Source organism: Salmo salar, unplaced genomic scaffold (genome assembly GCF_905237065.1).
Source record: "Salmo salar unplaced genomic scaffold, Ssal_v3.1, whole genome shotgun sequence".
Taxonomy (NCBI): Eukaryota; Metazoa; Chordata; class Actinopteri; order Salmoniformes; family Salmonidae; genus Salmo; species Salmo salar.
In genome coordinates this window covers 378,715-450,803 of record NW_025548761.1, presented here as the reverse complement: position 1 = coordinate 450,803, position 72,089 = coordinate 378,715, and the positions used below count along the sequence as shown (strand labels likewise).

Here is a 72,089-nt window from a genome sequence, read left to right as displayed (position 1 = left end):
CCATACTGTTTTTATTTACTTTACTGCTCTTTTGCACACCAGTATCACTACTTACACATCATCATCTGCTCATCTATCACTCCAGTGTTAATCTGATAAATTATGATTACTTTGCTACTACGGCCTTTTTATTGCCTTACCCCCTCACGCCATTTGCACACACTGTATATAGACTTTCTTTTTTATATTGTGTCATTGACTGTACGCTTGTTTATTCCAGGTAACTCTGTGTTGGTGTTTCGGTCGCACTGCTTTGCTTTATTCTTGGCCAGGTCGCAGTTGTAAATGAGAACTTGTTCTCAACTGGCCTACCTGGTTAAATAAATATTAAATAAAAAAAATAAAAAGATCCTATATCATAATGAATCAGATTACATGGAGAGGGGGGACCTGATCCTACATCATAATGAATCAGATTACATGGAGAGGGGGGACCTGATCCTAGATCATAATGAATCAGATTACATGGAGAGGGGGGGACCTTATCCTAGATCATAATGAATCACATTACATGGAGAGGGGGGGACCTGATCCTAGATAATAATGAATCAGATTACATGGAGAGGGGGGACCTGATGCTAGATCATAATGAATCAGATTACATGGAGAGGGGGGGGACCTGATCCTAGATCATAATGAATCAGATTACATGGAGAGCGGGGACCTTATCCTAGAAAATAATGAGTCAGATTACATGGAGAGGAGGGACCTGATCCTAGATCATAATGAATCAGAAAACATGGAGAGGGGGGGACCTGGTCCTAGATTATAATGAATCAGATTACATGGAGAGGGGGACCTGATCCTAGATCATAATGAATCAGATTACATGGAGAGGGGGGACCTGATCCTATATCATAATAAATCAGATTACATGGAGAGGGGGGACCTGATCCTAGATCATAATGAATCAGATTACATGGACAAGGTGGGACCTGATACTATATCATAATGAATCAGATTACATGGAGAGGGGGGACCTGATCCTAGATCATAATGAATCAGATTACATGGAGAGGGGGGGACCTGATCCTAGATCGTAATTAATCAGATTACATGGAGAACCGTATATGTATAATATAGCCTACTATTTTTTATATTTAATATGCCATAAACTATTGTTTTTTTTTTAAAGTTTCATTAATTCATTGTAATTAACTTAATCATTATGACACACCCCTCTCTATTGTCATTGTTTGCACTAATTGCACTGTTTGTCTAGATAACCTGGTTCAAGTATTGATGACATCACCCTGAAGAAGGCACAGTGATGCTGAAATGTTGGTAAATAACCAATAAATTATTGGGAGTTTATATATGGAGTGTGGGATTCTCTTTATTTTGATAGTTTATAACTCTTATGTATGTGCCATCTTTTTGTGTTTTTCAGGCAGCCTGGGAAAGAACTGAAAAAACTCACTAAAGAGTCAAGACAGAGACACCAGAAAGACCCAAGAAGACTTGGACGCAGCATCAGAGGACAGAGAGGGATGTTCAGAACTCACTCAGTCTGGTCAGTTGGTGAGGGTAGACTTGGAGGCTGCTTACCTGACACAAAGTCTTTCCTTTTCATCTCCTCTTCCCTACCTTCCCTGACATGGAGGAAGTCCCCCCTCCTCTCCCCTACCTTCCCTATACTCCCCCCCCCCCTATTATGTTGGACCATCATGTTTATTTGTTTGAATCTTGTCTTTGTTTGTGATTAGGTTAGAAGAGAATGACTCCTCAACCCAAGAGGCCCTGGAGCAGCTGTGATCAGGTTAGAAGAGAATGACTCCTCAACCCAAGAGGCCCTGGAGCAGCTGTGATCAGATTAGAAGAGAATGACTCCTCAACCCAAGAGGCCCTGGAGCAGCTGTGATCAGATTAGAAGAGAATGACTCCTCAACCCAAGAGGCCCTGGAGCAGCTGTGATCAGGTTAGAAGAGAATGACTCCTCAACCCAAGAGGCCCTGGAGCAGCTGTGATCAGGTTAGAAGAGAATGACTCCTCAACCCAAGATGCCCTGGAGCAGCTGTGAGAGAGCAGCAGTGTGGAAGCATTTGGGGAAATTTAAAGAAGGTTTCCTGGAAAAGAGGATTGACTGTTATGTAAAGGGTCAGAGCCACTGAGTGGACAAAATATTAAGGATACCTTCCTAATATTGAGTTACGCCTGGTCAGTTTGTCATGGAAAGAAAGGTGTCCTTAGCCTGTTTGGGATAGGGGGCAGTATTTTCACGTCCGGATAAAAAACGTACCCGATTTAATCTGGTTACCACTCCTACCCAGTAACTAGAATATGCATATACTTATTACATATGGATAGAAAACACCCTAAAGTTTCTAAAACTGTTTGAATGGTGTCTGTGAGTATAACAGAACTCCTATGGCAGGCAAAAACCTGAGAAGGTTTCATGCAGGAAGTGGCCTGTCTGACAAGGTGTTGTTGTTCTTGCTTCTGTGTATTGAAGAGTCAGGATCTTAGCTGTAACGTGACATTTACTAGGGCTCCAATAGGCTCTCAGAGCCCGGGAAAAACCTGAACGATGACGAGGCAGCGTCAGGCTGAAACACATTATCGCCTTTTCCAAGTGGCCCATCAGAGGACAATGGAATTAGGCGCGCGTCCGATTCGACCCCTTGCAGTATTTTCCTTCGGCTGTTTAGCTAATTGCAGATTCCCGGTCGGAATATTATCGCTTTTTTACAAGAATAATGGCATAAAAATTTATTTTAAACAGCGGTTGACATGCTTCGAAGTACGGTAATGGAATATTTAGAAATTTTTTGTCACGAAATGCGCCATGCGTGGGACCGTTATTTACCATTTCGGATAGTGTCTAGAACTCACGAACAAAACGACGCTGTTTGGATATAACAATGGATTATTTGGGACCAAACCAACATTTGTTATTGAAGTAGAAGTCCTGGGAGTGCATTCTGACGAAGAACAGGAAAGGTAAGACCATTTTTGTTATAGTAAATGGGATTTTGGTGAAGGCTAAACTTGCCGGGTGTCTAAATAGCTAGCCCTGTGATGCCGGGCTATCTACTCAGAATATTGCAAAATGTGCTTCATCCGAAAAACTATTTTAAAATCGGACATATCGAGTGCATAGAGGAGTAATGTATCTATAATTCTTAAAATAATTGTTATGCTTTTTGTGAACGTTTATCGTGAGTAATTTAGTAAATTTAACCTCTCTGGGGCAGGCGGGACGAATTCGTCCCACCTACGTAACAGCCAGTTGAATCCTGTGGCGCGATTTTCAAAACCTTTGAAATGCTATTACTTCAATTTCTCAAACATATGACTATTTTACAGCTATTTAAAGACAAGACTCTCGTTAACCTCTATGGGCTAGGTGGGACGCTAGCGTGCCACCCGTGGTGCACTCCATCAACAGCAGGTGCATTTCAAGAGCGGCAAATTTGAATCCAAATAAATGTCAAAATTCATATTTTTCAAACATACAACTATTTTACACCCTTTGAAAGATAAACATCTCCTTAATCTAACCACGTTTTACGATTTCAAAAGGGGTTTACGGCGAAAGCATAAATTTAGAGTATGTTAGGACAGTACATTTACAAGAGTTGTGTGTAATGTTTTGTCAATTCAAAGACAGGGTAACCAAAACCATAAAACCAGCTAAAATGATGCACTAACCTTTTACAATCTCCATCAGATGACACTCCTAGGACATTATGTTAGACAATGCATGCATTTTTAGTTCTATCAAGTTCATATTTATATCCAAAAACAGCGTTTTACTATGGCATTGATGTTGAGGAAATCGTTTCCCTCCAATAACCGGCAGTCAAGTCAGCGCCACAAATTAAATAATTAAAATTAGAAAACATTGGTCAAATATTATATTGTCATTTAAAGAATTATAGATTTACATCTCTTGAACGCAATCAACTTGCCAGATTTAAAAATAACCTTACTGGGAAATCACACTTTGCAATAATCTGAGCACTGCGCCCAGAAAAATACGCTGCTTGCGATATAGACTAGACGTCATGTTGGGGAGATCTAAAATCGAAAATACTATGTAAATAATCCATTACCTTTGATTCTCTTCATCAGATGTCACTTCCAGGTATCACAGGTCCATAACGAATGTAGTTTTGTTCAAAAAAGCTCATCATTTATGTCCAAAAATCTCCGTCTTGTTAGCACATGATCTAAGCCAGTCGGACTTCTCGTCATGAACAAGGGGAAAAAATATATTTACGTTCGTTCAAACATGTCAAACGTTGTATAGCATAAATCATTAGGGCCTTTTTAACCAGAACATGAATAATATTCAAGGTGGACGAGTGCATACTCTTTTATAACGTATTGGAACGAGGGTACCCAACATGAACTCGCGCGCCAGGTGTCTAATGGGACATCATCGTTCCATGGCTCTTGTTCGGTCAGATCTCCCTCCAGAAGACTCAAAACACTTTGTAAAGGCTGGTGACATCTAGTGGAAGCAATAGGAAGTGCCAAAATATTCCTCAGCCCCTGTGTTTTTCAATGGGATATTTTTAAAGGCAATACAACACATCAGGTATCCACTTCCTGTCAGAAAATGTCTCAGGGTTTTGCCTGCCAAATGAGTTCTGTTATACTCACAGACACCATTCAAACAGTTTTAGAAAATTTAGGGTGTTTTCTATCCATATGTAATAAGTATATGCATATTCTAGTTACTGGGTAGGAGTGGTAACCAGATTAAATCGAGTACGTTTTTTTATCCAGCCGTGTCAATACTGCCCCCTAGCCCTAACAGGTTAATCTAACCACACTGTCCGAATTCAAAAAGGCTTTACAACGAAAGCAAAACATTAGATTATGTCAGCAGAGTACCAAGCCAGAAATAATCAGACACCCATTTTTCAAGCTAGCATATAATGTCACAAAAACCTAGAAGACAGCTAAATGCAGCACTAACCTTTGATGATCTTCATCAGATGACAACCCTAGGACATTATGTTTTACAATACATGCATGTTTTGTTCAATCAAGTTCATATTTATATCAAAAACCAGCTTTTTACATTAGCATGTGACGTTCAGAACTAGCATACCCCCGCAAACTTCCGGCGAATTCACTAACAATTTACTAAATTACTCACGATAAACGTTCACAAAAAGCATAACAATTATTTTAAGAATTATAGATACAGAACTCCTCTATGCACTCGATATGTCCGATTTTAAAATAGCTTTTTGGTGAAAGCACATTTTGCAATATTCTAAGTACATAGCCCAACCATCATGAGCTAGCTATTTAGACACCCGGCAAGTTTAGCACTCACCAATATCAGATTTACTATTATAAAAGTTTGATTACCTTTTGTTGTCTTCGTCAGAATGCACTCCCAGGACTGCTACTTCAATAACAAATGTTGGTTTGGTCCAAAATAATCCATCGTTATATCCGAATAGCGGCGTTTTGTTCGTGCGTACCAGACACTATCCGAAATGGTAAATCAGGGTCGTGCGCATGGCGCAATTCGTGACCAAAAAAATCTAAATATTCCATTACCGTACTTCGAAGCATGTCAACCGCTGTTTAAAATCCATTTTTATGCCATTTTTCTCGTAAAAAAGCAATAATATTCCGACCGGGAATGTCCATTTAGCTAAACAGAGGAAAGAAAACAAAGCTTTCGGTCGACGCGGGCACGAGCCTGAGTCTCACAGTACTGTAACCAGCCACTACCCAAACGCGCTACTTTGTTTCAGCCAGAGCCTGCAAAGCCACGATTCAGCGTTTTGCCGCCTTCTGAGAACCTATGGCAGTCGTTGGAAGTGTCACGGGACAGCTAAGGTCCTCACTCTTCAATAAACAGAGACAAGAAGAACGACACCTTGTCAGACAGGCCACTTCCTGCATGAAATCTTCTCAGGTTTTTGCCTGACATATGAGTTCTGTTATACTCACAGACACCATTCAAACAGTTTTAGAAACTTTAGGGTGTTTTCTATCCAAAGCCAATAATTATATGCATATTCTAGTTACTGGGCAGGAGTAGTAACCAGATTAAATCGGGTAAGTTTTTTATCCAGCCGTGTCAATACTGCCCCCTAGCCCTAACAGGTTAAGAATTATAGATACAGAACTCCTCTATGCACTCGATATGTCCCATTTTAAAATAGCTTTTCGGTGAAAGCACATTTTGCAATATTCTCAGTAGATAGCCCGGCATCACAGGGCTAGCTATTTAGACACCCAGCAAGTTTAGCCTTCACCAAAATCAGATTTACTATTAGAAAAGTTTGATTACCTTTCCTGTTCTTCATCAGAATGCACTCCCAGGACTTCTACTTCAATAACAAATGTTGGTTTGGTCCAAAATAATCCATAGTTATGTTCCAACAGCGGCGTTTTGTTCGTGCGTTCTAGACACTATCCGAATGGTAAATAAGGGTCACGCGCACGGCGCATCTCGTGACAAAAGATTTCTAAATATTTCATTACCGTACTTCGAAGCATGTCAACCGCTGTTTAAAATCCATTTTTATGCCATTTTTCTCGTAAAAAGCAATAATATTCCGACTGGGAATCTGCAATTAGGTAAACAGACGAAAGAAAATATATCACTGGGTCGACTCGGGCACGCACCTAATTCCTTTGTCCTCTGATCGGCCACTTGGCAAAGGCGATAATGTGTTTCAGCCAGGGGCTGCCTCAATATCGTTCAGCTTTTTCCCAGGCTCTGAGAGCCTATGGGAGCCGTAGGAAGTGTCACGTTACAGCTAAGATCCTGACTCTTCAATAAACAGAGACAAGAAGACCGACCACTTGTCAGACAGGCCACTTCCTGCATGAAACCTTCTCAGGTTTTTGCCTGCCATAGGAGTTCTGTTATACTCACAGACACCATTCAAACAGTTTTAGAAACTTTAGGGTGTTTTCTATCCAAAGCTAATAATTATATGCATATTCTAGTTACTGGGCAGTAGTAGTAACCAGATTAAATCGGATACGTTTTTTATCCGGCCGTGTCAATACTGCCCCCTAGCCCTAACAGGTTAATCATATTATTTCCATTACAATCCACCCTATTGGCTAAATATTTCACATACACATTAACACATCTATTTTTATTGGATTCAGAAATGTCACACAAAATCAAACTAGATCAAAGAAAACGAATACATGTATTTTCATTACATACTTATCAATGACTCTTCTAAGCCTATGTCCAGTCATAACTCTTCGGATTAGGATTTTTGCTATGACCTTCATTTAGAGAAACAGTCTTCCTAAACATGGGCTCCTCGTAATTGAATGAATCCTCCACCAGGCTCGGCGGTAGGTATTTGTCATCCCACTGGTCTGAACTTGGAATCGGTCCGTATCTCACCATCTGCTCCATCATCGATCTCTCCAGAGCCCTGGAAATAAGACCTCTCGCACAAGGGACCAAACAACAACCACATAATATCAACACAGTCATACAGGTGAAAGCAGCCCACAACACAGTGATTACAACCTTTTTCCATTTTCCGAACGTACTACCAAACCATCCCGTGAGTGCCGTGTCCACCCCGAAATTTTCTGCTAACTCCTGAACTAAATTGTTTAGACCGACCAGGGCCTTGGTCAATAATCCATCTGGAGCAGTGTTCTCAGGGATGAAAGTACAGCATTCAGATCCGAACATCACACACACACCACCCTTTTCAGCCAGAAGCATATCCAAAGCTATTCTATTCTGCAATACCATCAAAGTGTTCGGAGCTGTCTGTTCTGCTAACCCTTGAATTGCCTCTCTGATATAGTTGATGAAACGCTGTTGGTTATAATAAATGTAATTTATCCAATCCACATTTTTATTGAGAGTTGACCACCAAAAAGACTTGATTCCAATCCAGCCCATATCTGATTCCTAGCTTTAAACTCATCAGGCACCCCCCTTGGAACCCCAATGCTATCAATGTAAATTCTATCCTCAAAGGACCCTGACGGAGCACTCCTCCCATCTCTTTCACCTGGCACTAGGTCTTTGTGTTGTATAAGGGTGAAGGGCATGCCTAACTGTACCAATGCACAAATACCAGTCCAATTTGCAGGCAGGTTTGGCCACAGCTTCATACCTCCACAAAACCACCAGACATCCGCTCTCGGCCTTTTTATCTTACTAAAGTCCTCGGAACTCAACCACCCAGTCAGGTCCCTCATTGTCTCGTCCGTTGTAACATTCTCTGTCCTATTGCATGTTCTTACTTCCCCTACGTTCCATCCGTGTGTGTTGTGTCGAGCCACGCAATAATAGTCTCCTCCTGCGACTGTGAAAGGGGGAAGTCTGGATCTAATGGGCACATAGGATACAGATAATGCAGATCAGTGCAACTGTCTGGCTTCCTTGCTTTCATGAACAGCTTTACCATACAGGCCATTCCCCTTGGTAAATTAATTCCATGGAGTAGAAAGGGGATGGTTGTCAACTGAAGTTTGGCTGTTGCGCAGGCATAACCTTCTTCTTTAGCTACTGATCTAGCTGTATACTGAATCCATTCCAGCCATAGGTTGGAATCCCCAAACCAAGTCTCCACCTCAATCACTTCCTTAAGATCTTTCGTCTGAACTATCCTCACCGGTCCTTGGCTCTGGATGACTACACGGGTAATGTCCGTTTTATCAGGGGTACTACTGGTATTCTGGCTGGCGGTAGAACTATCTCCTGTCCTAACCTCTACTACTCGGAATGGTACTGCAGTGTCGACAATGGTCTGGTCAAGGCCAACATACCATAACCCTAAATCCTCTTTCCTTATGCTTTTAATGGTCATTCCTATCTTCAAGCAATACTTCCCTTGCTCTGGATTGCAGTCAAAAACCCTGGCCTTCACTATATTCCATCTGTTTCTATATTGGGTGTGTGGATTGACATAGCCTTCTCTCTCTGTGTGAGCTATGATTCCATGAGTTACACCGGGATCTACACAGATATCTTCCCCATGAAGTCCGAGTCCTAGACTGCCAGGAGGTTAGGGACCCCATTTGGTCTGCATAGAACTCTATTGAGACATCCTTCCCTAACTCTACTCTCACTTCCTTTTTATCCAGATCGAGTGACCTTTTGTACCTAGGCCATATAAACTCCTCATCTTCTACACTATGGGTCAAGTTACAACTTTCTGACTTCTCGAGTGGTTCATGGTGTATTAGGAATATGGCTCCCAAAATCAGACAGCTCAGACTGACCAGTACCCCTGTAAAGCCCCACCCCCTCCCGGAGAATATATCACTGGCTAGAGGCCAACCCACACTTTCACTTCTATGAACGCACACAGTGAGGATCGGGCGGGTTAGGGAATCTTTGTTAGAGAGGTAACCCCTGAACCTTATTGGTATTCGGTTCTTCTCCTAACTCTGTGATTGTTCGACAGTGTCAGTGTGTCTTACCCTCCCGCAATGTGTGATATGAACCCAGGTAGCTCTTTCAGCTATTCTCACCACGAAGGCTATTACCAGGAACACTTGGTATGGGCCCTCCCACCGTGGCTGCTTCCAGTTCTTTTCTCCTCAGGGACTGGATCCACACCCAGTCTCCTGGTTGGATTGAGTGAATCATCTTCTCCTGTAATTCACCTGTTGGACACAAAGTCTCGGACATACGGGTTTGGTTAACCATGTGTTCTGTTAGTGTATCTTCAACTTCTATGTCTACCTGTTCTGGCCTCCCTAACTCTGGCATTCTATATGGTTTACCTGATCAGCTAAAATGTAATCCATTATTTAAAGAGATAGATCCTAGTAAACCAACTACCCTAATCGTATTCTCCCAGTAATTTGGGAACGGTTCTTCCCATTTAATATACTTGTCTATTATATTTTTTTATTTTTTTAAGTAGTTCGTTATCCAATAGGCCACAAAGTGTTTTCTAACCTGCTCTACCACCTGCTCTACTATCCCCTGTTGACACATGGCTCTGCCCATGTGTCAATCTTGCCGCATATCTAAACAATGACTTAGGTAGTATTGGTAACTTATCATGATACCAAATACCGTCCTTATATAAATTGCTCCTAACTTCTCCCATTTCGAAATCCCTTTCACTGGTGCTCTAGACTGACAATTTTAATATAGCTTTGTCTATGTTTACTTCCTCTTTTAAAAACTGCTGTGTCGACGGCTGCGGTTTAAGACCTGCCTTTTTCGTTTCCGCATCTGCTTTTCTGTTGTTGTTACTGACACTATCTGTCCCTCTAATGTTGGCCTCACATTTACAAATAGCTAACTTTTCTGGCAAAAGTACAGCATCTAATAGATTCAAAATCAACTGAGCGTGTGTAATAGGTTTCCCAGGAGTGGTTACCATTCCCCTGCTTCTCCATTGGGCTGCAAATATGTGTACTGTGTTAAATGCATAGGCACTGTCTTTGTAAATAGTAATACGTTTTCCTGTCCCTAACTGACACGCACGGGTAAGTGCTACTATTTCTGCTTATTGTGCTGAATAGTTTCTCGGTAACGGCTCTGCTTCCAAGACCTCTGTGTCTGTAACTATAGCATATCCTGTCGCATTAGTGCCATCATGGTTTTTTCTTGATGATCGATCTACAAACATAGTCAGTTCCCCATCAGGTAAAGCTAGATAAGTCAAATCGGGTCTTGGTACGACAACTTTCTCAGTTTCTGTTACACAATCATGTGGGCTGCCATCTGTTGCAATAGGAACTAATGTTGAGGGGTTCAGAGTAGTACAACATCCTATTGTCAAATTAGGCATGTTCAAAAGAATTATCATACAAGACAAATGTCTAGCTGGTGACCTGTAAGCCATCTTATGTTCTAACAACAGTATGGATACGGCATGAGGAACTTTTAAAGTCAAATCATGATAGAGCACAACAGATGCCGAGTCCTCAACTGCCTGAGCTGCTGCCACCACAGACTGCAAACATAGTGGCATGGCTTGGGCTACTTCATCTAATCGGGAGGAATAATAAGCATTAGGCCTATTTCTCCCCCCCCCGTGTCTCTGGGTTAGTACTGACGTCATGAATCCTTCCCTACAGTCTACTGTCTGTGTAAAAGGACAATCATATCTGGGAAACGCTAGGACAGAGCTAGTTTTCAATAACTTCTTTATCGTTACAAACTGGTTCTCAACCTCATCTGTCCACTTGATCTTATCTTTTGCTGCCATAGCTTTACCATATATCAACTCACTAAGCTTCCCTGTATGTAATGCAAAGTGGGGTATCTACGCACGACAATAGTTAATCATTCCAAGAAAACTCATCTGTTTCTTATTGAGTGGTTTAGGTGCTTCTAGAATGGCTGTCTTTCTGGTGGAATTAAGTGTTCTCCCTTCCTGTCTTATTGTGTGTCCCAAATAAATGACCTGTTCCTGCCAGAGCTGTAACTTCCTCTTATTAACTTTATGACCTTGTTCTGCTAAGAACACTAACAGAGCTAGAGTGTTCGCTTTACAGCCCCCCTGGGAGGGATTCGCCACCAATATGTCATCTTCATATATTCAAATGTGGCTCTCCTCTGGAGGGTCAAATCTTCCTAAATTACTCCTAATTACTTTTTAAAAAATCATATAATACCCTTTTATATATCCATTCCCTCCCTTAAAAGGTAAAGCCAAACCAACCTTGGCTATCAGGATATACTACTTATACTAAAATAAAAATACATTAACCTGTTAGGGCTAGGGGGCAGCATTTGCACGTCTGGATAAAAAAATGTACCCGATTTAATCTGGTTACTAATCCTACCCAGTAACTAGAATATGCATATACTTATTATATATGGATAGAAAACTCTAAAGTTTCTAAAACTGTTTGAATGGTCGACACCACCTCTGTCGTGTACCAGTTCACCACTGGCCTGAAATAAACCCTCAATTCAAAGGTCAGGTCTTTGTCTTACGGATCCTGGATCCGCCCGTGCACGGTTTCCAGCAGTTCCTTGGGACGACAGAGGCAGGTATTGAGATCCGGCTCGAAGGACCAAGTTGTCACGAGAATTTTCATCCCAATGTTATTAACTCAAAACTCACTATATGCTTTGACCAATTCCCCGGGGGTTGTAAGGCGCCGGTTAACCTCTCTAGGGCAGGTGGCACCAAATCGTCCCACCTACGTAACAGCCAGTTGAATCCTGTGGTGCGATTTTCAAATACCTTAGATGACACACCTAGGACATTATGTTATACAATACATGCATGTTTTGTTCAATCAAGTTCATATTTATATCAAAAAACTGCTTTTTACATTAGCATGTGACGTTCAGAACTAGCATACTTCCGGGGAATTTACTAACAATTTACTAAATTACTCACGATAAACGTTCACAAAAAGCATAACAATTATTTTAAGAATTATAGATACAGAACTCCTCTATGCACTCGATATGTCCGATTTTAAAATAGCTTTTTGGTGAAAGCACATTTTGCAATATTCTAAGTACATAGCCCAGCCATCACGGGCTAGCTATTTAGACACCCGGCAAGTTTAGCCTTCACCAAAATCAGATTTACTATAATAAAAATGTTATTACCTTTCCTGTTCTTCGTCAGAATGCACTCCCAGGACTTCTACTTCAATAACAAATGTTGGTTTGGTCCCAAATAATCCATCGTTATATCCAAACAGCGGCGTTTTGTTGGTGCGTTCTAGACACAATCCAAAATGGTAAATCAGGGTCGCGAGCATGGCGCATTTCGTGACAAAAAATTTCTAAATATTCCATTACCGTACTTCGAAGCATGTCAACCGCTGTTTAAAATCAATTTTTATGCAATTTATCTCGTAAAAAAGCGATAATATTCCGACCGGGAATCTACGTTTCGGTAAATAGAGGGAAAAACAGAAAGACGGGGGCGGCCAGTGCATGTGCCTAAGCCCTTTGTCCCCTGATCGGCCACTTGACTAAGGCGATAATGTGCTTCAGCCTGGGGCTGCAATGACGACATTCTGTTTTTTCCCGGGCTCTGAGAGCCTATGGGAGCCGTGGGAAGTGTCACGTTACCGCAGAGATCCTTTGTTTTGGGAAGAGATGTCAAAGAAAGCCAATAAATGGTCAGACAGGCCACTTCCTGTAAAGGAATCTCTCAGGTTTTTGCCTGCCATATGAGTTCTAAACAAAAAAAAGGGAGGGAAGGGAGGGTGGCTGCCGTCAACAATGGCAGTGTGCTACACCCCCTCCCCAACCCACTTATCCTGGAGGTGGCTCAGGTGCAGGACGTGGACCTCGCTCCACCTTCGGCGTTGCCCACTTTGGTGGCGCCGATAGCTGCGCCGGGCAGACGGGCCACTCGGGCTGACCCTGGCAGACGGACCACTCGGGCTGGGCCGGAGGACAGGAGGGCCACTCGGGCTGGGCCGGAGGGCAGGAGGGCCACTCGGGCTGGGCCGGAGGGCAGGAGGGCCACTCTGGCAGACCCGGGCAGTCGGGCCACTCTGGCAGCTCCGGGCAGTCGGGCCACTCTGGCAGCTCCGGGCAGTCGGGCCACTCTGGCAGCTCCGGGCAGCTCTGGTGACTGTTGACTGGCGGGCAGCTCTGGTGACTGTTGACTGGCGGGCAGCTCCGGGCAGTCTGGCCACTCTGGCAGCTCCGGGCAGTCTGGCCACTCTGGCAGCTCCGGGCAGTCTGGCCACTCTGGCAGCTCCGGGCAGTCTGGCCACTCTCGCAGCTCCGGGCAGTCTGGCCACTCTGGCAGCTCCGGGCAGTCTGGCCACTCTGGCAGCTCCGGCTCAGGATTCACCAGGCTGGGGAGACATAACGGAGGCCTGGCTCTGGGCGCAGGCCCTGGACTCACCAGTCTGGGAAGACCCGCTGGAGGCCTGGTTTGAGGAGGTGGCACAGGAGGGACCAGGGTGGAGAGACCCACTGGAGGACTGGTCCGTGGAGGAGACACGGGCTTGACCAGGATAGGGAGACCCACTGGAGGACTGGTCCGTGGAGGAGACACGGGCTTGACCAGGATAGGGAGACCCACTGGAGGACTGGTCCGTGGAGGAGGCACGGGCTTGACCAGGATAGGGAGACCCACTGGAGGACTGGTCCGTGGAGGAGACACGGGCTTGACCAGGATAGGGAGACCCACTGGAGGACTGGTCCGTGGAGGAGGCACGGGCTTGACCAGGGTGGGAAGACATGCAGGAGGCCTGGTTCTGGGCTTAGGCACAGGACGTGCAGGGCTGGGAAGACATGCAGGAGGCCTGTTTCTGGGCGCAGGCACAGTATTTACCAGACAACCAGCACGCACCTCAGGACGAGTATGGAGAGCTGCCTCAGGTGACATTCCCACGACACGCTCATTAGGGCGAATGCCGTACTTTATGCACCACACTAGCAGCTCTCTCATCTCGCTCTCTCTTAATTTCCCCATTAACCCCGTCACAGTCTCTGCCTCATATCCCTCGCTCACCTCCAATGTCATCCCGACTGGCTCTGGTACCGACCCCAGCTCCACCGACTGTCCCGTGTGCCCCCCCAAAAAAAATTATTGGGGCTGCCTCTCGCACTCGTTGCGCTCTCTCTCCTCGTAATAGCGCCTCTCCGCTCTCGCCGCTTCAATCTCCCACTGCGTGAGGCGATCATCCCCAGGCTGAGTCCATGGTCCCTCTCCGTCCAGGATCTGTTCCCAAGTCCATTTGTCCATAACGCTGTACTCCTGCTGCTCCTTCCTCTTCCGCCGCTTGGTCCGGGTTTGGTGGGTAATTCTGTAACGGCTGTCTGAGGAAGAAGTGGACCAAAACGCGGCGGAGTTAGGGTTCGTCATATTTAATTCAACGAACACTATGCAATTCACAAAAACAACAAAACTGACAGCCAACACAGTCCTGTCAGGTGCAACCACAATGACAAGAACAATTACCCACGAAACACAAAGGAAACGTAGGCAACTTATGTGTGACTCCCAATCAACCACAACCCTCTACAGCTGTGCCTGATTGGAAGTCACACGGCCAAAATCAATGAAACAATAAAAAACACACACTTCCTTCTGCCATATCCTGACCCAACTACACCCTCTACTGGTCAGGACGTGACAGTATCATAAACATCATGTTGGTATGACTGTAAACACTGATAAAGTATCATATACATCATGTTGGTATGACTGTAAACACTGATAAAGTATCATATACATCATGTTGGTATGACTGTAAACACTGATAAAGTATCATATACATCATGTTGGTATGAATGTAAACACTGATAAAGTATCATATACATCCAAATAATCTCAAAATTAAAATTCAAGTATTATATGGCATTTTAAAGATACTCTACTCGTTAATCCAATCACATTGTCTTATTTCAAAAAGGCTTTACGGTGAAAGAAAAACATTACATTATTTTAGCATCTCAGCCATTTTCAAAGCCGATAGCATCACAAAACCAGATATACAGCTAAAATTAAGCACAAACCTTTGACAATCTGAATCAGATGACCCTCCTAGGACATCATGTTAGACAATACATGCATTTTTTGTTCGATCAAGTTTATATTTATATCCAAAAATACCGATTTTTACATTGGTGCGTGACGTTCAGAAAATGTTTTCTCCCCTTAACAGCCGGTGAAAAGGCACATTTAATTTACGGAAGAACTCATAAAACGTTGAAAAAAAAAATCTAACAATTATTTAAAGAATTACAAATAATCTACTCCTTTATGCAACCACTTTGTCAGATTTCAAAAATAACGTTACGGAAAAAGCAACATTGTTCAATATTCTGAGTACAGAACTTAGCCTTCAATGCTAAGCTATACAGTTAGCCTTCAATGCTAAGCTATACAGTTAGCCTACAACCACGGCGTCGACAAATCTCTAACAATATGTTGGAAATATTTACTTACCTTTTGCTGATCTTCGGCGGAATGCACTCGGGATGGGCTCCCACTTCCACAAGAAAAATTTTCATTTGTTCTGCAAAAGTCCATCATTTATGTCCAAAATACGTCCGTTTTGTTGACCCGTCCAGAACTACATGTTACCATGCCAATGTGGCGTGGACGCAAATCCGTAGACGAAATGGCCAAAAAATTCCATTACCATTTGTAGAAACACGGCAAACGATGTTTACAATCAATCCTTTAGGGTATTTTTTAACGTAAAATTGGGATAATTTAACAACGGGGCTGTAGGTATTCAGTCATACAAGAACAAATAGACGCAGCCCGTCTGGTGTTCAACCTTCCCAAGTTCTCTCACGTCACCCCGCTCCTCCGCACACTCCACTGGCTTCCAGTTGAAGCTCGCATCCGCTACAAGACCATGGTGCTTGCCTACGGAGCTGTGAGGGGAACGGCACCTCCGTACCTTCAGGCTCTGATCAGGCCCTACACCCAAACAAGGGCACTGCGTTCATCCACCTCTGGCCTGCTGGTCCCCCTACCTCTGAGGAAGCACAGTTCCCGCTCAGCCCAGTCAAAACTGTTCGCTGCTCTGGCACCCCAATGGTGGAACAAGCTCCCTCACGACGCCAGGACAGCGGAGTCAATCACCACCTTCCGGAGACACCTGAAACCCCACCTCTTTAAGGAATACCTGGGATAGGATAAAGTAATCCTTCTAACCCCCCTCCCCCCCTTAAAAGATTTAGATGCACTATTGTAAAGTGGTTGTTCCACTGGATATCATAAGGTGAATGCACCAATTTGTAAGTCGCTCTGGATAAGAGCGTCTGCTAAATGACTTAAATGTAAATGTAAATAAAAACAACAGCTAAGTCACGTGGATGCGAGTCATAAGACACCTGTTCTCTGATTGGCCAGGGATTGAATGAGACAGAATTTTCTGCCCGGTTACAGATGACGGATGAAAGCAGTGCCTAAAGATTGTTGACAGCCAATGGAAGAGTCAGGATTTACGTTGCACCTACCATGTCATTGTAGTTTTTTCAAGGGATTGAAAAGAAAACTACATTTCGAATTTCTCCCACTTCCTGACTCAATTTTTTCTCAGGTTTTTTTTGCCTGCCATATGAGTTCTGTTATACTCACAGACACCATTCAAAGAGTTTTAGAAACTTTAGGGTGTTTTCTATTCAAATCTACTAATAATATGCATATTCTAGTAACCTGAGGAAGAGAATCACTTAGCCTTTCAACTAATTTTCAAATGATTGGATGCCTATTTAAAAACACTTTTTCAACATTTCAAGATAGCAATTAGTTCAGTTTGATCTTATTAAAGACAGCTGTATATATTTTTTATTCATTTTGACATTTTTTTTTGGACCCAAAAATATTCTATGTTCACGCCTACTTTTTTTGCACTATGTTTGAAGGCTGTCAACTTCTTGTCAGGGGGAGAATCACTTAGCCTTTCCACTAAATTTCAAATGATAGGATGCCTATTTTAAAACACTTTTTCAACATTTCAAGATAGCAGTTAGTTCAGTTTTATCTTATTAAAGACAGCCGTATATTTTTTTTATTCATTTTGACATTGTCAAGAGGTTAACTTGCAAGGAAGCATTTCAGTACATAATACTTGCATTGTACTTCATATTATTATAGATATTTTAGGGTTGCCATGGATTTCAAGCAGGCAATGCCATCAGGTCCAAACCCAAAACAAGGAAATTGTAGGAGACAGGTGTGTTGGGGTTTCCTGCCAGCATGACCACCCGCTTCACTTCCTGAACATGAAAAAGGCTGAAAGGTGGGATGCAGTAATAAGGAGTTTTTTTTCAGTTTCTTATTCAGTATTTTATTTCAGTGTTGATTAATTTAGTTAATTTAGTAAATTGTATTTAGTTGTTTAGTGCAGATAATGATGTACTTCTTCTGTAGTTTGTCAAATGCAGTGAACCTGCTGAGACATGAAGGAGGGGATGAGAGGCCAGAACATCAACCTCATCTTCATGGAGGACATTGATGCCAGATGCAGTGAACCTGCTGAGAGATGAAGGAGGGGATGAGAGGCCAGAACATCAGTCTCATCTTCATGGAGGACATTGATGCCAGATGCAGTGTCACCTGTGACAGTATTCATAAAGAGTAGGAGAGCTGATCTAGGATCAGTTTAGCCTTATAGATCATAATGAATCAGATTACATGGAGAGGAGGACCTGATCCTAGATTATAATGAATCAGATTACATGGAGAGGGGGGACCTGATCCTAGATTATAATGAATCAGATTACATGGAGAGGGGGGACCTGATCCTATATCATAATGAATCAGATTACATGGAGAGGGGGGACCTGATCCTATATCATAATGAATCAGATTACATGGAGAGGGGGGACCTGATCCTAGATCATAATGAATCAGATTACATGGAGAGGAGGGACCTGATCCTAGATCATAATGAATCAGATTACATGGAGAGGGGGAACCTGATCCTAGATCATAATGAATCCGATTACATGGAGAGCCGGATATATATAATATACCCTACTATTGTTTAATATTTAATATGCCATAAACTATTGTTTTTTTTTAACAGTTTCATTAATTCATTGTAATTAACTTAATCATTATGACACACCCCTCTATTGTCATTGGTTGCACTAATTGCACTGCTCATCTACATAACCTGGTTCAAGTATTGATGACATCACCCTGAAGAAGGCACAGTGATGCTGAAACGTTGGTAAATACCCAATAAAAAGAGGATTGACTGTTACGTAAAGGGTCAGAGCCACTGAGTGGACAAAATATTAAGGATACCTTCCTAATATTGAGTTACGCCTGGTCAGTTTGTCATGGAAAGAAAAGTGTCCTTAATGTTTTGTGTAAATTACATAATAATTATACATTTATGGATTGTTTTATGTAGCCTATCGTTTTCTATTTATTCAACCTGCCATCTACCCACCTGGGGACTGAGGGTTATGAGAGAACCCCCACATCACTAGCTTCTCTTTATTCAACCTGCCATCTACCCACCTGGGGACTGAGGGTTATGAGAGAACCCCCACATCACTAGCTTCTCTTTATTCAACCTGCCATCTACCCACCTGGGGACTGAGGGTTATGAGAGAACCCCCACATCACTAGCTTCTCTTTATTCAACCTGCCATCTACCCATCTGGGGACTGAGGGTTATGAGAGAACCCCCACATCACTAGCTTCTCTTTATTCAACCTGCCATCTACCCACCTGGGGACTGAGGGTTATCAGAGAACCCCCACATCACTAGCTTCTCTTTATTCAACCTGCCATCTACCCACCTGGGGACTGAGGGCTATGAGAGAACCCCCACATCACTAGCTTCTCTTTATTCAACCTGCCATCTACCCACCTGGGGACTGAGGGTTATGAGAGAACCCCCACATCACTAGCTTCTCTTTATTCAACCTGCCATCTACCCACCTGGGGACTGAGGGTTATGAGAGAACCCCCACATCACTAGCTTCTCTTTATTCAACCTGCCATCTACCCACCTGGGGACTGAGGGTTATGAGAGAACCCCCACATCACTAGCTTCTCTTTATTCAACCTGCCATCTACCCACCTGGGGACTGAGGGTTATCAGAGAACCCCCACATCACTAGCTTCTCTTTATTCAGCCTGCCATCTACCCACCTGGGGACTGAGGGTTATGAGAGAACCCCCACATCACTAGCTTCTCTTTATTCAACCTGCCATCTACCCACCTGGGGACTGAGGGTTATGAGAGAACCCCCACATCACTAGCTTCTCTTTATTCAACCTGCCATCTACCCACCTGGGGACTGAGGGTTATGAGAGAACCCCCACATCACTAGCTTCTCTTTATACAACCTGCCATCTACCCACCTGGGGACTGAGGCTTATGAGAGAACCCCCACATCACTAGCTTGCATGTTCTGCAGCCTTGTAAAGATAAGGAGGGGACGACTGGGAGGCAGGTTGGCATTTATTGTCATGAATCTTGTTCTGGAGGCAGGTTGGCATTTATTGTCATGAATCTTGTTCTGGAGACAGGTTGGCATTTATTGTCATGAATCTTCCCCTGGAGGCAGTTCAGCAAAGTGGTTACTAGCTAGCACAGGCACAAAGTAATACAATCAGATTTTAATCCTAACCTCAACCCTAACCACACTGCTAATCCTTCCCTTAAATTAAGACCATAAAACAACATTATTTTCCACAGCCAATTCTGACTTTGCAGCTGACATATCTAGAGGAAATCGCACAGTTCTGCCTCCAGGTCAAGATTCATGACAAACGTCAACATGAGACAGGGAGAAGCAATGTAAAAATCAATAACGAATTTTTTTCCACTATTAACATGATTTTTCTTGTTTCAAGTATGTTTTATTATGAAAAGTACAATATAACCATGTATACTTGTACAACTATGGAGCGTATGTCCACATATAATTGTACAATTAGTTTTTCCAACATAAAAGACAAGAAATGATCACATTGGTATTTTAACAGTGTTATTTTAAGAGTTTAAATGTTTAAACAGAGGATACATCTAAAACAGGATAAAATAAGTGCAGTATGTTGTGAGAATGTTACTTTAACGTCGACTCATAACGTCACACTATAACTTCATGGGAGTCTTGTGGAAAGACTGCATGTTGTTTTGGGTGGATTGAGTGACGTCTTCATCAACATTTTGCAGAATATTCCGGTAATATTTTCACCTCTTGTCGGCTGCAGACATTCATAAGGAGTTCCAGTAGTTTATTTGCCATTTGCAGGTATTAAAAGTAATACATACATTGTAATTCCTTGTTGGATCTCTCTCACATACAGGACAGGACATACCAGAGGAGGCTGCTGAGGGGAGGACGGCTCATAATAATGTCTGGAACAGAGTGAATGAAATGGAACACATGGAAACCACGTGTTTGATACCATTCCACTTATTCCACTCCAGCCATTACAAGCCTGTCCTCCCCAAATAAGGTCCCACCAACCTCCTGTGGTACAAACACAAACAGTAAAATATATAGTGCTGGAATGTCTGTTTGATGGTCCTCATTTGAAGGTCCTGTGTCAAGGTCCTCACAAATATAGGGAGACGAGTATGCGTGTGTGTGTCCTGTGTGTGTGTCCTGTGTGTGTGTCCTGTGTGTGTGCCCTGTGTGTGTGTGTGTCTGGTGTGTGTGTCAAGTGTGTTTGTCCTGTGTGTGTACAGTGAGTGTCCAGTGTGTGTCTGTGTCTGGTGTGTGTGTCAAGTGTGTTTGTCCTGTGTGTATGTGAAAGTGTGTTTGTCCAGTGTGTGTGTGTGTGTGTCCAGTGTGTGTGTGTGTGTGTGTGTGTGTGTGTGTGTGTGTGTGTCAGGTTATTATTTACAGGGACACTGAGGAGTCGTAATCAACCCAAAACCCTGGATAGAGGGGCTCAATGAATGCGGAGGTGAATGTGATCAGGTGGGTCAGTGTGTCAGAGGAGGCTCTATAGAAGGACAGAGTGCCGGCTGACCAGTCCAGATACACTCCTACTCTGTGGGAGCTGGAGGAGGGGACGTCTATGGTAGTGGGATTATTATTGTGCCAGGCAGAGTAACTGTAGTCAGAGCAGAACAGACTCCAGGACTTGTCATTGTGTCCAAGCCAACAGTCATCACCCCATCCTCTCCTGTTGATTCCTTTATATGTCACTCCTATACCAGCCCATCTCCCACTCCACTCTACCTCCCAGTAACAGCGCCCAGTCAGACCCTCTCTACACAGCACCTGTTCACAGTCCTCAAATCTCTCTGGGTGATCAGGATACGGCTGCTCCTCTGTCCTCCATGTCACCTTTCTGTTCTCCTCAGACAGAGAGAGGAGTCTGTTTACTGTGTTTAGGTCCAGTGTGAGATCACAGACATCTGATGGATGAAACCAGACACAATATTAGAAATCATCATCATTCACATTAGAATATTAACTCACTTTTCACTAATTCATTTAATGTAGATGTTTCTAGGTATCAAAAGGAGAAGTTAAGGTAACTTGAGACTTGTTGAATGATCATATGTTATACTGTATGGTAATATAAAACACACTTATTCACACACACACACACACACACACACACACACACACACACACACACACACACACACACACACACACACACACACACAGACACACACACACACACACACACCTGTATGCATACATGAACACAAACACACATTTCTTATGTAAGACAAACACACCACACACACACACACAAACAGTGAACACACACACACACACACACACACACACACACATTGTCATATCAACTCTTTGTAAACGTTGGTGTCCCTGATTTGTGCTTCTGTAGAACTACAGATGATATTTAATATGACCAAGTCAGTAATGATGGTGGTCTTTGACTTAACTTGAATTAAGACTTATTCTTAGTCATATTCTTCACAGCAGTCAACACTCACATTTTCTAAGTCCAGGTTTCATTCTGTTCTCTCCACCATGTTCCACACTGTAGCGGTAAGCAGAAGAACAGACAGTCATTGAGGGATACACCTGAACTCACACACACACACACACACACACACACACACACACACACACACACACACACACACACACACACACACACACACACACACACACATTCACACTTTAAGCGTTGGTAAGAATGGTTGTGTGTGTGTGTGTGTGTCCACTGTGTGCGTGTGTGTCCAGTGTGTGTGTGTGTGTCCAGTGTGTGTGTGTGTGTGTGTGTCCAGTGTGTGTGTGTGTGTCCAGTGTGTGTGTGTGTGTCCAGCGTGTTTGTGTGTGTGTGTCCAGTGTGTGTGTGTGTTTGTGTGTGTGTGTCCAGTGTGTTTGCGTGTGTGTGTGTGTGTGTGTCCTGTGTGTGTGTGTCCACTGTGTGTGTGTGTGTCCAGTGTGTGTGTGTCCAGTGTGTGTGTGTCCAGTAAGTGTCTCCAGTATGTGTGTGTGTCCAGTGTATGTCCAGTGTGTGTGTGTCTAGTGTGTGTGTCTCAAGTGTGTGTGTGTGTCCAGTGTGTACAGCAAGTGTTTCCTGTGTGTGTGTGTGTGTGTGTGTGGACACTGGACACACACAGGACACACACTAGACACCCACACACACTGGACACACACACAAACACACTGGACACACACACTGGACACACACACAAACACACTGGACACACACACTGAACACACACACACACACTGGACACACACAAACACACACTGGACACACACAAACACACATTGGACACACACAAACACACACTGGACACACACTGGACACACTGGACACACTGGACACACACAGTCAGCATATAACTTTGTCCATGTGGTGGAAAGAATGTTTGTCTTAACTATCCTGATAAGTCAAACATGTCTGATATGAACATTGAACAAAATAAATAAATACAGTAGGGGAAGAGGTAGTTGTTTGGGCTAAATTATAGATTGGCTATGTACAGGTGCAGTGATCTGTGAGCTGCTCTGACAGATGGTGCTTAAAGCTAGTGAGGGAGATAAGTGTTTCCAGTTTCAGAGATTTTTGTAGTTCGGTATGCTCTGGTCTGAGTCGCGCTGTACAAAACTGGCGATAGCTTTTCGAGCTAAGGGATAGCTGATGACCGCCAACTCCAACGTAAACTGGCCAACCTCTGGCTAACCTCTGGCTTCTGTTGTGGATTTCAGAGTTGAGGTAAATAATATATATATTTTATATATTTTCTTTAATTGGTTGCAGAGTGTTTTGACATTGAGTTTTTAGAAAAAAATATATAAAAAGATATGCGAAGAAAATATGTAACTATATATATATATATATATATACACGGGACACGACAAGAGGAGGGTAAAGGACGTCTGACTGCCATTTTGGAATGAACATTGACATAAACCCTCTACATACTTGAGTTTCTCCAGTCTGCAGTGTGGATCCTCCAGTCCAGCAGAGAGCAGTCTGACTCCTGAGTCTCCTGGGTGATTGTAGCTCAGGTCCAGCTCTCGCAGGTGTGAGGGGTTTGACCTCAGAGCTGAGACCAGAGAAGCACAGCCTTCCTCTGTGACTCCACAGCCTGACAGCCTGCAAAGAGTCAAATCATATTAAAATCAAACTGCTATTCTTTGGTGGTGAAAATAGTAGCAGTATATTTTTTCAACATATGAAACCTTCCATATCTATTCTTAAATTAATGTATCATATTATAAATTACAAATGATCAAAGTATTGCCTGCAGATAGAAACATGTATAGTACAAATATTTGAGTAGACTGACCAGACCAGTTTAAAAGCAGTATCAGTCAAAAGACAGACTATATATCAATTTCAATAGACATTCCATCCCATTTAACTATCTGAAACACCTATTTAATTCTATTAACATTTTTTTTTGTTTTATTGTGAATTTAGATTTAGATTTATTGTGAAGATAGATTTATCAGATTTAGATTGTATTGAGTATACAGTCCACACCATATCTATTTTGACAGTGAAGATAACATTTTAAATGTGGCTCTAAACTCCAACATTTTGGATTTCAGATCAAATGTTTCATATGAGGTGACAGTATATAATGTAACATTTTATTTGAGGGTATTTTCATACATATCTGTTTCACCATTTAGAAATGAAAGCACTTTATGTATCTAGTCCCCTTTTTTGAAGAAGTCATAAGTATTCAGACCAATTCACTTATAGTGTATTAAAGTAGTCAAAAGTTTAGTATTTGGTCCCATATTCTTTGACTGCAATGGCAACATCAAGCCTGTGACTGCCATGATTGAGAAAGATCATGAAAAATAATGAAAAATAATGAGTGAGAGAGTTACAGAGGCTACAACAAAACATACTAACCTCTCACCATTACCAATAACAGAGGCTACAACAAAACATGCTAACCTCTCACCATTACCAATATCAGAGGCTACAACAAAACATGCTAACCTCTCACCATTACAAATAACAGAGGATACAACAAAACATGCTAACCTCTCACCATTACCAATAACAGAGGCTACAACAAAACATGCTAACCTCTCACCATTAACCTCAAATAAAAGGTGACATTCTGTACTGTCACCTAATATAAAATGTTTTATCTCAGATCTAAATTGCTGGAGTATAGAATCAACTTGAAAACTGTAAGCTTCACTGTCCAAACACATATGGTGTGGACTATGTGTGTCTGGTAAACACATGTGGATCTGGTGAACAGTTATCACTTGTTGACCAACTACAGGAATACTGACCTCAGAGTCTCCAGTTTACAGTGGGGATCCTCCAGTCCAGCAGAGAGCAGCTCCACTCCTGAATCCTTCAGGTCATTGTTACTCAGGTCCAGCTCTCTCATGTGTGAGGGGTTTGAACTGAGAACTGAGGCCAACACTTTACAGGATGTGTTTCTGAGTTTACAGCCAGTGAGTCTGCCAACACAGAAGAAATACAATAACAGACAGGTTGTATTAAAATGATACGTTTAGCTTTCTCTGTTTACGCTGTTACCCGTTTACAAATAATGTGTTGGGTTTGACCTCAGAGCTGAGACCAGAGAAGCACAGCCTTCCTCTGTGACTAGACAGCCTGACAGCCTGCAAAGAGTCAAATCATACTAAAATCACACTGCTATTCTTTGGTGGTGAAAATAGTGGCAGTATATTTTTTCAACATATTCAGATATATCAGTGTCCTGAAACCTGCCATATATATTCATAAATGGATGTTTCATTATTATAAATGATCATAATATTACTTGTAGAGAGAAAATGTATAGTACAAATATTTGAGCACTGACCAGACCAGTTTAAAAGCAGTATCAGTCAAAAGACAGACAGTGAGGTATCAGATTTAGATTGTATTGAGTATACAGTCCACACCATATCTATTTTGACAGTGAAGATAACATTTTAAATGTGGCTCTATACTCCAATATTTTGGATTTCAGATCAAATGTTTCATATGAGGTGACAGTATATAATGTCACCTTTTATTTGAGGTTATTTTAATACATATCTGTTTCACCGTTTAGAAATGAAAGCACTTTATGGATCTAGTCCCTCTATTTGAAGAAGTCATATGTTTTCTGACCAATTCACTTATTTTTATTTATTTATTTCACCTTTATTTCACCTTTATTTAACCAGGTAGGCTAGTTGAGAACAAGTTCTCATTTTCAACTACGACCTGGCCAAGATAAAGCATAGCAATTTGACACATACAACAACACAGAGTTACACATGGAATAAACAAAACATACAGTCAATAATACAGTAGAACAAAAGAAAACATAATGTCTATATACAGTGAGTGCAAATGAGGTAAGTTAAGGCAATAAATAGGCCATGGTGGCGAAGTAATTACAATATAGCAATTAAACACTGAATACTGGGGTGCAAAGGAGCAAGATAAATAAATAAATACAGTATGGGGATGAGGTAGGTAGATTTGATGGGCTGTTTACAGATGGGCTATGTACAGGTGCAGTGATCTGTGTGCTGCTCTGACAGCTGGTGCTTAAAGCTAGTGAGGGAGATATGAGTCTCCAGCATCAGAGATTTTTGCAGTTTGTTCCAGTCATTGGCAGCAGAGAACTGGAAGGAAAGATGACCAAAGGAGGAATTGGCTTTGGGGGTGACCAGTGAGATATACCTGCTGGAGCACGTGCTACATGTGGGTGCTGCTATGGTGACCAGTGAGCTGAGACCAAGCGGTGTTTTACCTAGCAGAGACTTGTAGATGACCTGGAGCCAGTGGGTTTGGCGACGAGTATGAAGCGAGGGCCAGCCAACGAGAGCGTACAGGTCGCAGTGGTGGGTAGTATATGGGGCTTTGGTGACAAAACGGATGGCACTGTGATAGACTGCATCCAGCTTGTTGAGTAGGGTATTGGAAGCTATTTTGTAAATGACATCGCCGAAGTCGAGGATTGGTAGGATGGTCAGTTTTACGAGGGTATGTTTGGCAGCATGAGTGAAGGATGCTTTGTTGCGATATAGGAATCCGATTCTAGATTTACTTTTGGATTGGAGATGCTTAATGTGAGTCTGGAAGGAGAGTTTACAGTCTAACCAGACACCTAGGTATTTGTAGTTGTCCACGTATTCTAAGTCAGAGCCGTCCAGAGTAGTGATGCTGGACGGGCAGGCAGGTGCGGGCAGCGATCGGTTGAAGAGCATTCATTTAATTTTACTTGCGTTTAAGAGCAGTTGGAGGCCACGGAAGGAGAGTTGTATGGCATTGAAGCTCGTCTGGAGGGTTGTTAACGCAGTGTCCAAAGAAGTTCCAGAAGTACACAGAATGGTGTCGTCTGCGTAGAGGTGGATCAGAGACTCACCAGCAGCAAGAGCAACATCATTGATGTATACAGAGAAAAGAGTCAGCCCGAGAATTGAACCCTTTGGCACAGCCATAGAGACTGCCAGAGGTCCGGAAAACAGGCCCTCCGATTTGACACACTGAACTCTATCAGAGAACTAGTTGGTGAACCAGGCGAGGCAGTCATTTGAGAAACCAAGGCTGTCGAGTCAGCCAATAAGAATGTGGTGATTGACAGAGTCGAAAGCCTTTGCCAGGTCGATGAATACGGCTGCACAGTAATGTCTCTGTTCGATGGCGGTTATGATGTCATTTAGGACCTTGAGCGTGGCTGAGGTGTACCCATGACCAGCTCGGAAACCAGATTGCATAGCGGAGAAGGTACGGTGGGATTCAAAATGGTCGGTAATCTGTTTGTTAACTTGACTTTCAAAGACCTTAGAAAGACAGGGTAGAATAGATATAGGTCTGTAGCAGTTCGGGTCTAGAGTGTCCCCCCTTTGAAGAGGGGGGGTGACCGTTTCAGCTTTCCAATCTTTGGGGATCTCAGACAATACGAAAGAGAGGTTTAACAGGCTACTAATACGGGTTGCAACAATTTCGGCAGATAATATTAGAAAGAGAGGGTCCAGATTGTCTCGCCCGGCTGATTTGTATGGGTCCAGACTTATAGTGTATTAAAGTAGTCAAAAGTTTAGTATTTGGTCTGATATTCCTTGAACGCAATGACAACATCAAGCCTGTGACTCTACTCAAGGTTGTAAACTCATTGGTTGCATTTGCAGTTTGTTTTGGTTGTGATTTGTAGAATCACAAGCTTGATGTAATCACTGCAGACATGGAATATGGGACCTATACTAAACTTATGACTACTTTAATACAATATCAGTGAATATGTCCAAATATGTAAGACTTCTTCAAATGGGAGAACTAGATACATAAAGTGCTTTCATTTCTAAATGGTAACACAGATAAATATGAAAATACACTCAAATAAAAGGTGACATTCTGTACAGTCACCTAATATTTATCTTTTACCTTTATTTAACTAGGCAAGTCAGTTAAGGACAAATTCTTATTTTCAACGACAGACTAGGAACAGTGGGTTAACTGCCTTGGTCAAGGGAAGAACAACAGATGTTTACATCGTCAGCTCGGGGATTCGATCCAGCAACCTTACGGTTACTAGTCCAACGCTCTAACCACTAGGATACCTGCCTAGCACTCTTATCTCAAATCCTAAATGTTGGAGCATAGCACCAACTTTAAAACTGTAAGCTTCACTGTCCAAACACATATGGTGTGGACTATGTGTGCCGGGTAAACACATGTGGATCTGGTGAACAGTTATCACTTGTTGACCAACTACAGGAATACTGACCTCAGAGTCTCCAGTTTACAGTGTGGATCCTCCAGTCCAGCAGAGAGCAGTCTGACTCCTGAGTCTCCTGGGTGATTGTAGCTCAGGTCCAGCTCTCTCAGGTGTGAGGGGTTTGACCTCAGAGCTGAGACCAGAGAAGCACAGCCTTCCTCTGTGACTAGACAGCCTGACAGCCTGCAAAGAGTAAAATCATATTAAAACCACACTGCTGTTCTTTGGTGTTGAAAATAGTGGCAGTATATTTTCTCAACATATTCAGATATATCAGTCATGAAACCTTCCATATCTATTCATAAATACATTAATGTATCATTATTAGAAATGACAAATTATCAAAGTATTGCTTGTAGATAGAAACATGTATAGTACAAATATTTGAGTAGACTGACCAGACCAGTTTAAATGCAGTATCAGTCAAAAGACAGACAGTGAGGTGTCAGATTTAGATTGTATTGAGTATACAGTCCACACCATATCTATTTTGACAGTGAAGATAACATTTTAAATGTGGCTCTAAACTCCAACATTTTGGATTTCAGATCAAATGTTTCATATGAGGTGACAGTATATAATGTCACCATTTTATTTGAGGATATTTTCATACATATCTGTTTCACCATTTAGAAAAATAATAGCACTTTATTTATCCAGACCCCCTATTTGAAGAAGTCATAAGTATTCAGACCAATTCAGTATTAAAATAGTCAAAAGTAGAGTACTTTGTTGTACACTCATTGGTTGCATTTGCTGTTTGTTTTGGGTTATGTTTTGCCCAATAGTAACTGAATATTGGATGAATACTGGAGTAATTTTATGTCTAAGTGAGTAGATAACATGTTTCTAAACACTACAAAATTAATTCTGATGATAACATGATTAATACAAATCATGAATGAATCATGAATAATAATGATGAGAAAGTTACAGAGGCTACAACAAAACATGCTAACCTCTCACCATTACCAATAACAGAGGATACAACAAAACATGCTAACCTCTCACCATTACCAATAACAGAGGATACAACAAAACATGCTAACCTCTCACCATTACCAATAACAGAGGATACAACAAAACATGCTAACCTCTCACCATTACCAATAACAGAGGCTACAACAAAACATGCTAACCTCTCACCATTACCAATAACAGAGGCTACAACAGAACATGCTAATCTTTCACCATTACCAATAACAGAGGCTACAACAGAACATGCTAACCTCTCACCATTACCAATAACAGAGGCAACAACAAAACATGCTAACCTTACACCATTACCAATAACAGAGGCTACAACAAAACATGCTAACCTCTCACCATTACCAATAACAGAGACTACAACAAAATATGCTAACCTCTCACCATTACCAATAACAGAGGCTACAACAAAACATGCTAACCTCTCACCATTACCAATAACAGAGTCTACATCAAAACATGCTAACCTCTCACCATTACCAATAACAGAGGCTACAACAAAACTTGTTAACCTCTCACCATTACCAATAACAGAGGATACAACAAAACATGCTAACCTCTCACCATTACCAATAACAGAGGATACAACAAAACATGCTAACCTCTCACCATTACCAATAACAGAGGATACAACAAAACATGCTAACCTCTCACCATTACCAATAACAGAGGATACAACAAAACATGCTAACCTCTCACCATTACCAATAACAGAGGCTACAACAAAACATGCTAACCTCTCACCATTACCAATAACAGAGGAGGTTAGCATTTTATCTGATCTTTGTTCCTCTATAACTTTGTTATTCGGGCCTCTCGAGTGGCGCAGTGGTCTAAGGCATCACAGTGCTAGCTGTGCCACTACAGATTCTGGGTTTGAGTCCAGAATCTGTCGCAGGAGGCCGCGACCGGGAGACCCATGGGGCGGCGCACAATTGGCCCAGCATTGTCCTGGATAAGGGGCCAGCAGGGATGTCCCTGTCCCATTGTGCTCTAGAGGTTTCTGTGGCGGGCCGGGTGCAGTCCATGCTGACACGGTTGCCAGGTGAATGAGGTTTCCTCCGACACATTGGTGCAGCTGGCTTCTGGGTTAAGTGGGCATTGCATCAAGAAGCAGTGTGGCTTGGCTGGGTTGTATTTTGGAGGACACACGGCTCTTGACCTTTGCCTCTCTCGAGTCCGTACAGGAGTTTCAGCGATGAGACAAGTTTTGGATACCATAAAAGGGGTAAAAAAAATGTTTAAGAACCAATAACAGAAGGTTTTTTTCTGATCCTTGTGCCTCTATAACTTTCTCATTCATCATTTCATGATTATTCATAATCATGGTAGCATCCACATGAATGTAGAAGTGTTCAGAAACATCTTCTATTCTTACTGACAATACAAGTGAAGTGACTCCAAAATGACAGGACATTATTCACCATTCAGTTTCTATTAGGAAAAACATCATCCAAAACACAACCAAGACAAACTGCAAATGCATTCAACAAGTTAGTAGAATCACAAGCTTGATGTAATCACTGCAGGCATGGAACATGGGACAAAATACTAAACTTATGACTACTTTAATACAATATAAGTGAATTTGTCCAAATAATTAAGACTTCTTCAAATGGGAGAACTACATACATGATTTGCTTTCATTTCTTATCAGTAACACAGCTATGTATGAAAATACCCTCAAATAAAAGGTGACATTCTGCACTGTTGCCTGATATGAAACATTCTATCTCAAATCCAAAATGCTGGTGCATAGCACCACATTTAAAACTGTAAGCTTCACTGTCCAAACACATATGGTGTGGACTATGTGTGTCTGGTAAACACATGTGGATCTGGTGAACAGTTATCACTTGTTGACCAACTACAGCAATACTGACCTCAGAGTCTCCAGTCTGCAGTGGGGATTCTCCAGTCCAGCAGAGAGCAGCTCCACTCCTGAATCCTTCAGGTCATTGTTACTCAGATCCAGCTCTCTCAGGTGTGAGGGGTTTGAACTGAGAACTGAGACCAGAGAAGCACAGCCTTCCTCTGTGACTAGACAACCTGACAGCCTGCAAAGAGTAAAATCATATTAAAATCACACTGCTATTCTTTGGTTGTGAAAATAGTGGCAGTATATTTTTTCAACATATTCAGATATATCAGTGTCCTGAAATCTGCCATATCTATTCATAAATTAACTTATTATTATTATAAATTATCATAATATTACTTGAGTAGACTGACCAGACCAGTTTAAAAGCAGTATCAGTCAAAAGACAGACAGTGAGGTATCAGATTTAGTATTTGGTCCCATATTTTTTGAACACAACTACTACATCAAGCCTGTGACTGCCATGATTGAGAAAGATCATGAATAATAATGAGTGAGAAATGTTACAGAGGCTACAACAAGACTGTAAAATCTCCTTCCAGACTCACTATAAGCATCTCCAATCCAAAGTTAAATCTAGAATTGGCTTCCTATTTCGCAACATAGCATCCTTCACTCATGCTGCCAATCATACCCTCGTAAAACTGACCATCCTACCGATCCTCGACTTCGGCGATGTCATTTACAAAATAGCTTCCAATACCGTACTCAATAAACTGGATGCAGTCTATCACAGTGCCATCCATTTTGTCACCAAAGCCCCATATACAGTGGGGGAAAAAAGTATTTGATCCCCTGCTGATTTTGTACTTTTGCACACTGACAAAGAAATAATCAGTCTATAATTTTAATGGTAGGTTTATTTGAACAGTGAGAGAAACAATAACAAAAAAATCCTGAAAAACACATGTCAAAAATGTTATAAATTGATTTGCATTTTAATGAGGGAAATAAGTATTTGACCCCCTCTCAATCAGAAAGATTTCTGGCTCCCAGGTGTCTTTTATACAGGTAACGAGCTGAGATTAGGAGGACACTCTTAAAGGGAGTGCTCCTAACCGCAACTTGTTACCTGTAAAAAAAAAGGACACCTGTCCACAGAAGCAATCAATCAATCAGATTCCAAACTCTCCACCATGGCCAAGACCAAAGAGCTCTCCAAGGATGTCAGGGACAAGGTTGTAGACCTACACAAGGCTGGAATGGGCTACAAGACCATCGCCAAGCAGCTTGGTGAGAAGGTGACAACAGTTGGTGCGATTATTCGCAAATGGAAGAAACACAAAAGAACTGTCAATCTCCCTCGGCCTGGGGCTCCATGCAAGATCTCACCTCATGGAGTTGCAATGATCATGAGAACGGTGAGGAATCAGCCCAGAACTACACGGGAGGATCTTGTCAATTATCTCAAGGCAGCTGGGACGATAGTCACTAAGAAAACAATTGGTAACACACTACGCCGTGAAGGACTGAAATCCTGCAGCGCCCGCAAGGTCCCCCTGCTCAAGAAAGCACATATACATGCCCGTCTGAAGTTTGCCAATGAACATCTGAATGATTAAGAGGACAACTGGGTGAAAGTGTTGTGGTCAGATGAGACCAAAATGGAGCTCTTTGGCATCAACTCAACTCGCCGTGTTTGGAGGAGGAAAGCTGCCTATGACCCCAAGAACACCATCCCCACTGTCAAACATGGAGGTGGAAACATTATGCTTTATGCTTTGGGTGTGTTTTACTGCTGAGGGGACAGGACAACTTCACCGCATCAAAGGGACGATGGACGGGGCCATGTATCGTCAAATCCTGGGTGAGAACCTCCTTCCCTCAGCCAGGGCATTGAAAATGGGTCGTGGATGGGTATTCCAGCATGACAATGACCCAAAACACACGGCCAAGGCAACAAAGGAGTGGCTCAAGAAGAAGCACATTAAGGTCCTGGAGTGGCCTAGCCAGTCTCCAGATCTTAATCCCATAGAAAATCTGTGGAGGGAGCTGAAGGTTCGAGTTGCCAAACATCAGCCTCGAAAACTTAATGACTTGGAGAAGATCTGCAAAGAGGAGTGGGACAAAATCCCTCCTGAGATGTGTGCAAACCTGGTGGTCAACTACAAGAAAAGTCTGACCTCTGTGATTGCCAACAAGGGTTTTGCCACCAAGTACTAAGTCATGTTTTGCAGAGGGGTCAAATACTTATTTCCATCATTAAAATGCAAATCATTTTATAACATTTTTGACATGCGTTTTTCTGGATTTCTTTGTTGTTATTCTGTCTCTCACTGTTCAAATAAACCTACCATTAAAATTATAGACTGATCATTTCTTTGTCAGTGGGCAAACATACAAAATCAGCAGGGGATCAAATACTTTTTTCCCTCACTGTACTAACCTCTCACCATTAACCTCAAATAAAATGTGACATTCTGTATATTCACCTAATATGAAACATTCTATCTGAAATCTAAAATGCTGGAGCATAGCACCAAATGTAAAACTGTAAGCTTCACTGTCCAAACACATATGGTGTGGACTTTGTGTGCCTGGTAAACACATGTGGATCTGGTGAACAGTTATCACTTGTTGACCAACTACAGGAATACTGACTTCAGAGTCTCCAGACATAAACCCTCTACATACTTGAGTTTCTCCAGTCTGCAGTGTGGATCCTCCAGTCCAGCAGAGAGCAGTCTGACTCCTGAGTCTCCTGGGTGATTGTAGCTCAGGTCCAGCTCTCTCAGGTGTGAGGGGTTTGACTTCAGAGCTGAGGCCAGCGAAGCACAGCCTTCCTCTGTGACTAGACAGCCTGACATCCTGACAAAGAGATCATCATGACTTCACAGACACACTGCTAATTTAACACCGGTAGCATAGAAGGACAAAGGAAAATGCATTTGGTTTAATCTCTCTAACAACATATAGATTAATCTTCTGTCTCCTAGAATTGTGTGGTCATTCTGTTATACTAATGGGAAAATCAATGCATTTATTCAATATGTTTTTAAACATAATATTATATACAAATTATAATACGTATTATTCTCTAAACTGAATATTTCTTCCTGATGATTAATTCTTATATGTCATTTTATGTACTCACAGAGCAGCTCTGGAGGCTTTGACCACTGGCAGCAGCCTCAGAAGACCTTCCTCTGATCTGGAGAATTTCTTCAGGTCAAACACATCCAGCTCCTTTTCTGAAGTCAGCAACACAAAGACCAGAGCTGACCACTGTGCAGGTGACAGGTTGGGTTTTGAGAGACTTCCTGATCTCAGGTAGCTTTGGATCTCCTCCACTAGAGAATGGTCATTCAGTTCATTCAGACAGTGGAACAGATTGATGCACCTCTCTGGAGAGGGATTCTCCCTGATCTTCTCCTTGATGTACTTGACTGTTTTTTCATGGCTCTGTGAGCTGCTTCTTGTCTTTGTCAGTAGACCTCGTAAGTGCTTCTGATTGGACTCCAGTGAGAGGCCCAGAAGGAAGCGGAGGAAAAGGTCCAGGTTTCCTGTCTCACTTTGTAAGGCTTTATCCACAGCACTCTTGTAGACAGTAACTTCAGGCTTGTCTTTTGTTTGCAGTTTGTCCATTAGATTCTCATTGTTGTTGATGAATGAGAGGAACACATAGACAGCAGCCAGAAACTCCTGAATGCTCAGATGAACGAAGCAGTACACCTTGTTCTGGTACAGAACACATTCCTCTTTAAAGAACTGTGTGCACAATCCTGAGTACACTGAGGCTTCAATGACATCAATGCCAGCCTCTTTCAGGTCTTCTTCATAGAAAATCAGATTGCCCTTCACTAGCTGTTGAAAAGCCAGTTTTCCCAGTGACAGAATGCTCTCGTTATTCAAGTGTGGATCTGTCTCTTCTTTCCCAAGATACTTTTCATTCTTCTGTTTGGTATGAAACACCACAAGGTGTGTGTACATCTCAGTCAGAGTCTTGGGCATCTCTTCTCTCTTATGTTTCAGCATGTGTTTGAGGACTGTTGCAGAAATCCAACAGAAGACTGGAATGTGGCACATGATGTGGAGGCTCCTTGATGTCTTTATGTGTGAGATGATTCTGCTGGCCAGCTCCTCATCAATGAATCTCTTCCTGAAGTACTCCTCCTTCTGTGGGTCATTGAACCCTCGTACCTCCGTCACCTGGTCAACACACCATGAAGGGATCTTATTGGCTGCTGCAGGTCGGGTAGTTATCCAGAGGAGAGCAGAGGGAAGCAGATTTCCCTTGATGAGATTTGTCAGCAGAACATCCACTGAGGTTGACTCTGTGACGTCACAACAGATCTTGTTCTTCTGGAAGTCTAAGGGCAGTCGACACTCATCCAGACCATCAAAGATGAACAGAACTTTGTACTTGTTGTAGATGGAGATTCTTGATTGTTTGGTTTCCATTGAGAAGTGATTAAGAAGTTCAATGAAAGTGTGTTTGTCCCCTTTCATCAAATTCAGCTCCCGAAAAGGGAATGAAAATACAAATTGAACATCCTGATTTGCTTTTCCTTCAGCCCAGTCCAGAATGAACTTCTGCACAGAGACTGTTTTTCCAATGCCAGCGACTCCCTTTGTCAGCACAGTTCTGATAAGTTTGTCTTGTCCAGTTAAGGGTTTGAAGATGTCGTTACATTTGACTGCAGTCTCTGGTCTTGCTTGTTTCCTGGTTGTTGTCTCAATCTGTCTCAGCTCATGTTCATTATTGACCTCTCCTGTTCCACCCTCTGTGATGTAGAGCTCTGTGTAGATCTTATTGAGAAGTGTTGGGTTTCCTTGTTTAGCGATTCCCTCAAATACACATTGAAACTTCTTCTTTAGATTAGATTTGAGTTCACGTTGGCAAATCACAGCAAGCTCATCTGAATCTAGAAATAACACAGAGGATATTAATATTACATCTGTTTTAATGCCTACAGTATTGTAGGACTGTTATAAAGATTTAAATTATCATAATTTATTCTCTTAACTGACTGTATAAATGTGTAAATGTTTTAATAATGCATTACAGACTGGTGTGACTGATTATATTATTATTGATGGTATTATTAATGTTGTCTCTCTCTCTCTCTCTCTCTAAATTAATCAACACAACACATCCCTGCTGCTACTTGATGAGGTCACTAGGTGTTGTGTTAAGGCTGCGACAATATCATTGAGTTACACAGCTACTTTAGCTGTACTTTAGCTACAGCTTTTAAATGTTATAAAACAGCATTCAACATGAGGCAGACAGATCTTACATTTCTCCAGTGTGTCAGCAAGCTCCTTCTGGTTCATTTTCCTCAGGACGTGCAGTGTGATCTTCAGAGCTCCCTCTCTGGCATTGCTCTCCTGCTTCTCATCTTCAGCATCCACCACTTCCTTATCCTGCTTCTGACTCTCAAAGCCTTCTGGGAGTTCTGGACTAAGAATCCTCTTGAACATCTTCAGCTCGTTCTTCAGAAATGTCATAATTTTCTCTTCAAGCAACTGAAATAAATATTGTAAATAAGTTAAGCAAGAGAAGAAATGCTTTCTCATTAACACAATAATGAATAATTGACAGATCAACTTTACTTGAGGAAAACAAAAACAAATGTTCATAACAGGACCACATACACTGAATATAGAGTCCAGGTCTGTTTGATGACTCTGGGAAGACTGACCACTGAGAATCTCTGACTCTGATCTCTCCTGTTGGTTTCTGTGGACAAAACATGAGATTATATCTCCTCATCCAGGGAGTGAGTGAGTACGGACAGACAAACAGACAGACATAGACAGAAAGCGGGACAGACAGTCAGAGACAGACAGACAGAAAGAGACAGACAGAGACACAGACAGACAGACAGACAAACAGAGATAGACAGAGACAGACAGACAGACACAGACAGAAACATACAGACAAAGAGAGACAAACAGACAGAAAGCGGGACAGACAGTCAGAGACAGGCAGAGACAGACAGACACATAGACACACAGAGACAGACAGACACATACAGACACAGAGACATACAGGCACAGAGACAGACACATACAGACACAGAGACATACAGACACACAGACACACAGAGACAGACACATACAGACACAGAGACATACAGGCACAGAGACAGACACATACAGACACAGAGACATACAGACACACAGACACACAGAGACAGACACATACAGACACAGAGACATACAGGCACAGAGACAGACACATACAGACACAGAGACATACAGACACACAGAAACAGACACACCGACAGAGAGACAGACATAGACAGACAGCGACAGTCACAGACAGACATAGACAGACACACAGACAGCGAAATACACACAGACATAGACAGACACAGACAGATAGAGATAGACAGACAGACAGACAGACAGACAGACAGACAGACAGACAGACAGACAGACAGACAGACAGACAGACAGACAGACAGACAGACAGACAGACACAGAGACAGACAGACACACAGACAGCGAACGACACAGAGACATACAGGCACAGAGACAGACACATACAGACACAGAGACATACAGACACACAGAAACAGACACACCGACAGAGAGACAGACATAGACAGACAGCGACAGTCACAGAGAGACAGAGAGAGAGACACACACAGACACAGAGACAGTGAGACAGAGACACACAGTCAGACAGAGACAGACAGTGAAAGACACACAGACAGAGAAAGACACACAGATAGACAGGCAGAGACAGACAGAGACAGACACACAGACAGAAACAGACATACAGACAGAGACAGAAAGAGACAGACACACAGACACACAGACACAGACATGCAGACAGAGACAGACATACAGACACAGGAACAGACAGACAGACAGACAGACAGACAGACAGACAGACAGACAGACAGACAGACAGACAGACAGACAGACAGACAGACAGACAGACAGACAGACAGAGACAGACACACAGACAGACAGAGAGACAGACACAGAGACAGACACAGAGACAGACAGAAACAGCCACAGAGACAGTGAGACACAGACAGACAGACAGACAGACAGACAGACAGACAGACAGACAGACAGACAGACAGACAGACAGACAGACACAGAGAGACAGAGAGACACGCACAGACAGACAGACACACAGACATAGACAGACACACAGATAGAGACAGACACAGACAGACAGCGACACATAGAGACAGACAGACAGACAGACAGACAGACAGACAGACAGACAGACAGACAGACAGACAGACAGACAGACAGACAGACAGACAGACAGACAGACAGACAGACAGACAGACAGACACAGACAGACACAGAGACAGAGACACAGAGACAGACAGACACAGCGACAGAGAGACACAGAGACAGAGAGACACAGACACACAGCCAGACAGAAACAGATAGACAGACACACAGACGGACAGAGACAGACACACAGACAGACATAGACAGACACACAGACAGCGAAATACACACAGACATAGACAGACACAGACAGATAGAGATAGATAGAGACAGACAGACAGACAGACAGACAGACAGACAGACAGACAGACAGACAGACAGACAGACAGACAGACAGACAGACAGACACAGAGAGACAGAGAGACACGCACAGACAGACAGACAGACAGACAGACAGGCAGACAGACAGACAGACAGACAGACAGACAGACAGACAGACAGACAGACAGACAGACAGACAGACAGACAGACAGACAGACAGACAGACAGACAGACAGACAGACAGACAGACAGACAGACAGACAGACAGACAGATACAGGGAGGGAATGTGGTGTTTGTTTAATATTGTTTTAGGACTATGAAAATGGACTAAAGGATTAGCCTATGGATTATGAAAACAACCAAAAGAAATGTGAAAATGGGAGAGGAGAAATGACTAGAGACAGTGTTGTTTAACTCACTGACCATGACCCATGAGTTCTTCTTACCTTTGTTCAGTAGAAAAGTCTTCCTCTCTAAACTTCATAGGAGGATCCATAGACCGTTCACTCTTCATGGACACACAGCTGGGAACAGGGGAGGCTGGTCTCTCCTGCTTGATTGGACTTCAACAAAACAGAGACAAACATTACATCTCTCATCTACTCTGATCTCAGATGGGAAACATATGAAGAGCTCTGGATCAGACAGACAGACAGACAGACAGACAGACAGACAGACAGACAGACAGACAGACAGACAGACAGACAGACAGACAGACAGACAGACAGACAGACAGACAGACAGACAGACAGACGGACAGACGGACAGACGGACAGACAGACAGAGAGAGAGACACACACAGACACACAGACAGAGAAAGACACACAGACATAGACAGACACACAGATAGAGACAGACACAGACAGACAGCGACACATAGAGACAGACAGACAGACAGACAGACAGACAGACAGACAGACAGACAGACAGACAGACAGACAGACAGACAGACAGACAGACAGACAGACAGACAGACAGACAGACAGACAGACAGACACAGAGACAGAGACACAGAGACAGACAGACACAGCGACAGAGAGACACAGAGACAGAGAGACACAGACACACAGCCAGACAGAAACAGATAGACAGACACACAGACGGACAGAGACAGACACACAGACAGACATAGACAGACACACAGACAGCGAAATACACACAGACATAGACAGACACAGACAGACAGACAGACAGACAGACAGACAGACAGACAGACAGACAGACAGACAGACAGACAGACAGACAGACAGACAGACAGACAGACAGACAGACAGACAGACAGACAGACAGAGATAAACATACAGGGAGGGAATATTGTGTTTGTTTAATATTGTTTTAGGACTATGAAAATGGACTAAAGTATTAGCCTATGGATTATGAAAACAACCAAAAGAAATGTGAAAATGGGAGAGGAGAAATGACTAGAGACAGTGTTGTTTAACTCACTGACCATGACCCATGAGTTCTTCTTACCTTTGTTCAGTAGAAAAGTCTCCCTCTCTAAAGAATATAGGTTCAACCATAGACTGGTCACTCTTCATGGACACACAGCTGGGAACAGGGGAGGCTGGTCTCTCCTGCTTGATTGGACTTCAACACAACAGAGACAAACATTACATCTCTCATCTACTAAATGTCTGGTGTTTTTGGTTTATGTCAGTTTCATTGTTTGTTATGCTATAAATTGTTATTTTATGGTTGTAAGTGGTAAAATGAACTAGAAAATGTTATATTTTGCAATTCTGAGTAAATACTACTTTAGTAAGGAATTACATATTATTCAGTAGTACTGTAGTTGCTAAATAATTCCAATAGATGGAAGCATAAGACCACGATAGATAGTTCAACAGATTAGTTTAGTTCTCCCTGGATACACCACCACTCCCCCCCACAGGAAAATAATCAGGATGCTGCTGGTAGAGTAGCTAGCTAGCTTACCTAGCTGTACCGACTAGCTAGGATAACTAGGATGCTGCTGGTAGAGTAGTTTTCTAGCTTACCTAGCTGTACCGACTAGCTAGGATAACTAGGTTGCTGCTGGTAGAGTAGCTAGCTAGCTTACCTAGCTGTACCAACTAGCTAGGATAACTAGGATGCTGCTGGTAGAGTAGCTAGCTAGCTTACCGAGCTGTACCGACTAGCTAGGATAACTAGGATGCTGGTGGTAGAGTAGCTAGCTAGCTTACCTAGCTGTACCGACTAGCTAGGTTAACTAGGATGCTGCTGGTAGAGTAGCTAGCTAGCTTTCCTAGCTGTACCAACTAGCTTGGCTAGGTAACAGGTTGTTCTGTACTTCGTCTCGAGGATGATGACGAATCCGGTGAACCACAAAATGAAACAAGGATAGAGAGTGAAAAGGATCTGGCTACAGTCATACTGTCCCTGACCATTAAGCAAAAAGCAAATTGAATAATAAACTTCGGCATCTCAACACTGTAGTGAACTCTGTAGTTATTCCCCAAGATCACCTCAGCCCACTCTGCACGTAACCGCTTGGTGCCACACCGTACGTGGACACGGACAGTTCTGTACGGGAAGTTCCAGAACAGTGGTACAAAACAACTAAACCCAGTCTTTACAGTGGGTTACATTAGTAATATTCATTTTTTATTATTATGTTAAACAAACATTCAAAGTTTTTTTATAACTATATTTTCAAATCTGGGCCCATATCCACAAAGCGTCTCAGAGTAGAAAATTGGTTGTAGAAGTGCTGACAAAAAAGAGAATTTACTCTTATGGTCATATGGGGGGGGGGGGTTACGAACGAAGCAGAAGATACATGTTTGTTGTTTGCTGTAACTAATGGACAAAGTTGTATTGTATTGTATTGTCTTGTCTTGTCTTGTCTTGTCTTGTCTTGTCTTGTCTTGTCTTGTCTTGTCTTGTCTTGTCTTGTCTTGTCTTGTCTTGTCTTGTCTTGTCTTGTATTGTAATGTAGTGTATTATAATGTATTGTATTGTAATGTATTGTAATGTATTGTATTGTAATGTATTGTAATGTATTGTATTGTATTGTATTATAATGTATTGTATTATAATGTATTGTATTGTAAAGTGTTGTAATATTACATATTATTTTAATATAATATAATATAATTATTACATTAGTAATATTTACATTTTTATTTATTATGTAAAACAAACATGTTTTTTTGTAACAATATTTTGGATCTGGGCCCATATTCTCAAAGTGTCTCAGAGTAGAAAATTGGTGGTGTCAGTGCTGAGAATAAAGACATTTTACACTTATGGGTATAAATCAAAGCTATGCATGAAGTCTCATGTACCACCTAGTCGGTAGATATTTAGGACACCTCGTGAGCTGTCCTAAGTAGTTAAGAGTTAACAGCAGGTGTCTTGATAATACTATAGAATAATGCAGCGAGTCAGTGGTTCCTGCTCCACATGTAAATGCTTTGGAGTAGTTAAAAATAATGTTTTATATTTCTATATGATCAATCCATTAATAATATATGTCTTGTGCTTTTGGCAATGATTTTTCAATCCATAAAACAGTGTACGGGTGCTGGAAAAAACAGATGGAATTGATCTGACCACTGGAGGGCTGCTGGGTTCACATCCTCAAAACATTCACCTTTCGTTGATCAGAACTCTAGAGATTCTTCTTCACTGAACCCAAATATATATATAACTTTTAGTGATTCCATATATTAAGGAAGTGATAGAAGCCTTTTTGGTTCTATAAGGAACCTTCTTTTCTAACAGTGTAAAATAAACACGGTTTTCTTTTGATTATTTAATTATCTACATCATGTTATTTCAAGATATCCCTTTGGAGCGCAACATCACATTGTTAAAAAATAATCCTAAATTGGGCGTGGCTATAAATTAGGCAGTTGAAGGCATCTAGGGCGTAATATGTGTTCGATGAAAATGAACATTGTATGCAACGTTGTAGGCACCATTATTGGCAAGGGACTTGATGCCTACTATGCCAAAGCTATTTAGAGTTGTTAAACGGGTGTGAAGAGTGTGCTGATATAACGGGAATATTGTCAAAATTCTTATTGTAACAACGATCAGAATTGGTAAAAAAAATATGTATTCCATTATATAATAATAATAATAATAATTAAGAGCAAAGTGGTCGTGTCATGATTGAGAACCCCTGATTTAGCAGATGCTCTTTCTTATCCAGAGTGATTTACAGTAAGTGCATTCATCTAAAGATATCTAGGTGAGACAACCACATATCCCAGTCAGATATACAGAATACCAACATTCCATTCCTGCTAAACAATGGATATATTGCATTTTGCAATAAAAAATAAATAATAATACACATCTAAAAACGATGAATTAAAAATCTGAGAACGGTAATATTGAAGGTCCCATAAGCAGCCATTTATGATTAAAAAAACAAATGTGATCATTTTTGAAAAAAACTCTTAATAATTCTTAAACAAAATTGTCATCTCACCTCTTGGCTTTGGTGTCATGTTCCCTAGAGAGTCTAATTTTAGAGGCAGGGCCCCCCTCCTTCCTCTCCCCAGAGAGACTCATTTTAGAGGCAGGTCCCTCCTCTCTCTCCCCAGAGAGACTCATTTTAGAGGCAGGGCCCTCCTTCCTCTCCCCAGAGAGACTCATTTTAGAGGCAGGTCCCTCCTCTCTCTCCCCAGAGAGATGCATTTTAGAGGCAGGGCCCCCCTCCTCTCTGTCCCCAGAGAGACTCATTTTAGAGGCAGGGCCCCCCTCCTTCCTCTCCCCAGAGAGACTCATTTTAGAGCACTGACCCCTGTAAACAGAGATCCAGCATGTTGGTTGTGGTTGACACAGTAATTATTGAATGTCAATTGCTATCATTTAATAATTATCTCTTATAAAACATTTACTTAACAGACATATCGAAACAGTCAGGTGATTTAATGCAATCACATGAATATGTAGTTGTAAAATTTCATCTCCATGGTAACTGTCAATAATAATAATAAAAACAATAATAATAATAATAATAAGTCACTGTTTGCTAAGGTAGTTATAGACAGTACAGCAACAATAATAATAATAATAATAATAATAATAATAATAACAATAATAATAATAATAATAATAATAAGTCACTGTTTGTTAAGGTAGTTATAGACAGAACAGCAACAATAATAATAATAAGTCACTGTTTGTTAAGGTAGTTATAGACAGTACAGCAACACAAGGCCATGTCTCACACTTATTTGTATTCACTAACAGTAGGCTATTTATTGTCTTTCAATCTGTTGTTTTCTAAATGTATCAGAGAATGTAGACCGAAGGGCTAAAACGGACATGATTGATCTGAGGGGGAAATCATTATATTATGTAAAGTAGGCTAGGTTATAATGTATAATGGCGTTTTGTTAGTGATATGCAGATCAAGGTCTATACCTCAGATATAACCTACATATCATAGATGACCAGTCTAAACCTGTTCAGATCAACATAATGTTATAGTCCTACCAGTAGCAGGACAGAGAATGTACTGTATATAACCTACATATCATAGATGACCAGTCTAAACCTGTTCAGATCAACATAATTTTATAGTCCTACCAGTAGCAGGACAGAGAATGTACTGTATATAACCTACATATCATAGATGACCAGTCTAAACCTGTTCAGATCAACATAATGTTATAGTCCTACCAGTAGCAGGACAGAGAATGTACTGTATATAACCTACATATCATAGATGACCAGCCTAAACCTGTTCAGATCAACATAATGTTATAGTCCTACCAGTAGCAGGACAGAGAATGTACTGTATATAACCTACATATCATAGATGACCAGTCTAAACCTGTTCAGATCAGTTCACATAACGTTATAGTCCTACCAGTAGCAGGACAGAGAATGTACTGTATATAACCTACATATCACAGATGACCAGTCTAAACCTGTTCAGATCAACATAATGTTATAGTCCTACCAGTAGCAGGACAGAGAATGTACTGTATATAACCTACATATCATAGATGACCAGTCTAAACCTGTTCAGATCAACATAATGTTATAGTCCTACCAGTAGCAGGACAGAGAATGTACTGTATATAACCTACATATCATAGATGACCAGTCTAAACCTGTTCAGATCAGTTTACAGAGACCATCAGGTTTGTCGGCATGATAAGTGATCATAGCCTTATAATAGTTTGTAGGTTGTCTAGACCAACATTACGAGAGTCTGCCCGTCTTTCCTACATACCAACACATTTATTCAATGTTACCGAGAAATATGTGCCACAGCTTCAACAGCCATTTTGTAACTGCGTAGGCTACAAACATATTTTTTATTTCATATGAGGAAATCACATAACTCACAGTCACTGGTGCAGCCACCTGTTTTCTTGCAGATGAAGTAGCTTTCACAGGCAACTCATTCAACCAGCCTAAACAACAGTAAATACAAGATGTCAAATGGTCAAAAGTGAATCCTGATATAGTTATATACATTAGAGGTATATTGCTACAGATGTTGGATCTTAATTTGGATCTTAATTTGAGCCAGTTTGCTACAGCAAAAAATTATATAAAACTGTTCAGATCAGTTCACATAATGTTATAGTCCTACCAGTAGCAGGACAGAGAATGTACTGTATATAACCTACATATCATAGATGACCAGTCTAAACCTGTTCAGATCAACATAATGTTATAGTCCTACCAGTAGCAGGACAGAGAATGTACTGTATATAACCTACATATCATAGATGACCAGTCTAAACCTGTTCAGATCAACATAATGTTATAGTCCTACCAGTAGCAGGACAGAGAATGTAGTCTAGGCCTGATATGTTTTACTACATTTTCAACAGAGACCATCAGGTTGGTCAATATGATAAGCTGTGATGTATTTGTTTTGAGGTGAGGGAGTGCAAAAAAATATGTAAATGACGTCATCATGTCCTCATGTAACCGATGTGAAATGGCTAGTTAGTTAGCGGTGGTGCGCGCTAATAGCGTTTCAATCAGTGACGTCACTCGCTCTGAGACTTGAAGTAGGGTTTCCCCTTGCGTTGCAAGGGCCGCGGCTTTTGTGGCGCGATGGGTAACGATGCTTCGTGGGTGACTGTTGTCAATGTGTGCAAGGGTCCCTAGTTCGAGCCCAGGTTGGGGCGAAGAGAGGGACGGAACCTACACTGTTACACTCAGTCAAAGTTTGTACTGACAGATGTAGCCTATTGAATAGCCAGCCTATCATTACAACCTACAAACAAGCCAATCTCCAACCCTGTTCCTGGAGCGCTACCCTCCGGTAGGGTTTCACTCCAACCCTGTTCCTGGAGCGCTACCCTCCGGTAGGGTTTTACTCCAACCTTGTTCCTGGAGCGCTACCCTCCGGTAGGGTTACACTCCAACCCTGTTCCTGGAGCGCTACCCTCCGGTAGGGTTTTATTCCAACCCTGTTCCTGGAGCGCTACCCTCCGGTAGGGTTTTACTCCAACCCTGTTCCTGGAGCGCTACTCTCCGGTAGGGTTACACTCCAACCCTGTTCCTGGAGCGCTACCCTCCAGTAGGGTTTCACTACAACCCTGTTCCTGGAGCGCTACCCTCCGGTAGGGTTTCACTCCAACCCTGTTCCTGGAGCACTACCCTCCGGTAGGGTTTCACTACAACCCTGTTCCTGGAGCGCTACCCTCCGGTAGGGTTTCACTACAACCCTGTTCCTGGAGCGCTACCCTCCGGTAGGGTTTCACTCCAACCCTGTTCCTGGAGCGCTACCCTCCGGTAGGGTCTCACTCCAACCCTGTTCCTGGAGCGCTACTCTCCGGTAGGGTTTCACTCCAACCCTGTTCCTGGAGCGCTACCCTCCGGTAGGGTCTCACTCCAACCCTGTTCCTGGAGCGCTACCCTCCGGTAGGGTTACACTCCAACCCTGTTCCTGGAGCACTACCCTCCGGTAGGGTCTCACTCCAACCCTGTTCCTGGAGCGCTACTCTCCGGTAGGGTTACACTCCAACCCTGTTCCTGGAGCGCTACCCTCCGGTAGGGTCTCACTCCAACCCTGTTCCTGGAGCGCTACCCTCCGGTAGGGTTACACTCCAACCCTGTTCCTGGAGCGCTACCCTCCGGTAGGGTCTCACTCCAACCACAGCTGTAACTAACCTGATTTATCTTATAAACCAACTAATTATTTTAATCAGGTGACTAGTTTTGAATAGGAATGAAAACCTACAGGATGGTATCTCTCCAGGAACAGGATCGGAGAGCCCTGTTTTAGAAGATGCATAAAATCCATCCTCCTATTCAGCTTCAGCTAACCGTGCTAAAATCTTATTAGAAATCAGTTTTTTTTTGTAACAGTAACGTTACCATTTACCTGGTAATTAAATATAATTTATTTAGAATTGATCAGAATAATGTTTATTGTATTCTCAAATTGAAAGTGCTCCCTCGCGCTCCTCAGCACTACACCCATGGTGATAAGAGATCATAGATCAAACCTACTCTTGACTATTAAATGTCTGACTACGACCTAACTTTATAATAGTGTGTAAGTAGCTTCTAGACTTACCAGTCTGCTCGTCTTTCCTTCAAATCAATACTTTTACCCGACTTCTAATGTTGCCGAGAAATGTGCGCCACAGTTTCAACATCCCTTTTGTACGTGCATTAGCCCACAAACTTACTTTCAACTTCATGGGGAAATGACATAACAGAATTCCTAAACCCAGAGACCAACATCCCGAGTCTACTGGGACCGCTGGGGAAGCAGACTGTAGGAACTAGACTGATGCTGTGATTTGGGGTTTGAGAAGTCAGAAGTGAAAAATTCCTCCTTAGTTGTACATTTTCTCTAAATCTAAAGGCAAAACCTAGATTCGAGCCAATGTCTTAAGTATTTGAACATGTTATTACTCCAACGTCGTGAAAGTGACAAACTGACACGTTATTATTTTAGTCAAAAACGACTTTATATCGAAGGAGTGTCTTTGGTTTGACGGCCTGCACATGCGCAGTTCGGCGTGAAGCGACCGTTAGAACCGACGGTGTGTTTCTACCATCAGTTCAGCAAACCAACGTCTCCATGACATGCGCAGTTCTACATACTTTTGTATATCTACACACACACACTAGATATGCAAAAGTATGTAGATGTAACCGATGTGAAATGGCTAGTTAGTTAGCGGTGGTGCGCGCTAATAGCGTTTCAATCGGTGACGTCACCCGCTCTGAGACTTGAAGCGTTGCAAGGGCCGCGGCTTTTTGGCGCGATGGGTAACGATGCTTCGTGGGGTGTCAGTTGTTGATGTGTGCAAGGGTCCCTGGTTCGAGCCCAGGTTGGGGCGAAGAGAGGGACGGAACCTACACTGTTACATAGACACCCCTTCAAATTTGTGGTATCGACTATTTCAGCCACATCCGTTGCTGACAGGTCTATAAAATTGAGCACACAGCCATGCAGTCTCCATAGACAAACATTAGCAGTAGAATGGCCTTACTGAAAAGCTCAGTGACTTTCAACGTGGCACCATCATAGGATGCCACCTTTCCAACAAGTCAGTTTGTTAAATGTTTGCCCTGCTAGTCAACAGTAAATGCAGTTATTGTGAAGTGGAAACATCTTGGAGAAACAACGGCTCAAGCGTGAAGTGGTAGGCCACACAAGCTCACAGAACGGGGCAGCCAAGTGCTGAAGCGCGTTTTCTGGAGTAATGAATCACGCTTCACCATCTGGCAGTCCGACTGTCACGTCTGGGATTGGCGGATGCCAGGAGAACACTACCTGCCCCAACGTATACTGCCAACTGTAAAGTTTGGTGGAGGAGGAATAATGGTCTGGGGCTGTTTTTCCATGGTTCGGGCTAGTCCCCTTAGTTCCAGTGAAGGGAAATCGTAACGCTACAACATACAATTACATTCTAGATGATTCTGTGCTGGCAACTGTGGCAACATTTTGGGGAAGGCCCATTCCTATTTCTGATTGACAATGTCCCTGTGCACAAAGCGAGGTCCATACAGAAATTGTTTGTCGAGATTGGTGTGGAAGAAATTGACTGTCCTTCACAGAGCGCTGACCTCAACCCCGTTGAACACCTTTGGGATGAATTGGAACGTCAACTGCGAGCCAGGCCTGATCACCCAACATCAGTGCCCGACCTCCCTAATGCTCTTGTGGCTGAATGGAAGCAAGTCCCCACAGCAATGTTCCAACATCTAGTGGAATGCCTTCCCAGAAGAGTGGCGGCTGTTATAGCACCAAAGGGGGGACCAACTCCATATTAATGCCCATGATTTTGGAATGAGATGGTCGGTGAGCAGGTGTCCACATACATTTGGTCATGTAGTGTATATTTGATGCTGTTTGTAAAAATCATGCCACCATTTTAGTTATAGTTATAACATACTGTAGTCTAAAACCATTTTAGTTATAGTTATAACATACTGTAGTCTAAAACCTTTAACTAGTACATTTGGGAACAGGACATAATGTCATATTTTCCAAATGGTTTCGTTATCAGAAATGACCAACTTCATGACATGACACTTACTTGGGTGACTTCCTCATGTCTCCTTTTCCGTTAAATTCGTAATCTATGCTGGAGATCCCCCTTAACAAAGCCTTGCCTTAGTCTATCCAGTGGACAAGCCTTCTGCCATGCCGGATATTTTCAGAAAAAAGTACCAACACTTCAAAATTAAATATCACTTGGGATAATCTTCCAAAGACATTGACTTTTATTCAAATAACAGATTGTACCTGTCCAGCTCCAGGTTCCCCAGAAGGACCAGACACCACCATCTCCTCAGACCAGGCTGAAGGACCAGACACCACCATCTCCTCAGACCAGGCTGAAGGACCACACACCACCATCTCCTCAGACCAGGCTGAAGGACCAGACACCACCATCTCCTCAGACCAGGCTGAAGGACCAGACACCCCCATCTCCTCAGACCAGGCTGAAGGACCAGACACCCCCATCTCCTCAGACCAGGCTGAAGGACCAGACACCACCATCTCCTCAGACCAGGCTGAAGGACCAGACACCACCATCTCCTCAGACCAGGCTGAAGGACCACACACCACCATCTCCTCAAACCAGGCTGAAGGACCAGACACCACCATCTCCTCAGACCAGGTATATCAGGCTGAAGGACCAGACACCACCATCTCCTCAGACCAGGCTGAAGGACCAGACACCACCATCTCCTCAGACCAGGTATATCAGGCTGAAGGACGAGAACAGTCACAATGCATTTCCAATTGCTCATTTCGAGAATCTGTAAATTCTAAATTAATACCTTTTCTGCATTTGACATAATACCACTTACGATCAAGTAATCAAATGGAGTGTCTGTGGCAAAATATCATGTGTACTGGAAAGAAAACACATAATGAATAAAACACAATGTTAATTACTCATTATAAATGTATGTTAGTGAAACATATTGTAAAGCGTGCGTGTTGGTGGCAGGGAAGTCAGGCGCAGGAGAACGAACTTGGTATAAACGGAATCGTTTAATAAGTGCTCGCAAATTCCGAAAACCAACATATACAAAATAAAGGAAGTGGGTAGAAAACCCGTCGCACACCAGAGCATAAATGCACCATTACATACAACAAACAATCACCGACAAGGACATGAGGGGAAACAGAGGGTTAAATACACAACATGTAATTGATGGGATTGGAACCAGGTGTGATGGAAGACAAGACAAAACCAATGGAAAATGAAAAGTGGATCAGTGATGGCTAGAAGGCCGGTGACGTCGACCGCCGAACAAGGAGAGGGACCGACTTCGGCAGAAGTCATGACAATAATGAATAAACAATGTTAATTACTCATTATAAATGTATGTTAGTAAAACATAATGTTAATTACTCATTATAAATGTAGGTTAGTTAAACATAATGTTAATTACTCATTATAAATGTAGGTTAGTAAAACATAATGTTAATTACTCATTATAAATGTAGGTTAGTAAAACATAATGTTAATTACTCATTATAAATGTAGGTTAGTAAAACATAATGTTAATTACTCATTATAAATGTAGGTTAGTAAAACATAATGTTAATTACTCATTATAAATGTAGGTTAGTAAAACATAATGTTAATTACTCATTATAAATGTAGGTTAGTTAAACATAATGTTAATTACTCATTATAAATGTATGTTAGTAAAACATAATGTTAATTACTCATTATAAATGTAGGTTAGTAAAACACAATGTTAATTACTCATTATAAATGTATGTTAGTAAAAAATGATGATATTAGAACAGTGAAATCTGACCATGAGCATAAAGACACCACAATCACTGCTTTATGGTTCCAGGAAGTCCCTGTTTCAAGAGTTAACACTTACAGTTACAAAATATGCAACTAAATATTTGAAATCAAATAATAACATTGAATGCAAAAAAGACTCAATGCTCACTATTACCTTTAATAAAGTTCAGGTCAGTTGTTTCAGTCCATGTCCCAGTGACAAGCTGCTTTGCCAGTTTACTGAGAAAACAAGAGACCAAAAGTCATGTTATTAAATATAATCATATAAAAACTGTAGCCTCTATAAAGAACACAATGTCCAACACAGATGGGGGCATGGTGGCAGGTAGCCTAGTGGTTAGAGTGGAGGGGCTGCAGGTAGCCTAGTGGTTAGAGTGGAGGGGCGGCAGGTAGCCTAGTGGTTAGAGTGGAGGGGGTGGCAGGTAGCCTAGTGGTTAGAGTGGAGGGACGGCAGGTAGCCTAGTGGTTAGAGTGTTGGGCCAGTAACCGAAAGGTTGCTAGATTGAATCCCCAAGCAGACAAGGTAAAAATCTGTTGTTATGCCCCTGAACAAGGCAGTTAACCCACTGTTCCTAGGCCGTCATTGTAAATAAGAATTTGTTCTTAACTGACTTGCCTTGTTAAATAAAGGTACAATTATTATTTTTTACATCAACAGAGCATGTGATTCTGCAGAGAGTAGACATCATCTGGAACAAACATGCAGAGAACACTATAAACAAGGTTAATGTCACATGACCAGAAACAGTACATAGATTAGATCCTGCAACCATGGAGAGGTAAATACTTGTCTATTTATGGAAAAATGCCCTGATTAACTCCTTAGTCTTATCTCAGTTTATGCCCCTGCTACTCCTGATGATTTGTTTTTCAAATCCAATGAGCAAAAAATATTTTCTTTATCTGGGATGCTGAACCAGACAAAATAAAGCGTGACTATCTATATAATGAATATGATTTGGGTGGGTTGAGATGATTAAATATAAAAGCACTAAACCTCTCTCTAAAAGCTTCACTCATTCAACAGTTTTACTTGAACCCTAAATGGTTCTCCAGTAGATTATTAAGAAAAGCTCATCCATTGTTTATAAATGGTCTTTTTGCCTTTGTGCAGATTGCCATGTCTCATTTTAGATTAATTGAGAATTATACTTTTTTTCAAAGTATCTTTTTTTCAAACAAGCATTGCAGAGCTGGCTACAATTTCAATTTCATCCCCCCTGAAAAGATAAAACAAATATTATGGCTGAACTCAAATGTGCTGGTTGATAAAATACCTGTATTTATGGGAAAGATGTTTGAAAAGGGTATTCTGTTTTTAAATTATATTGTAAATTGGAATGGTAGAGTTATATCCTTCATAGAGTTATCAGAATTGTTTGGGAAGGTCTGTTCAATCCAAGATTACAACCAATTGATTACAGCATTACCCCCAAAATGGAGGAGGCAGGTGGCAGCGGGAGGATGTAGGGAACTGGTCTGTCTGACCAATATAAAGGATCAAAACTGGCGGAGGAATAAAAATTGCATTAATAGGAAAGTATACCAGTTTCATTTGAGGACCAGGATGTTGTGCCATACAGATTGCAAAATAGTTGGGAAGAGATTTTTGGTGTACCGATTCCATGGTACAAGGTGTATGAGTTGATATATAAAACGACGCAAGATTCAAGACTTCATGGTTTGAGCTGAAATTATTATTTAGAATTCTTGCTACCAACAAAATGTTGAATATTTGGGGCATATCATCAAATCAATCATGAAAGCTCTGCAGATTTTGTTGTGAGACTACATATTCAATAGACCATTTATTTTGGTATTGCCCTCAGGTAGCCTGTTTCTGGTCTCAGGTTCAGGAATGGCTGAAAATGCATAGCATTGATATAAAATTGACCCTAGAAATAGTACTGTAAGGAGATCTGGAGAGACCGGGTCAGTCAATTACTAATACTCCTCGTAAAAGTATTTATCTTCAATACGCATTCTGTAGATTATATTCGATAGAAATGGTTTGTAACGGCTGTCTGAAGTAGTAGACCAAGGTGCAGCATCCCTGTAACGGCTGTCTGAAGTAGTAGACCAAGGTGCAGCATCCCTGTAACGGCTGTCTGAAGTAGTAGACCAAGGTGCAGCATCCCTGTAACGGCTGTCTGAAGTAGTAGACCAAGGTGCAGCGTGGAATTTGTTCATCTTTTATTTTAGATGAAAAAGGCACTTCACAAAGAAACACAGACGACAGCCAACCAGTCCTGTCAGGTCTCCTAACACACTAAACAGAAAACATCTACCCACAAAACCCAAAGGAAAAACATGCTGCCTAAGTATGACTCCCAATCAGCAACAACGATGTACAGCTGTTCCTGATTGGGAGCCATACCCGGCCGAAACAAAGCAATCCCCCAACATAGAAATACAGACATAGAATGCCCACCCAAATCACACCCTGACCAAACCTAAATAGAGACATAAAAAGGCTCTCTCAGGTCAGGGCGTGACAATGTTAAACATCACATCATCATTGAAAGATATATGTTGCGTAGAAATCCGAAGAGGCTGGCCTGCAGAGATAGGTGGGATGGGCTGAGGGAAGCTGAGACAAGTGGGAGTGGAGTTGCAGGGTACCGGGATAGAATGATAAACCATGATAAAAGTATAAAAAATAAAGTCAAAATAAACATAACAAAAAGCCAGTTTGAATGACACTGAGGGGCAGTGTTGTTACAGCTAATGTTGGTTTGTCTGAGGCTGATGCCGTGCAGGTGTTTGTACACTTCACACTCTCATTCAAATGCACACATGTGCACATACACAGACACACACACACACACACATATAAATAGTGCCATACATGCACAACATATTCAGTTTGCCTTGTTGTTGTGATTGTTGTTGTCCTGGATGTCTTTTGTTTTTTGCCTGGTGGTTTTCTGTTTCCTTTGTCTTTCTATTTTTTCTCTTTTGTTCATTTTGTTGGTTGTTGGTGAATGAGGGGGTGGAGATCTTGGGGTGGGGAATGGAATATATATATATAGTATTTTATTTTTCTTTGGGGGGGCTGTGGGTGGGTCTTGGATGGTTGAGGGGCAGCTCTTGGGGAACTGTGGGGGGGATCTTGGAGGGCTGGTGGCCTGGCGGTTGGGAGCTTGGGCCAGTTGCTAATGGATGGCTGGTTCGGGTCCCCGTTTTTGACCCTGTGGGAGATCTGTCAACGTGCCTCTGTGTGTCGCTCTGGATGGGAGTCTGTTAGATGACCAATATGATGTAGTTGTTGAGCGGCTTCACTGCAAGTATATTGTGTTAAAAAAAAAACTCTATATACTTATGAATATAAAAAAGGTTTAAAAGAATACTGGATCCAATGCAATTCAGGCCTGCTTCTCCACAAAGATTGAATCCCCGAGCTGACAAGGTAAACATCTGTCATTCTGCCCCTGAACAAGGCAGTTAACCCACTGTTCCTAGGCCGTCAGTGTAAATAAGAATTTGGTCTTTTAACTGACTTGCCTAGTTCACTGACTTGTCTAGTTTAAATAAAGGTTCAATAAAAAAAATGCTTAGACCTGTCAATTTGATTGATCTGAGTTAACTTATAGCTAGATACCTCAAGATGACAAATGTATAGCTAGCAACTTCTAGATGACCAACTACCTAGAGGGTTAATGGTTTTTGAAAAATGGTTGTTCATAGCTAAATACTTCCAGTCATGTAATAGAAGCGAACTGGTGCCTTCCTTGAATAGTGAATTTCTGACCCCTACGAATGTTGTGCTTCTTGTCGAGATCATTGGTGCCTTCATAGTACTTTGCCTGGTTGGAAAGATAAAATAACATTTCCTCAAGAGATTCCATTTAAGTGCAAGCTAACGTTACATACAAAATGAAAGCTACAAAAACAATTAGCTAGCTAGCTAACGTTGGCTAAACATAACTGTCTGGCTAGCTGACTAGGCAGGCTGATGTAAGCCTTCTAAAATATTGTTAAATAGGAATAAATAATTTAAGCTGTTTTTGGATTTAGATTGCTAGCTAACGTTACTTACATTGAGTTGATTAGATTCGAATCTGGCTGTTTTCCTGCCTTTTGTTATAACTAGCAAAGTGCAAAGAAGTCTTCATTCAGGTTGGGCGTGAGTTTCTGCTTGAATTTGGTTAAAAGGACAGTGAATTTGTTCAACCTTTGAGAACTTGCTACCAAGCTCGTGTGTATCAGACACACATTGTGTTTTCTCTTAGAGACTATTCTGAACTGAAGACATGTGTTACCACATTGTTTAAGCCTATTGGTGATAGTCATATACTCTGTGTAATTCTGTAATGTATAATGTATTTAATGTACAGTACACTGTAATTGTTTGAGTGTCAATTCTTTCATCCAATTAGTTAAATAGAGTAACTGCATTCCTCATTTTACAGAGTAATTATTTGATTGACCAAATGCTTATAATTTAGAAGGTCTATTGGTAGTTGTTATGTACACTATACAGTACACATACTGTAGCATATTCTTGGATGCCACCTTGACATCTCTGATCTGCTTGCCTCCATTAATGAATGCTAGAACATTGGTTGCCAGGATTAGCTCTTTGTATCTAGTCTCTTAATAATTGCATAACGGTGCAAGTCATAAATGTTCATTATATTCATACTTAGTCGGTGATGCAATGATTCGCTGTCTTGCTAGATTCACCAGAGGGCCTGTTGCATTTATTTTTACAGAAAACCACGGCAATATAGGTCTACTCTCAGGAAAAAGGTGCTATCTAGAACCTAAAAGGATTCTTCCACTGTCCCCATAGAAGAACCCTTTTTGTTTCCATGTTGTGTTGTCATGTGTTGCTGCCTTGCTATGTTATTGTCTTAGGTCTCTCTTTATGTAGTGTTGTGTTGTCTCTCTTTTTGTGAAGTGTGTTTTGTCCTATATTTATATTGTATTTATTTTATTTTTTAAATCCCAGGCCCCCGTCCCCACAGGAGCCTTTTGCCTTTTGGTAGGCTGTCATTGTAAATAACACTTTGTTCTTAACTGACTTGCGTAGTTAAATAAAGGTTAAATAATAAATAATACAAATTAAAATTGGATCAAGGACATCTTGGTAGTTATTTTCATCATCTGAGGCAGACACTTGAAAATTGCAACCCTGGCGTTGCAAACACCATGCTGGCGTTGCAAACACCATGCTCTACCAACTGAGCCACGGGGAAGGCCAGTATATATAACACACCATGCTGGCGTTGCAAACACCATGCTCTACCAACTGAGCCATGGGGAAGGCCAGTATATATAACACACCATGCTGGCGTTGCAAACACCATGCTCTACCAACTGAGCCACGGGGAAGGCCAGTATGTATAACACACCATGCTGGTGTTGTAAACACCATGCTCTACCAACTGAGCCACGGGGAAGGCCAGTATGTATAACACACCATGCTGGCGTTGTAAACACCATGCTCTACCAACTGAGCCACGGGGAAGACCAGTATGTATAACACACCATGCTGGTGTTGTAAACACCATGCTCTACCAACTGAGCCACGGGGAAGACCAGTATGTATAACACACCATGCTGGCGTTGTAAACACCATGCTCTACCAACTGAGCCACGGGGAAGACCAGTATGTATAACACACCATGCTGGCGTTGTAAACACCATGCTCTACCAACTGAGCCACGGGGAAGGCCAGTATAACACACCATGCTGGTGTTGTAAACACCATGCTCTACCAACTGAGCCACGGGGAAGGCCAGTATGTATAACACACCATGCTGGCGTTGTAAACACCATGCTCTACCAACTGAGCCACGGGGAAGGCCAGTATGTATAACACACCATGCTGGCGTTGTAAACACCATGCTCTACCAACTGAGCCACGGGGAAGGCCAGTATGTATAACACACCATGCTGGTGTTGTAAACACCATGCTCTACCAACTGAGCCACGGGGAAGGGCCAGTATGTATAACACACCATGCTGGTGTTGTAAACACCATGCTCTACCAACTGAGCCACGGGGAAGGCCAGTATGTATAACACACCATGCTGGTGTTGTAAACACCATGCTCTACCAACTGAGCCACGGGGAAGGCCAGTATGTATAACACACCATGCTGGCGTTGCAAACACCATGCTCTACCAACTGAGCCACGGGGAAGGCCAGTATGTATAACACACCATGCTGGTGTTGTAAACATCATGCTCTACCAACTGAGCCACGGGGAAGGCGATGTGTTTGTTCAGTTTTTTTTACTTTAGTGAGCGAGTGCGTGCTGTGGGAAAATGTGACACAACTATAATTTGATCAGGAATTGAAATGTTAATTAGATCTTGAGGTAGAGGAAATGTGAATACTGCCTATGTAAGAGAGCTTTTGGGGAAAGAAATTGCATGGCGACAGTCTGGGGTTGAGAGGAGAGTAGGTGTTGTTGGAACAGGAAATAAGCAGCATCCTGTTTATCAGCAGTTAGGGGAATACTGAGGAAATGTGTTTTGTATACTTAGAAAAACAGTGAATGTTGGAAAAGGAACAGTATTTTCTACCCAGATAACTAATATCTGCACACTTAAAATACATCAAATAGAATATAAAAAAGTGCACTAGCCAAACAATGAGCCATCTGGAACTCTGTACTGTTGGGGCCTTTGTAGAGATTGTTTGCTTACAGTCCTACTGTGCTCTGAGACTAAGATAAACATCTGCCAGGATGGGAGGGGATCTCTTTCCTTTTCATTCTCACTCTAGGATAGGGGTTCTCATTCTCTTTCATTCTCTGTCTGTCTGTCTGTCTGTCTGTCTGTCTGTCTGTCTGTCTGTCTGTCTGTCTGTCTGTCTGTCTGTCTGTCTGTCTGTCTGTCTGTCTGTCTGTCTGTCTGTCTGTCTGTCTGTCTGTCTGTCTGTCTGTCTGTCTGTCTGTGTCTCTCTCTCTCTCTCTCTCTCTCTCACACACACACAATAACTTCTATGTTTTATTTAACCTTTATTTAACTAGGCAAGTCAGTTAAGAACAAATTCTAATTTACAATGACAACCTACACCAGCCAAACTCGGACGACATGACTGTGACGCCGCAGTAAATGTCCATTACCAGAAAGATAAGGATCTTCTTTCAATAATTACAATATATTATGTTTGTTTTGGAATAACTTCTGAAATAAATCTTTGTTGAACCAAATATTTAGGTGCTACTGATGTGGTGGAACAGAAAGTCAAGTGTTCTTGACAATTTATCAAACTCGAATGGATTTGAAATACATAAAAGAGTAAAATATATTTGTAACTGTTTTCTAGGTAACAGCAATTGTCTTTAATTTGGTAAGGTTCAGTACACATTTGGCGTTTTAGACATTTGGACTTCTGAAGAATACAAAAATATGTTTTCATGAGTTCACTCATGTTCTGTAGATTGAGACTTGAGAGAAAGAGATGGGGATCAATTGCTCCAAAGGGAGGAGAGAGGAGAGGGACATTACCGCTTTCTCCAAAAAGAGAAGTTTGTCTTTGGGAAGAAAAAAGGAGTACACTGAAGGGAGGAAAGCAGAGGGCAACAGTGGAGAAACGCTCTTTCAACAAAGGTCAGACCAATTTCCCTGAAATGGTTCAAGTCAGTTTTGCCTTGTGTTGTAGTACCAGGATGAGGACATAGAGGCCAGTGTTACCTCTATCTCTCTCTGTCTCTCCTAGTCTTCCTGGCCTACAATCCCCAGTCTCCCCAGTCTACAATCCCCAGTCTACAATCCCCAGTCTACAATCCTCAGCCTACAATCCTCAATCCCCCCAGCCTACAATCCCCAGTCTCCCCAGCCTACAATCCCCAGTCCCCCCGGCCTATAATCCCCAGTCCCCCAGCCTACAATCCCCAGTCTCCCCAGCCTACAATAGGAGGTCAATCCCCAGTCTCCCCAGCCTACAATCCCCAGTCCCCCCGGCCTATAATCCCCAGTCCCCCAGCCTACAATCCCCAGTCTCCCCAGCCTACAATCCCCAGTCCCCCCGGCCTATAATCCCCAGTCCCCCAGCCTACAATGTCCCCCAAGCCTACAATCCCCAGTCTACAATCCCCAGTCCCCCCAGACCTACAATCCCCAGTCCCCCCAGCCTACAATCCTCAATCCCCCCAGCCTACAATCCCCAGTCTCCCCAGCCTACAATCCCCAGTCCCCCGGCCTACAATCCCCAGTCCCCCCAGCCTACAATCCCCAGTCCCCCCGTCCTATAATCCCCTGTCCCCCCAGCCTACAATGTCCCCCCAGCCTACAATCCCCAGTCTACAATCCCCAGTCCCCCCAGACCTACAATCCCCAGTCCCCCCAGCCTACAATCCCCAGTCTCCCCAGCCTACAATCCCCAGTCCCCCCAGCCTACAATCCCCAGTCCCCCAGCCTCCAATCCCCAGTCTACAATCCCCAGTCTCCCCAGCCTACAATTCCCAGTCCCCCAGCCTACAATCCCCAGTCCCCCCAGCCTACAATCCCCAGTCCCCCCAGCCTACAATCCCCAGTCCCCCCAGCCTAGAATCCCCAGTCTCCCCAGCCTACAATCCCCAGTCCCCCAGCCTACAATCCCCAGTCTCCCCAGCCTACAATCCCCAGTCCCCCCAGCCTACAATCCCCAGTCCCCCCAGCCTACAATCCCCAGTCCCCCCAGCCTACAATCCCCAGTCTTCCCAGCCTACAATCCCCAGTCTTCCCTCACAGCTGAGGGTGGAAGCAGTCTATGTGCCCCAGTGATCAGCAATAAGGAAGTAGGAGGTAACATCAACATCACTCAGAACAACACTCAGAACAACAGTAAAAACATAACTCTTCCACTTTCTTTACATGCTGTGAGGAAAAAGTTTCCTCTGACACATTATTATATTCATACTTTATTCAATCAAGTCACCTTCAGAACTGTAGGAGAATATAATATATTTTCCTATTTTGTTCAATTTCTAGATGACTCCTCCCAGGTTGCACAATGCAGTGCCACGCTAAAAGGGTAAGTTGTCAAACGTTTTACTTTGTGCGCGTGTGATGTGTTGTGGGTGTAAATGAATAGTGTTTTTGGTTAAACCATCTCTCTTTTTCCACAGTGAGTTGCGTGGTGGTCTGTCTCCAGTATCCAGAGAGACCCAGAGCGCATCAAGGAACACACACTACCACCACAATATGAAGAGAAAGACAACACAAAGAAGACACAATACATAATGAATGATAAATACATCTGCTTAATGCATTATTATGATGCATGACATAGGAGCTAACAGGTTATTTTGCATTGCGTATTATGCAGATGAATGCACATATAATGCATTATGAAGAGGGTATTCAAAGGAGGTGTTACCATAGGAGGTGTTACCATAGGAGCTGTTACCATAGGAGTTGTTAACATAGGAGGTGTTACCATAGGAGGTGTTACCATAGGAGGTGTTACCATAGGTGGCGTTACCAGAGGAGGTGTTACCACAGGAGGTGTTACCATAGGAGGTGTTACCATAGGAGGTGTTACCATAGCTATAGGAGGTGTTACCATATGAGGTGTTACCATAGGTGTTGTTACCATAGGAGGTGTTACCATAGGAGGTGTTACTATAGGAGGTGTTAGCATAGGAGGTGTTACCATAGGAGGTGTTACCATAGGAGGTGTTACCATAGCCATAGGAGGTGTTACCATAGGAGGTGTTACCATAGGTGTTGTTACCATAGGAGGTGTTACCATAGGAGGTGTTACTATAGGAGGTGTTAGCATAGGAGGTGTTACCATAGGTGTTGTTACCATAGGAGGTGTTACCATAGCCATAGGAGTTGTTTCCATAGGAGGTGTTACCATAGGAGGTGTTACCATAGCCATAGGAGGTGTTACCATAGGAGGTGTTACCATAGGAGGTGTTACCATAGGAGGTGTTACCATAGGAGGTGTTACCATAGGAGGTGTTACCATAGGAGGTGTTACCATAGGAGATGTTACCATAGGAGGTGTTACCATAGGAGGTGTTACCATAGGAGTTGTTACCATAGGAGGTGTTACAATAGGAGGTGTTACTATAGGAGGTGTTACTATAGCCATAGGAGGTGTTACCATAGCCATAGGAGGTGTTACCGTAGGAGGTGTTACCATAGGAGGTGTTACCATAGGAGGTGTTACCATAGGAGGTGTTACCATAGGAGGTGTTACTATAGGAGGTGTTGCTATAGGATGTGTTACCATAGGAGGTGTTACTATAGGATGTGTTACCATAGGATGTGTTACCATAGGAGTTGTTACCATAGGAGGTGTTACCATAGGAGATGTTACTATAGGAGGTGTTACAATAGGAGGTGTTACCATACGCATACGACACACAATTAATCTTCTCCTTTCCCCCTTCTGATAACCAAGTAGCGAATCGCATCTCTGCATGTCTGGCAGACATATCAGTGTGGATGACGGATCACCACCTCAAGCTGAACCTTGGCAAGACAGAGCTGCTCTTCCTCCCAGGGAAGGACTGCCCGTTCCATGATCTCGCCATCACGGTTGACAACTCCATTGTGTCCTCCTCCCAGAGTGCTAAGAGCCTTGGCTTGACCCTGGACAACACCCAGTCGTTCTCCTCTAACATCAAGGCGGTGACCCGATCCTGTAGGTTCATGCTTTACAACATTCGCAGAGTACGACCCTGCCTCACACAGGAAGATGCGCAGGTCCTAATCCAGGCACTTGTCATCTCCCGTCTGGGTTACTGCAACTCGCTGTTGGCTGGGCTCCCTGCCTGTGCCATCAAACCCCTACAACTCATCCAGAACGCCGCAGCCCGTCTGGTGTTCAACCATCCCAAGTTCTCTCACGTCACCCCGCTCCTCCGCACACTCCACTGGCTTCCAGTTGAAGCTCGCATCTGCTACAAGACCATGGTGCTTGCCTACGGAGCTGTGAGGGGAACGGCACCTCCGTACCTTCAGGCTCTGATCAGGCCCTACACCCAAACAAGGGCACTGCGTTCATCCACCTCTGGCCTGCTCGCCTCCCTACCTCTGCGGAAGCACAGTTCCCGCTCAGCCCAGTCAAAACTGTTCGCTGCTCTGGCACCCCAATGGTGGAACAAGCTCCCTCACGACGCCAGGACAGCGGAGTCAATCACCACCTTCCAGAGACACCTGAAACCCCACCTCTTCAAGGAATACCTGGGATAGGATATAGTAATCCTTCTAACCCCCCCCACTCTGTTCTCAGAGTGACATACAAAGGGATCAAAAGAAAAGGCAGCGCCAGCCATGACTATGGCATTGGAAGCAATGACAAGTCCTGGTGTATACAGCACCAAATGCATTTTCATCATAATGGCACTGTTATTAAATTCCCCCCTTTAGTGACCCCTCCAAGCACAGAATAGGAGTGTATCTGGACTGGCCGGCCAGCACCCTGTCCTTCTACACGGTCTTCTCTGACACATTGACCCACATGTACACATTCCACACCACATTCACTGAGCCCCTCTATCCAGCTTTTGGACTAGCCGGCTGTTACCCTTGCTCAGTGTCTTTGTGCCAGGTAGAGTAGCCTTCTCGGTCCTGGAGGAACACCTGGGTCTCCATGACAACAGTCACACACACACCCTTCGGTTAGTTTGTTAAGTGTGATCAAATCATTTGTAAATATTTGTTTGTTAAACATGTGTTGCATCATACAGTAAACACAACACACACGTCTCTGTCTGTGTACAGTATTTCTCAAGAAAAATAAAGCTTTGGTTTAGACACTCATTTAATTTTAGTATTGACTGATATTGGTCAATGTTGGTGGTGAATATTGAAGTGAATTTGGTGGATTGCCAGATAGGGGTACAAACACACAACCTTCTAGACCAGATAGAGGTACAAACACACAACCTTCTATACCAGATAGAGGTACAAACACACAACCTTCTAGACCAGATAGAGGTATAAACACACAACCTTCTAGACCAGATAAAGGTATAAACACACAACCTTCTAGACCAGATAGAGGTATAAACACACAACCTTCTGGACCAGATAAAGGTATAAACACACAACCTTGTAGACCAGATAAAGGTATAAACACACAACCTTCTAGATCAGATAGAGGTATAAACACACAACCTTCTAGACCAGATAAAGGTATAAACACACAACCTTCTAGACCAGATAGAGGTATAAACACACAACCTTCTAGACCAGATAAAGGTATAAACACACAACCTTCTAGACCAGATAGAGGTATAAACACACAACCTTTTAGACCAGATAGAGGTATAAACACACAACCTTCTAGACCAGATAGAGGTACAAACACACAACCTTCTAGACCAGATAGAGGTATAAACACACAACCTTCTAGACCAGATAGAGGTATAAACACACAACCTTCTAGACCAGATAGAGGTATAAACACACAACCTTCTAGACCAGATAGAGGTATAAACACACAACCTTCTGGACCAGATAAAGGTATAAACACACAACCTTCTGGACCAGATAGAGGTATAAACACACAACCTTCTAGACCAGATAGAGGTATAAACACACAACCTTCTAGACCAGATAGAGGTAAAACACACAACCTTCTGGACCAGATAAAGGTACAAACACACAACCTTCTAGACCAGATAGAGGTATAAACACACAACCTTCTAGACCAGAAGGAGGTATAAACACACAACCTTCTGGACCAGATAAAGGTACAAACACACAACCTTCTAGACCAGATAGAGGTATAAACACACAACCTTCTAGACCAGATAGAGGTATAAACACACAACCTTCTGGACCAGATAGAGGTATAAACACACAACCTTCTAGACCAGATAAAGGTATAAACACACAACCTTCTAGACCAGATAGAGGTATAAACACACAACCTTCTAGACCAGATAAAGGTATAAACACACAACCTTCTAGACCAGATAAAGGTATAAACACACAACCTTCTAGACCAGATAGAGGTATAAACACACAACCTTAATTCCTATTGATTATTTATATACATGACAGGTTAGGAGCAGAAGCAGGGAGACTGAGCAGAGGGAATATAAATGCATATACAGTCCTCATATGTATTTTGACAATAAAGCTACAATTGTACATTTGGTTCTAAACTCCAACATTTTGGATTTGAGATCAAATATTTAATATGAGGAGACAGTATATAATGTCACCTTTTATTTGAAGGTATTTTCATGCATGTCTGTTTCACAGTTTAGAAATGAAAGCACGTTATGTATCTAGTCCCCCCATTTGAAGAAGTCATAAGTATTCTGACCAATTCACTTAGAGCAGTGTTTCCCAACTCCGGTCCCAGAGTAGTCTACTCCCAACAGCACACGTTTTGTTGTAGCCCCGGAGGTACTCGAGGACCGGAGTTGGGAAACACTGTCTTGGAGTGTATTGAAGTCGTCAAATCTTTAATATTTAGTCCGATATTCCTTACACGCAGTGACTACATGAAGTTGGTGACTCTACAAACTCTACAAAGATGCATTTGCAGTTTGTTTTGGTTGTGTTTTGGATTATGTTTTGCTCCATAGGAGCCTGAAATGTAGCCTGTTAGAAGTGAAGTAGAGTAAAACAAATGACCTACTGCTTTACCACAGACAACAGTAACACATCGGTTATCACAAAATGAGCACAACGTTTGGTACTCAAAATAGTACAAAACCACAACCACTTATGGTTCAATGCAACTGAGGTCTTCTAGACTGAAGACAGACAACAACGACAAGACACATTTCTACAAAAAGATGACATTTATTTATTCATATTTCAAGAAAATATGTGTAACATTTAGCATTTTTACCAGAAGAAAATACAGTACAAATCCTTTCCAGCAGAGGGAGAAAGATAAGTAGAGGAGGTAGCCTAGTGGTTAAAGAGTTGGGCCAGTAACCAAAATGTTGATGGATTGAATCCCTGAGCTGACAAAGTAAGAATCTGTTGTTCTGCCCCTGAACTAGGCAGTTCACCCCACTGTTCCCTGGTAGGCTGTCATTGTAAATAAGGATTTGTTCTTAACTAACTTGCCTAGTTAAATAAAGTTTAACTTTCAAAAAAGGAGAGGGGAGTCGGTGAATATGGAGTCTCTGTTGGTTTTGTCTCTCACAATCCAAAGCGGGACACCAGCTTCTCCTGATCATCCAGGTCTTTCTGCACCTTCTTCCTCATGTAGAATATGAGACAGAGGGACAGAAACATGTACATTAACTTAATAATAATAATCATCTGCCATTTAGAAGATGCTTTTATCCAAAACATACATTTTACGTACGGGTGGTCCCGGGAATCAAACCCACTATCCTGGCATTGCAAGCGCCACGCTCTACAAACTGAACTACATTTAGCAACTTCCATTCAACTAAATGTTTCCATTCAACTACACACTGACTTTGCATTCAACTAAAGTAGGCAAAAACAACCACACATCACAATCATTGCAAGTAAAATGTTCAAGAAACAGCAGCTATCTGAAGGGATATGTTTTCAGACAGATGTTCTAAACATAAAGGAAGGAAGTCACATGTCACATGATTCCAAATATTTAATACAACCATTGTTGAGAGACTTCCTTTCTTTCTTGGGATACTGTTTACCCTCCGTTGCTCAGCAACTCTACAAACATTTAGCGGTGTGCCTCAGCCCATGCTTTTTAAGAGACTTCTGCTCTGACAGCTTGGTTACTGGGGCATTGAACTGGCAACATCTAGTTTGTGTGTGTTAGTGTGTAGTGTGTGTAGCATATATGTTGATGGGTATTTCAGAGTGGGTCTATGTTAACATATATGTTGATGGGTATTTCAGAGTGGGTCTATGTTAACATATATGTTGTGTAGTTCAGAGTGGGTCTATGTGTAACATATATGTTGATGGGTAGTTCAGAGTGAGTCTATGTTAACATATATGTTGATGGGTATTTCAGAGTGGGTCTATGTTAGCATATATGTTGATGGGTAGTTCAGAGTGGGTCTATGTTAGCATATATGTTGATGGGTAGTTCAGAGTGGGTCTATGTTAACATATATGTTGATGGGTAGTTCAGAGTGGGTCTATGTTAACATATATGTTGATGGGTAGTTCAGAGTGGGTCTATGTTAACATATATGTTGATGGATAGTTCAGAGTGAGTCTATGTGTAACATATATGTTGATGGGTAGTTCAGAGTGAGTCTATGTTAACATATATGTTGATGGGTATTTCAGAGTGGGTCTATGTTAGCATATATGTTGATGGGTAGTTCAGAGTGGGTCTATGTTAACATATATGTTGATGGGTAGTTCAGAGTGGGTCTATGTTAACATATATGTTGATGGGTAGTTCAGAGTGGGTCTATGTGTAACATATATGTTGATGGATAGTTCAGAGTGAGTCTATGTGTAACATATATGTTGATGGGTAGTTCAGAGTGAGTCTATGTTAACATATATGTTGATGGGTAGTTCAGAGTGGGTCTATGTTAACATATATGTTGATGGGTAGTTCAGAGTGGGTCTATGTGTAACATATATGTTGATGGGTAGTTCAGAGTGAGTCTATGTGTAACATATATGTTGATGGGTAGTTCAGAGTGAGTCTATGTTAACATATATGTTGATGGATAGTTCAGAGTGAGTCTATGTTAACATATATGTTAATGTTTCCCTGCACTGCATATTTAAGAAGTGAATAGAGTATCTCCTATTTCAGAAGTGAATATAGAGTATCTCCTATTTCAGAAGTGAATAGAGTATCTCCTATTTCAGAAGTGAATAGAGTATCTCCTATTTCAGAAGTGAATATAGAGTATCTCCCATTTCAGAAGTGAATATAGAGTATCTCCTATTTCAGAAGTGAATAGAGTATCTCCTATTTCAGAAGTGAAAATAGAGTATCTCCTATTTCAGAAGTGAATAGAGTATCTCCTATTTCAGAAGTGAATATAGAGTATCTCCTATTTCAGAAGTGAATATAGAGTATCTCCTATTTCAGAAGTGAATAGAGTATCTCCCATTTCAGAAATGTCACCTATGTATTTATTTACCTAAGTTATCTTTAGATTTTAAACAAACTTGGAGCTTGACATCACCCTTCGAGAGAGTCACACTAACGATGTACCGGCAAAGTAACTTTCAAACACACATATCTGTATACTAATTGTATGCATTTGGGGGTGTGTGTGTATATATATATGTGTGTACCTGGTACAGAGCACATCCTCATGGAGAGAGCCTTGACAGCGTTGACACTGTCGACAGGCGAGAGAAGCGCTCCTCCAGCATACTTAAGTGGAAGATCTTCACGACCTAGACAGTTGTGAAGAGGAAAATATTTGGCATGGGCCCTCAGATCCTCAAAAGGTTCTACAGCTGCACCATCGAGAGCATCCTGACGGGTTGCATCACTGCCTGGTATGGCAACTGTTCGGACCTCCGACCGCAAGGCACTACAGAGGGTAGTGCGAACGGCCCAGTACATCACCGGGGCCAAGCTTCCTGCCATCCAGGATCTCTACACCAGGCGGTGTCAGAGGAAGGCCCTAAAAATGGTCCAAGACTCCAGGCACCCTATTCAGACTGTTCTCTCTGCTACCGCACGGCAAGCGGTACCGGAGCGCCAAGTCTAGATCCAAGAGGCTTCTAAACACCTTCTACCCCCAAGCCATAAGACTCCTGTACATCTAATCAAATGGCTACCCAGACTATTTGCATTGCCCCCACCCCCACCACCCTCTTTCAAATCAAATCAAAGTTTATTTGTCACGTGTGCCGAATACAACAGGTGTAGACCTTACAGTGAAATGCTGACTTACAGGATCTAACCAATAGTGCGAGAAAAAAAATGTGTGTGTGTGTGTGTGTGTGTGTGTGTGTGTGTGTAGGTAAGTAAAGAAATAAAACACCAGTAAAAATACATTTGAAAATAAAAGTAGCGAGGCTATATACAGACACCGGTTAGTCAGGCTTTTTGAGGTAGTATGTACATGTAGGTATGGTTAAAGTGACTATGCATAGTATATGATGAACAGAGAGTAGCAGCAGCATAAAAAGAGGGGTTGGCGGGTGGTGGGACACAATGCAGGTAGCCCGGTTAGCCAATGTGCAGGGAGCACTGGTTGGTCGGCCCAATTGAGGTAGTATATACTATTAAAGACAGTACAGTATGACGATAGACAGAATGACTGGAGCAGGTCATGATTAGAGACAGTACAGTATGACGATAGACAGAATGACTGCAGCAGGTCATGATTAGAGACAGTACAGTATGACGATAGACAGAATGACTGCAGCAGGTCATGATTAAAGACAGTACAGTATGACGATAGACAGAATGACTGCAGCAGGTCATGATTAAAGACAGTACAGTATGACGATAGACAGAATGACTGCAGCAGGTCATGATTAAAGACAGTACAGTATGACGATAGACAGAATGACTGCAGCAGGTCATGATTAAAGACAGTACAGTATGACGATAGACAGAATGACTGCAGCAGGTCATGATTAAAGACAGTACAGTATGACGATAGACAGAATGACTGCAGCAGGTCATGATTATAGACAGTACAGTATGACGATAGACAGAATGACTGCAGCAGGTCATTATTAAAGACAGTACAGTATGACGATAGACAGAATGACTGCAGCAGGTCATGATTATAGACAGTACAGTATGATGATAGACAGAATGACTGCAGCAGGTCATGATTATAGACAGTACAGTATGACGATAGACAGAATGACTGCAGCAGGTAATTATTAAAGACAGTACAGTATGACAATAGACAGAATGACTGCAGCAGGTAATGATTAAAGACAGTACAGTATGACGATAGACAGAATGACTGCAGCAGGTCATGATTATAGACAGTACAGTATGACGATAGACAGAATGACTGCAGCAGGTCATGATTAAAGACAGTACAGTATGACGATAGACAGAATGACTGCAGCAGGTCATGATTAAAGACAGTACAGTATGACGATAGACAGAATGACTGCAGCAGGTCATGATTAAAGACAGTACAGTATGACGATAGACAGAATGACTGCAGCAGGTCATGATTATAGACAGTACAGTATGACGATAGACAGAATGACTGCAGCAGGTCATGATTAAAGACAGTACAGTATGACGATAGACAGAATGACTGCAGCAGGTCATGATTATAGACAGTACAGTATGACGATAGACAGAATGACTGCAGCAGGTCATGATTAAAGACAGTACAGTATGACGATAGACACAATGACTGCAGCAGGTCATGATTAAAGACAGTACAGTATGACGATAGACAGAATGACTGCAGCAGGTCATGATTAGAGACAGTACAGTATGACGATAGACAGAATGACTGCAGCAGGTAATTATTAAAGACAGTACAGTATGAAGATAGACAGAATGACTGCAGCAGGTCATGATTATAGACAGTACAGTATGACGATAGACAGAATGACTGCAGCAGGTCATGATTAGAGACAGTACAGTATGACGATAGACAGAATGACTGCAGCAGGTAATGATTAAAGACAGTACAGTATGACGATAGACAGAATGACTGCAGCAGGTCATGATTAGAGACAGTACAGTATGACGATAGACAGAATGACTGCAGCAGGTCATGATTATAGACAGTACAGTATGACGATAGACAGAATGACTGCAGCAGGTCATGATTATAGACAGTACAGTATGACGATAGACAGAATGACTGCAGCAGGTCATGATTAAAGACAGTACAGTATGACGATAGACAGAATGACTGCAGCAGGTCATGATTAGAGACAGTACAGTATGACGATAGACAGAATGACTGCAGCAGGTCATGATTATAGACAGTACAGTATGACGATAGACAGAATGACTGCAGCAGGTCATGATTAAAGACAGTACAGTATGACGATAGACAGAATGACTGCAGCAGGTCATGATTTAAGACAGTACAGTATGACGATAGACAGAATGACTGCAGCAGGTCATGATTAGAGACAGTACAGTATGACGATAGACAGAATGACTGCAGCAGGTAATGATTAAGGACAGTACAGTATGACGATAGACAGAATGACTGCAGCAGGTCATGATTAAAGACAGTACAGTATGACGATAGACAGAATGACTGCAGCAGGTCATGATTATAGACAGTACAGTATGACGATAGACAGAATGACTGCAGCAGGTCATTATTAAAGACAGTACAGTATGACGATAGACAGAATGACTGCAGCAGGTCATGATTATAGACAGTACAGTATGACGATAGACAGAATGACTGCAGCAGGTCATGATTATAGACAGTACAGTATGACGATAGACAGAATGACTGCAGCAGGTAATTATTAAAGACAGTACAGTATGACAATAGACAGAATGACTGCAGCAGGTAATGATTAAAGACAGTACAGTATGACGATAGACAGAATGACTGCAGCAGGTCATGATTATAGACAGTACAGTATGACGATAGACAGAATGACTGCAGCAGGTCATGATTAAAGACAGTACAGTATGACGATAGACAGAATGACTGCAGCAGGTCATGATTAAAGACAGTACAGTATGACGATAGACAGAATGACTGCAGCAGGTCATGATTAAAGACAGTACAGTATGACGATAGACAGAATGACTGCAGCAGGTCATGATTATAGACAGTACAGTATGACGATAGACAGAATGACTGCAGCAGGTCATGATTAAAGACAGTACAGTATGACGATAGACACAATGACTGCAGCAGGTCATGATTAAAGACAGTACAGTATGACGATAGACAGAATGACTGCAGCAGGTCATGATTAGAGACAGTACAGTATGACGATAGACAGAATGACTGCAGCAGGTAATTATTAAAGACAGTACAGTATGACGATAGACAGAATGACTGCAGCAGGTCATGATTATAGACAGTACAGTATGACGATAGACAGAATGACTGCAGCAGGTCATGATTAGAGACAGTACAGTATGACGATAGACAGAATGACTGCAGCAGGTAATGATTAAAGACAGTACAGTATGACGATAGACAGAATGACTGCAGCAGGTCATGATTAGAGACAGTACAGTATGACGATAGACAGAATGACTGCAGCAGGTCATGATTATAGACAGTACAGTATGACGATAGACAGAATGACTGCAGCAGGTCATGATTATAGACAGTACAGTATGACGATAGACAGAATGACTGCAGCAGGTCATGATTAAAGACAGTACAGTATGACGATAGACAGAATGACTGCAGCAGGTCATGATTAGAGACAGTACAGTATGACGATAGACAGAATGACTGCAGCAGGTCATGATTATAGACAGTACAGTATGACGATAGACAGAATGACTGCAGCAGGTCATGATTAGAGACAGTACAGTATGACGATAAACAGAATGACTGCAGCAGGTCATGATTAAGGACAGTACAGTATGACGATAGACAGAATGACTGCAGCAGGTCATGATTAAAGACAGTACAGTATGACGATAGACAGAATGACTGCAGCAGGTAATGATTAAGGACAGTACAGTATGACGATAGACAGAATGACTGCAGCAGGTCATGATTAAGGACAGTACAGTATGACGATAGACAGAATGACTGCAGCAGGTCATGATTAGAGACAGTACAGTATGACGATAGACAGAATGACTGCAGCAGGTCATGATTATAGACAGTACAGTATGACGATAGACAGAATGACTGCAGCAGGTCATGATTAAAGACAGTACAGTATGACAATAGACAGAATGACTGCAGCAGGTCATGATTTAAGACAGTACAGTATGACGATAGACAGAATGACTGCAGCAGGTCATGATTAAGGACAGTACAGTATGACGATAGACAGAATGACTGCAGCAGGTCATGATTAAAGACAGTACAGTATGACGATAGACAGAATGACTGCAGCAGGTCATGATTAAAGACAGTACAGTATGACGATAGACAGAATGACTGCTTCTCCAATAGAAATCCCTGATCACACTTGCAGGTGATGTCATGGCGACGTTGGCTAGCTAAGCTCATGCGTAGAAACACGTCATCGGGTCTAACGGTTGCCTCGCGCCGACCTGTGCACGTGCA

At 42.3% G+C, this 72,089-nt stretch overlaps 2 long non-coding RNA genes across 2 annotated transcripts; both read right to left on the bottom strand.

Moving 5' to 3' along the window:
• Positions 1 to 36,995: 36,995 nt before the first annotated feature.
• On the bottom strand, positions 36,996 to 40,371 carry LOC123733276 (uncharacterized). The gene is made up of 3 exons (XR_006763717.1): positions 40,308 to 40,371; positions 39,281 to 39,397; positions 36,996 to 37,049 (listed from the first exon to the last, which is right to left on the bottom strand). It is a non-coding gene; the product is annotated as an uncharacterized lncRNA (long non-coding RNA).
• LOC123733275 (uncharacterized) lies at positions 40,368 to 47,679 on the bottom strand. The gene is made up of 4 exons (XR_006763716.1): positions 47,347 to 47,679; positions 45,153 to 45,220; positions 43,279 to 43,593; positions 40,368 to 40,424 (listed from the first exon to the last, which is right to left on the bottom strand). It is a non-coding gene; the product is annotated as an uncharacterized lncRNA (long non-coding RNA).
• Positions 47,680 to 72,089: the final 24,410 nt, after the last annotated feature.